The sequence below is a fragment of the Littorina saxatilis genome, linkage group LG4, assembly GCF_037325665.1.
Source record: "Littorina saxatilis isolate snail1 linkage group LG4, US_GU_Lsax_2.0, whole genome shotgun sequence".
NCBI lineage: Eukaryota > Metazoa > Mollusca > Gastropoda > Littorinimorpha > Littorinidae > Littorina > Littorina saxatilis.
Window position 1 is genome coordinate 67,345,444 of NC_090248.1, and position 61,839 is coordinate 67,407,282.

Consider the following 61,839-nt stretch of genomic DNA (forward strand, 5'->3'; position numbering starts at 1 on the left):
GTACTCACCAAAGCACCAACAGTAAAATGTACTCACCAAAGCACCAACAGTAAAATGTACTCACCAAAGCACCAACAGTAAAATGTACTCACCAAAGCACCAACAGTAAAATGTACTCACCAAAGCACCAACAGTAAAATGTACTCACCAAAGCACCAACAGTAAAATGTACTCACCAACACTAAAACGTACTCACCAAAGCACCAACAGTAAAACGTACTCACCAAAGCACCAACAGTAAAACGTACTCACCAAAGCACCAACAGTAAAACGTACTCACCAAAGCACCAACAGTAAAATGTACTCACCAAAGCACCAACAGTAAAATGTACTCGCCAAAGCACCAACAGTAAAACGTACTCACCAAAGCACCAACAGTAAAACGTACTCACCAAAGCACCAACAGTAAAATGTACTCGCCAAAGCACCAACAGGAAAATGTACTCACCAAAGCACCAACAGTAAAATGTACTCACCAAAGCACCAACAGTAAAATGTACTCGCCAAAGCACCAACAGTAAAACGTACTCACCAAAGCACCAACAGTAAAATGTACTCACCAACACTAAAACGTACTCACCAAAGCACCAACAGTAAAATGTACTCACCAAAGCACCAACAGTAAAATGTACTCACCAAAGCACCAACAGTAAAATGTACTCACCAACACTAAAACGTACTCACCAAAGCACCAACAGTAAAATGTACTCACCAAAGCACCAACAGTAAAATGTACTCACCAAAGCACCAACAGTAAAATGTACTCACCAAAGCACCAACAGTAAAATGTACTCACCAAAGCACCAACAGTAAAATGTACTCACCAACACTAAAACGTACTCACCAAAGCACCAACAGTAAAACGTACTCACCAAAGCACCAACAGTAAAACGTACTCACCAAAGCACCAACAGTAAAACGTACTCACCAAAGCACCAACAGTAAAATGTACTCACCAAAGCACCAACAGTAAAATGTACTCGCCAAAGCACCAACAGTAAAACGTACTCACCAAAGCACCAACAGTAAAACGTACTCACCAAAGCACCAACAGTAAAATGTACTCGCCAAAGCACCAACAGGAAAATGTACTCACCAAAGCACCAACAGTAAAATGTACTCACCAAAGCACCAACAGTAAAATGTACTCACCAAAGCACCAACAGTAAAATGTACTCACCAAAGCACCAACAGTAAAATGTACTCACCAACACTAAAACGTACTCACCAAAGCACCAACAGTAAAATGTACTCACCAAAGCACCAACAGTAAAATGTACTCACCAAAGCACCAACAGTAAAATGTACTCACCAAAGCACCAACAGTAAAATGTACTCACCAAAGCACCAACAGTAAAATGTACTCACCAAAGCACCAACAGTAAAATGTACTCACCAAAGCACCAACAGTAAAATGTACTCACCAACACTAAAACGTACTCACCAAAGCACCAACAGTAAAACGTACTCACCAAAGCACCAACAGTAAAACGTACTCACCAAAGCACCAACAGTAAAACGTACTCACCAAAGCACCAACAGTAAAATGTACTCACCAAAGCACCAACAGTAAAATGTACTCGCCAAAGCACCAACAGTAAAACGTACTCACCAAAGCACCAACAGTAAAACGTACTCACCAAAGCACCAACAGTAAAATGTACTCGCAAAAGCACCAACAGGAAAATGTACTCACCAAAGCACCAACAGTAAAATGTACTCACCAAAGCACCAACAGTAAAATGTACTCACCAAAGCACCAACAGTAAAATGTACTCACCAAAGCACCAACAGTAAAATGTACTCACCAACACTAAAACGTACTCACCAAAGCACCAACAGTAAAATGTACTCACCAAAGCACCAACAGTAAAATGTACTCACCAAAGCACCAACAGTAAAATGTACTCACCAAAGCACCAACAGTAAAATGTACTCACCAAAGCACCAACAGTAAAATGTACTCACCAACACTAAAACGTACTCACCAAAGCACCAACAGTAAAACGTACTCACCAAAGCACCAACAGTAAAACGTACTCACCAAAGCACCAACAGTAAAACGTACTGACCAAAGCACCAACAGTAAAATGTACTCACCAAAGCACCAACAGTAAAACGTACTCACCAAAGCACCAACAGTAAAATGTACTCACCAAAGCACCAACAGTAAAACGTACTCACCAAAGCACCAACAGTAAAACGTACTCACCAAAGCACCAACAGTAAAACGTACTCACCAAAGCACCAACAGTAAAACGTACTCACCAAAGCACCAACAGGAAAAACACGAATAGACCGTTTTCGACGTTTGTCTTCGTCAGCTACAAATACAATACTTTGAAAAGAAGGAGAGACGACAGAAAGAGAAAGAAGGAGAGACGACAGAAAGAAAAAGAAGGAGAGACGACAGAAAGAAAAAGGAGAGACGACAGAAAGAGAAAGAAGGAGAGACGACAGAAAGAAAAAGGAGAGACGACAGAAAGAGAAAGAAGGAGAGACGACAGAAAGAAAAAGGAGAGACGACAGAAAGAGAAAGAAGGAGAGACGACAGAAAGAGAAAGAAGGAGAGACGACAGAAAGAAAAAGAAGGAGAGACGACAGAAAGAAAAAGGAGAGACGACAGAAAGAGAAAGAAGGAGAGACGACAGAAAGAAAAAGGAGAGACGACAGAAAGAGAAAGAAGGAGAGACGACAGAAAGAAAAAGAAGGAGAGACGACAGAAAGAAAAAGGAGAGACGACAGAAAGAAAAAGAAGGAGAGACGACAGAAAGAAAAAGGAGAGACGACAGAAAGAAAAAGGAGAGACGACAGAAAGAAAAAGAAGGAGAGACGACAGAAAGAAAAAGGAGAGACGACAGAAAGAGAAAGAAGGAGAGACGACAGAAAGAGAAAGGAGAGACGACAGAAAGAGAAAGAAGGAGAGACGACAGAAAGAAAAAGAAGGAGAGACGACAGAAAGAGAAAGAAGGAGAGACGACAGAAAGAGAAAGAAGGAGAGAGACGACAGAAAGAGAAAGAAGGAGAGACGACAGAAAGAAAAAGAAGGAGAGACGACAGAAAGAAAAAGAAGGAATCAGTAAAGAAGAAGACTGACAGCAAATAACGTTATACTAATGTCGGAATCAAATTACGTCAACTTCAACAGTAATCAAGATTCTTACCTCTTTCAGATATTAGATGCATTATCTTTCCCTCAATACATGCAAAGAATAGTGAATTATGCTAGTCTTCCAACACAGAGGTTAGACTGAGCTTTCCCTCAATACATGCAAAGAATAGTGAATTATGCTAGTCTTCCAACACAGAGGTTAGACTGAGCTCACAAAGATACCCATGTCAAACACAAACACATGCACACACACAAAATGTGGACGGCAAACCTGCCAGACATCATCAGAGGCATTTGCTATGATACAACATATTTAAATGTATTGCGCCTTGAACATGATATTTGGATGACCTGGATGATTTTATGATGCCATGTTTGGATTGTCTTTTCACTGATGCTCCTTCATTTTATGTGTTTATTTGTTTGATTTTTTTGGTGTAATTGCTTACGTGAATTACATGGGTTAACTGCTGTTTCAGGGATGTGATGCAGAATCATCTGCTGCAGATCCTAACTCTGGTTGCCATGGAGAAACCTCCAACCACAGCATCTGAAGACATCCGCAATGAGAAGGTAGGCATCATAAGTACCTTCTATTGCGACCACCCCAAACGATCCCCGACCACCTTTCTTTTAAAACCACTTAATGGCCGTTCCCTTTGGTGACTGTTATAGACAGGTTCAACTGTATGTCATATTTGAGCAGTTCATACTCCCCTTGTCATGACATAATTCAAAGTTTGAAGAGTTTTCAGTATTCAGAATTTTTCAGTTACAGGTAAAGTTAGCTTTCATTTTTTGAAGTTTGGATATGGAAAATCTTCTTGTAACAGGTGACGTCCGCAATGAGAAGTATGCATCATAAGCCTGATCCACTTTTATCATTGTTTCTGTTATTTTTTTAACAGCTGTTCAACGGTTGTATATCATGTTTGAGCAGTTCATACTCAGCATTTCCATGACATAATTAAAAGTTTTGAGAGTTTTCAGTGTTAAAAATTGCACTGTTACGGACAAAGATGCTTCACAGTTTTGGAAGTTTGAAATCCCACTCGTGCAAAATCATGAGTGAACATGGGAGTTTCAGCCCAAGAAGAAGAAGAAGAAGTTTGAAAATGGAAAATGTTCTTGTGGCAGGTGACAGAATTATCCGTGTTCAAAAGACAGCTAAAGACACCTTTCAGTTTCAGCAGAAATTTGATAATGAAACCTTGTGTTGTGATAGGTGAAGGTTCTGAAGAGTATCCAGCCCCCTGAAACGGCCAACATAATGAAACATTGTGTTGTGATAGGTGAAGGTTCTGAAGAGTATCCAGCCCCCTGACACGGCCAACATAATGAAACATTGTGTTGTGATAGGTGAAGGTTCTGAAGAGTATCCAGCCCCCTGACACGGCCAACATAGTGCTGGGACAGTACGTGGGAAACCCGGAGGGACAGGGCGACGAGAAACAGGGCTACCTTGAGGACCCCACCGTGCCAAAAGGTGTTTGTGTGTATGTGTGAGTGTGTGTGTGTATGTGTGTGTGTGTGTGTGTGAGTGTGTGTGTGTGTGAGTGTGTGTGAGTGTGTGTGTGTGTGTGAGTGTGTGAGTATGTGTGTGTGTGTGCGTGTATGTGTGTGCGTGTGTGTGTGTGTTTGTTTGTGTGTGTCTGTGTGAGTGTGTGTGTGAGTGTGTGTGTGTCTGAGCATGCATGTGTTTGTGTGTGTGTGTCTGTGTGTGTGTGTTTGCAAATACACCCTTGTGAGAAAAAGGGAGTGAGCTGTTGAAACAGTTGAAATGTAGGAAATGAAATAAAGGAGAGAGATGAAGACATGGTATAGACAATCTTTCTCTCAGGTTGCAGTGCATATTCATGCAAGTATAAGTTTGTACAGCTATCTTCACACCCAGACAGCAAGCACGAAGTCCTTATGGTTGTTACAACCAGGAAGACGAATGTACTGTGAGTGAATGGAAGCTTGCTAGAGTACCACATGAATGTAAGTGGATAAGCACCATTGTGAACCACAGAAAAGAAAACCAAAAATACTGGGGTTCTTTATAGCTTTGCTCTTGCTTCTGAATAGAGGACAAGTTATACAAGCTGTTTGCATTCATGAAAGCTTCACAGAACAGGTTTAGGCCTGTAACCTAAGTCTTTGAAGTTAGACATACAATATCGATTAAAAATTTTAAAAAGACGTATCTTTTCAACACTCTCTTTCAAAGGGAAATCTGTGACATCAGTAACGGCGTCACATAAATCTGTGACATCAGTAACGGCGTCACATAAATCTGTGACATCAGTAACGGCGTCACATAAATCTGTCGCTTCTTCTGCATGTCTCCCAAGGAAATGACAAAGAATTTTAAGAACGAAGTTTGTCTCGGTGACTTTAACATGTCAGCAATAGAAAAATGAATTGTAAGGTCACTACCAGGCTGTGTACATGTATTGATATTGTATACCACATGGATAAGAAAAGTTGCACTATGTTTATACAGCTGTATCTGCGATTTGTGGACCCTCCTGTGAGAGGACACCTCCCTTAAAAGGACACCTTCTCTTGTCCCTTTTTATATTTTCTCTACCAAAGTATACCTGTCATGACAGGACACCTGCAATGTAGGGACACTGTTGGCTGGTCCCAAGGCTGTCCTTTCATCGCAGGTACCACTGTACTTGAAGTATGCATGACAAATATAAATGATAATAATAATATTGCATAATATTTACAAAGCTCGTGTATCCAGGGTGTAAACCCTGCTCAAAGCGCTGGACTGTCATTGGGGGGAAAAAATAAAATAACATTATTTACAGTGCAATCGCACACAAATCAATGAATAACATCTTTTCTGTGCTGTTTTCAGGGTCTGTTACGCCCACCTTTGCCACTGCTGTGCTGTTTGTTCAGAACGAGAGGTGGGATGGTGTGCCTTTCATTTTACGCTGCGGCAAAGGTGAACTTGCGTTTACATGTGCTAAAGTTGCGGCATATCTTTAGCATTTGCCTCCTTTATTCCATGAAAGACTTTGACTTGAATGTTCATTATTTTACTGATGTGTGTTCGGGATGTCTTTCCGTTACTGTCTTGTATATCTGCCTGTCACCCCCCGCTGGTTAGGGGGAAGAATTTACCCGATGCTCCCCAGCATGTCGTAAGAGGCGACTAACGGATTCTGTTTCTCCTTTTACCCTTGTTAAGTGTTTCTTGTATAGAATATACCGTACTTTCCGGGTTATAAGGTGCGACTTTTTTCCTCGAGTTCGACCCCTGCGTCTTGTATAACGAAGCGCCTAATCCGTGTATGAAATACGAAAAAATCAAAGAGACCGTTTGAGTACCAGTCAAACAACTTGTGATAATGCATGTTTCAGCTACTAGGTACTGCCCTGCCTTTGATCTGGCCGCACACACAGATTTCCACTCTGTTAAACTCGGTCACTGACCGGTCACTGACCCCGATGCAGGAAGTGTTTCCTCTCTCAGATATGACAGGGGAACCACCTCTCATGGCAAAAACTGGGTCATTGACCCCTGGGAAGAAGGTTGTGTCTTTTAACAAGGCCACCCAGCTATCACAATGCCTTTGATCTGGCCGCACACACAGAGCACACATATTTTCACTCAGTTGAAGTCGGTCACCGACGGTCACTGACCCCGATGCAGGAAGTGTTTCCTCTCTCAGATATGACAGGGGAACCACCTCTCATGGCAAAAACTGGGTCATTTTGGTGCGCCCTATCGGCCCCCTGCGTCCAATGGGTGACTGGATTACAATTTTTTTTAAAAAGAAGGGGGTGCGTCTTAGATAACGAAGCGCCTTGTCACCCGGAAAGTACGGTAGTCAATTTTTGTAAAGATTTTAGTCAAGCAGTATGTAAGAAATGTTAAGTCCTTTGTACTGGAAACTTGCATTCTCCCGGTAAGGTCATATATTGTACTACGTTGCAAGCCCCTGGAGTAAATTTTTGATTAGTGCAGGGTTCGTGCAGGTCATGGAAAACCTGGAAAGTCATGGAATTTGATTTTTAATTTTCCAGGCCTGGAAAGTCATGGAATTTCAATTCAAGTCATGGAAAGTCATGGAATTTAACAAAAATAAGAAAGAAAAAAAATTAACCTTTATCACGCCAGCGGCGATTTTTGTTGCCCAGCCATTCCCCGATTTGCGTTGCCAGCACAAGGCTTGTTCGTATGACCAACTTCTCGTTCGTATTTGCATACGAGAATAACGGTATTTTTAACGGCACTTGAGCCAAAGCGAGGCTCACTTCCTTCCGTTATCTCGTCGTGTCGTCTGCGCTGCATTTGAGTCGGTTTCGTCGAAGTTTTCTGCTTTTGTTTTTGCATCGATAAAGTACTTTAGCGCTTCGACAAGCAAGATGGAGGATGATGAGTTTGAAACTTTCTTTCGAGTTGTTTCTTGACAACAAAAAGTATGCGGAATTGGAACGAATTACCGAGGAAGATCTTCACAATGAACTGTGTATCGCGGTGAAAAAAATGACAGTTCGTCAAGTCACAGTGACGGTTACGAAACGGAATTTACGAAAGTGCAGATGGATACAAACAGTGGCTGGTCCAGTTAGTGAAATGACAGGACCAGCAAACATTACCGATAATCTGACTGCGTAGCAAATGCTTGACTTGCTTGTCGAAGAGACACTGCGTAGAAACTGACTCAAATTCAGTGCAAAGCAAGCCAGTGTCAAAACTGGCAGTGCCAAGACGTAAAAAGTGTGCGTGTTCGGAAATGGCGACCTGTGGATCTAGTCATGGAAAATGTTATTGAGGCTCATGGAAAGTCATGGAAAAGTCATGGAATTTTGTTTCTAAAAACCAGTGGGGACCCTGTTAGTGCTTTTGTGAACAAGAAACAATTGACTAGTGGCTCTATCCCATCTACCCCCTTCCCCCGTCGCGATATAACCTTCGTGGTTGAAAACGACGTTAAACACCTAATAAACAAATCTGCCTGTCTCTTTGTCCAAATCTCCTTTTCTCTCTGTCTGTTTATATTTGTTTGTCAGTCTGTATCTATATCTGTCTCTCTCTGTCTCTCTCTCCCTCTCTCTCTTCTCCTCCCTCCCTCCCCACCGCACACCGGTACGACCGAACTAAGGTAACGTTAAATTACTGTTGTGCAGCGGGTTGAAAGAATACCCTATACCTCGGAGATATACCTTCACTCGGTCTCAACGACGTCACGTGACATGTTATATGGTGGAAGAGAATGCTGTCGCTTATTTTCCTTTTGAGGATGAGGGTTTAACATGGATCGGGAACTTACAGGACAACCGCGGCTGTGCTTGCAAGTTTGGATAGTTCTTTCCGTGACTGAGCATAGTTTCAGTCTTACCGAACTCAGGGTGGAAAATAAGCAACAACATTCTCTTCCACCATATAACATGCAGTGATGTACATTTTTCTAGCAGCCTTTAGGACAATTGTCCTGAAGACTGAAAATCAATAGGACACAGTGTCCTGAGATTGCAATTTCAATAGGACAAAAACACGACTCGTAAAACCGCATTTAAAAAGATTTTTCAGTTTAAATTCTTCCACCTTCCGCGACTGTCACCATCACTCTCCACTTCGACGAGTTCGTTCTCGGTTGACGTTGTTGTTGGTTTAGCTGAAGCCACAGTGGCTGGCGAACGCAGCATGGACATCAATTATGTCTGCTGATTTTTATCTGCTTTGAGCTTTTTTTCGGACCCATGTCGTTTCTCTTTCGTTTAATTTTCGTTCGAACGCACAACGGTTTTTCCGGATATTATGACGAAAAGTAATGCCTTGCGCATGTGGGAACATGCACGGGTGGTTCCCATTGGTTTAAACGATTTATTGCTGAGCCAATGAATGCACTCGAGGCACCATATGGGTTCGGTTTTCTTTTTTTCTTCTTGATCCAACTTGAGGATAAATTAATTCAAAGAATCAGATCCCATATGGTGCCTCGTTCACTCAACAAACTGGTCACACGCAGTGCATACTTTCGCTTGGCAAAACCGAAACCAGCTTTCCTCACGCAGTGTTTACTTTCGCTTGGCAAAACCAAAACAAGCTTTCCTCTTGAAAATTGAACAGTCCGCATGTCCGCTTCATTGTCAAAAACGATCGGACCCTTGACCACTTCTTCTGTAGGTTAATCGGACCTGTGTCCTGCAGGGGTTAAAGCTATAGGTCCTGGGGAAATTGGATCGGTCAGAGACCGGAGACCGACTAAAATGTACATCACTGAACATGTCACGTGACGTCGTTGAGACCGAGTGAAGGTATATCTCCGAGGTATAGGGTATTCTTTCAACCCGCTGCACAACAGTAATTTATTGATACCTTAGTTCGGTCGTACCGGTGTGTAATACCTCCCCTCCCTCCCTCCCTCTCTCTCTCTCTCTCCCCCTCCCTCCCTCCCTCTTCCTCTCTCTCTCTCTCTCTCTCTCTCTATCTCTCTCTCTCTATCTCTCTCTCTCTATCTCTCTCTCTCTCTATCTACTGTCTGGTGCAATGCCAGTGATGTTCATATAAAGAAAATAAACACACTTCACAAGAGAGGTGTAAAGTTATTAAACCGAGATCCCAATATGACTACTCAAGAAAAATACACTCAACTGAACATTCTTCCGCTACATCAGCAGTTCTTTTTAAATGCTAGTGTTTTCATGTTCAAAATGTACAACCATGAAACACCTTCATACATCCAAGACCTGTTTGAGCGTCCTCCTGGTAGAGCGAGGCTTTTGAATTATACGCTACCGCTCCCACGCATTGATTTGTATAAATCTAGTTTATCCTACTGGGGATCGCTTGTGTGGAATATACTTCCAATGTACTGTAAAACATGTCAAACCCTTTCATCTTGTAAAAAAAATGTTCGAAAATATCTTTGTCAAAAATAATTCTCTCCCTACACTTTAAAATCATAACTGTTACTGCATAACATCTTAATCATCATTTTATTAATCAATGAACCACGTTATTATAACTAGTGTTTTGTTAGTTTTAACCTGATTACAAATTCTTAGTTAATTAGTTATTCGTTTGGCTGTTCAATACATGTTATATAAATATATAATTGTAATGTATAATGTCATGTATGTCTAAAAGGGACAGGTTGGAAGATTAGGCATTGCCTAAAACCTTTATCCCTTTGTATTAAAGTTTTGAATCTGAATCTGAATCTCTCTCTCTCTCTCTCTCTCTCTCTCTCTCTCTCTCTCTCTCTCTCTCTCTCTCTCTCTCTCTCTCTCTCTCTCTCTCTCTCTCTCTCTCTCTCTCTCTCTCTCTCTCTCTCTCTCTTTCTTTCTCTCTCTTTCTTTTGACTGTTTCCAAGAAAAACTGATGGATTATACATGTATTAAGTAATGTGTACATTGTGCTCGCCCTTGGAAAGGGCCCTTAGGCCAATTCCAATAAACTGTCCGTATTCTGTACTCTATCTCTCTCTCAAAAGATCCTTGGGAAAATAAGTCTCAGCTAGAAAAACGCACTGTCATTTTCCAGCTCTGAACGAACGCAAAGCCGAGGTGCGGTTGCAGTTCCGCGACGTGGCGGGCGACATTTTTCCCTTGGGTGAAGCGAAGCGGAACGAGCTGGTGATCAGAGTGCAGCCTGACGAGGCCGTTTACCTCAAGATGATGACCAAGACACCCGGCATGACCTTTGACACCCACGAGACGGAGCTGGACCTCAGCTACAACAGTCGATACAAGGTAAGATGAGTGAATAATGTAGACTGCCACCAGTCCAAGAATAATGTAGACTGCCACTGCACCAGGTGTAAAAAGAAACACACTGTGTCTGTGTTACCAATCCTTTTGTTATCACTGTTATTTCAACAAAGTAGAGTTGATTCATCACTTCAATTATTTTGTCAATAAAACATGACCTGTTGCAGCTGTGACTGTTAATGAATATAAGCTTTAATGGTGGCATGTATAGTTGTTTTATTGTGTAGCACAGTGGGACCGGTGACAAGAGGCAGTATACTATAGGCAGTATACTATAGGCAGTATACTATAGGCAGTATACTATAGGCAGTACACTATAGGCAGTACACTATAGGCAGTATACTATAGGCAGTATACTATAGGCAGTACACTATAGGCAGTACACTATAGGCAGTATACTATAGGCAGTATACTATAGGCAGTACACTATAGGCAGTACACTATAGGCAGTATACTATAGGCAGTATACTATAGGCAGTATACTATAGGCAGTATACTATAGGCAGTACACTATAGGCAGTACACTATAGGCAGTACACTATAGGCAGTACACTATAGGCAGTATACTATAGGCAGTACACTATAGGCAGTACACTATAGGCAGTACACTATAGGCAGTATACTATAGGCAGTATACTATAGGCAGTACACTATAGGCAGTACACTATAGGCAGTACACTATAGGCAGTATACTATAGGCAGTATACTATACTCAACTCAACTCAACTCAACTCAAATTTTATTGGCTTCAATTTTCAAAGAAGAATTTGTCTTGCGCTTGGGAGAAAGTAAGAGTATAACATATAAAAACAGCATTCATATCACATTTCATGTATCACACACAGTAATCACTAGTATAAGCCTACAATTATCACATTTGTACCTGTATCATACATGCAAATAAATAGTATCACATTTCCACGTATCACACACAATATATACATTACATAACATACAGCAAGCTTCCATCTCCCGCGCCCCCCCCCCCCCCCTCCCACACATAGGCAGTATACTATAGGCAGTACACTATAGGCAGTACACTATAGGCAGTACACTATAGGCAGTATACTATAGGCAGTATACTATGGGCAGTGTACTATAGGCAGTATACTATAGGCAGTATACTATAGGCAGTATACTATAGGCAGTATACTATAGGCAGTATACTATAGGCATTCTGTGATAGTAATATTTTGATGCACTTAATCCTTACAGCTCCAACGACATAGTTTAGCGACAGCCTATCTCAACTCTGCCGTCAGTTGGTTTACTGGTCAAATAAAAGAATTGCTTTTTAGTTTTCACAAAGAAAAACATAGAGAGAAAAATTCTAGTCAGGTGGTGAACTGTTGCAAAAGATCTGAGCAGTTGAAGGCAGCGAAACTAAGATTTTGTGGTGCTGGCAGTAGAATAAAAGTCGGCTGGAAATCTAGATGACTTGAAGTGATGGGGCTGCAGGGGTTAAGTAGACAAACAGGAAGTGTCCTTCATCGGAAGGTGTCTTCTTTTTACAACAACGACTGTAAATAAACTCTGCTTTTTACATTTAGTCAAGTTTTGACTAAATGTTTTAACATAGAGGGGGGAATCGAGACGAGGGTCGTGGTGTATGTGCGTGTGTGTGTCTGTGTGTGTGTGTGTGTTTTGAGCGATTCAGACTAAACTACTGGACCGATCTTTATGAAATTTGACATGAGAGTTCCTGGGTATGAAATCCCCGAACGTTTTTTTCATTTTTTATATTTAGTCAAGTTTTGACTAAATATTTTAACATCGAGGGGGAATCGAAACGAGGGTCGTGGTGTATGTGTGTGCGTGCGTGTAGAGCGATTCAGACCAAACTACTGGACCGATCTTTATGAAATTTGACATGAGAGTTCCTGGGTATGATATCCCCGAACGTTTTTTTCATTTTTTTGATTAATGTCTTTGATGACGTCATATCCGGCTTTTCGTGAAAGTTGAGGCGGCACTGTCACGCCCTCATTTTTCAACCAAATTGGTTGAAATTTTGGTCAAGTAATGTTCGACGAAGCCCGGACTTCGGTATTGCATTTCAGCTTGGTGGCTTAAAAATTAATTAATGACTTTGGTCATTAAAAATCTGAAAATTGTAAAAAAAAATAAAAATGTATAAAACGATCCAAATTTACGTTTATCTTATTCTCCATAATTTGCTGATTCCAAAACCATATAAATATGTTATATTCGGATTAAAAACAAGCTCTGAAAATTAAATATATAAAAATTATTATCAAAATTTTTTTTTCAAAATCAATTTAAAAACACTTTCATCTTATTCCTTGTCGGTTCCTGATTCCAAAAATATATAGATATGATATGTCTGGATTAAAAACACGCTCAGAAAGTTAAAACGAAGAGAGGTACAGAAAAGCGTGCTATCGTTCTCAGCGCAACGAATATCCCGCTCTTCTTGTCAATTCCACGGGCACTGCCTTTGCCACGGGCGGTGGAGTGACGATGCTACGAGTATACGGTCTTGCTGCGTTGCGTTGCGTTCAGTTTCATTCTGTGAGTTCGACAGCTACTTGACTAAATATTGTATTTTCGCCTTACGCGACTTGTTTGATAAATGTCTTTGATGACGTCATATCCGGCTTTTCGTGAAAGTTGAGGCGGCACTGTCACGCCCTCATTTTTCAACCAAATTGGTTGAAATTTTGGTCAAGTAATCTTCAACGAAGCCCGGACTTCGGTATTGCATTTCAACTTGGTGGCTTAAAAATTAATTAATGACTTTGGTCATTAAAAATCTGAAAATTGTAAAAAAAAATAAAAATTTATAAAACGATCCAAATGTACGTTCATCTTATTCTCCATCATTTTCTGATTCCAAAAACATATAAATATGTTATATTTAGATTATAAACAAGCTCTGAAAATTAAATATATAAAATTATTATCAAAATTAAATTGTCGAAATCAATTTAAAAACACTTTCATCTTATTCCTTGTCGGTTCCTGATTCCAAAAACATATAGATATGATATTTTTGGATTAAAAACACGCTCGGAAAGTTAACGCTCTTCTTGTCAATTTCACTGCCTTTTCCTATGAGCGGTGGACTGACGATGCTACGAGTATACGGTCTTGCTGAAAAATGGCATTGCGTTCAGTTTCATTCTGTGAGTTTGTCACGTTTCAGTATATCACTTAAGGTGATTATGAAACGGTTAGTTACTACTAACCAACTAACCACACCACGATCCAGTCTCGCAGTCATACAATTTAATAGAGACAACAAAAGTATAAGTTTCAGACGCCTGTTTATGTAAATACTCGCCACCTCCCTCGAGACTTCACTCAAAATATGTTCTTTTACGTTCACAAAACGTAAAAAACCAATGGTCACTGACAAAATGCCAGTTAGAATAGAAAATTATAGTAACACGCTGATCCCGTGTAAAGATAAGAAAATACGACTGTTCTGCTCAAAAGTGCTAATTAATGCAGGTGTCTCACACCCCACGTTGTCACTACTCGAAAATAATCACAGACAGCAAAAATAACAACGGTGGTCAACGGGGTGCAAAGACATGGTGCACTTAGCTTTCTTTGGCCACTGGGTGGACGGCCTGTAATTAGTCTTTTTAGCCTCCACAACTGCTCCGTCGAATGAAGTGCTGGTTAGCGTGGTGACGAAGCAGGGAACTGTGGAGGCATCAGGCGCCGCACCCAGTCGCTGGTTAGATGGTTAGCCGGTTCGCTGGTTAGCTGGTAAGCCGGTTCGCTGGTTAGCCGGTGTGCTGGTTAGCGTAGTCCCGCAGAAGGCAGCCGAACAGAAGTTAGGAAAACGAAGGCTGCAAACAGAAAGCATCGGTGCACTAAACATGTCAGCTACCCCTCACCCTCCACCTTTAAACATGTCATCTTTACATATCTCATCGAGCACGTGGGCCTGCACAAAATTAATGGACTTTTCACAACAACAAAACAGCCGTCTTTTCGTCTTTCTCTCCCTATCTGCAAAAACCATATACAGATTAGTATTTTAGCGTCACAGAGAGCAAATTATGCGCTAACCTGGAGAGAACAACAGAGAGTATTTCATTCCACAAACACAGACTCGTCAACAGCGTTAAATAATGATTTATTACCTCAAACAGCCTATGAATGTAGCACTCTCATGGAAGCAAAACCCGCTTCCTCCCTGGAATGGCCTCTGTTCGTCAACAGTGACAACAACATCCAGAAACCCCTTGTCGAATACTTATGCGAAAACCATCGCACGACGAAGGAAAGATTTGACGACTTGTCCTCAGCAAAACATGTGGCAGTGAGAAGGTGATAACTCGCTGAAGTTCCCCTAGAGTGCCAAATATTCTATTCGGTGAAATCCATCATACTCTAGAAACCGTCGTATTCGATCCTTCTTCTTCTGCTGCTGAGTGTCAAGTGCGCCGTCCTTGTGTCTCTCACAGACCACCTAGCCAATAACACGTGACTGACCTTGTCACATAACAAGTTCAGCTATCGACAATTCTGCCTCGCCAAGCAAAATTATCCCCGAAAAAACCGTGCGGCACAAACCATCCGTGGTCGCGCTGTCAGCAAAACTCTGCTGTATAGCCCCGACTCACGCACAGGCGCTTTCAGTCGCAATTGACCAAGAGAAGGCACCCTACTGAGTGACCCTTTCTTGGTCTATGTCACTAGATCGTGACAGAGTTCGACAGCTACTTGACTAAATGTTGTATTTTCGCCTTACGCGACTTGTTTACATTTTGTCAAGTTTTTACTAAATGTTTTAACGTAGAGGGGGGAATCGAGACGAGGGTCGTGGTGTCTGTGTGTGTGTCTGTGTGTGTGTGTGTCTGTGTAGAGCGATTCAGAAAAAACTACTGGACCGATCTTCATGAAACTTGACATGAGAGATCCTGAGTATGGTATCTCCAGAAGTTTTCTTGTCTTTGATGACGTCATATCCGGCTTTTCGTGAAAGTTGAGGCGGCACTCTCACGCTCTCATTTTTCAACCAAATTGATTGAAATTTTGGTCAAGTAATCTTCAACGAAGCCTGGACTTTGGTATTGCATTTCAGCTTGGAGGCTTAAAAATTAATTAATGAGTTTGCTCATTAAAAGTTGTCATTAAAATCGATTTTTCGCAAACATATTTAAAATTGATTGCATCGTATTCTTCATCACATTCTGAATCTAAAAATATATACATATGTCATGTTTACTCTTAAAATGTGATCACAATTAAAAAAAATAGATTAATTAGTCTTACGATTAAAATTTAAGAAATCGATCCAAAAATGATTTCATCTTATTCTTTATCATTTCCTGATTCCAAAAATATATAGATATGATAGGTTGTATTCAAAACAAGCTCAGAAAGTTAACAAGAATACAGAAAAGCGCGCTTTCCTGCTTAGCACAATACGCTACCGCACTATTCTGGCGTGTCAATTTCACTGCGTTTTGCACATGGGAGGTGAGCGATTTCCTTCACGCGGGGATTGACGAAGCTGTACTGTCTTGGTGAAAAAGTACAGTGCGTTCAGTTTCATTCCGTGAGTTCGACAGCTTGACTAAATGTAGTAATTTCGCCTTACGCGACTTGTTTTTTCTCTCCAGGGCTGCAAACTTCCTGACGCCTATGAACGGCTGATCCTGGACGTGTTCGTGGGATCCCAGATCCACTTTGTGAGATCCGATGAGCTGTACGAGGCATGGCGGATCTTCACTCCTCTCCTTCACCACATTGAGCAGAACAAACCCAAGCCCATCACGTACAAGTATGGAAGGTGAGTGAACATTATTCTGTCTTTGCATTCCTGTTAGAAGGTGGGTGAACATTATTCTGTCTTTGTGTTCTAGTAAGAAGGTGGGTGTGCATGTTTTTCTGAAGCCTCTAGTCTGCCTTGATTTTAGTTTGCGAAGATAGGGGAAATATGAGGTATATATGTGAGACGATGACTGTCTATTGCATTGTTGATGTTGCGCGCCTGTTGGGTTGTTTGGGGCTTTTGCACTAATAAGACGCGTGGCAATGTATGATCACGTGAGACCGCGAGACTCGAGAAAGAGCTCAGCAGTCGAGCGGAAACCTTTGTGAAGTAAACACCAAGAACTGACTTCGCTTGCTCGACTCCCTTTTATTGCGTGTGACCAGTTTGACTGAGAAGCATTCAACAACCACCCGAGCATAGAACGACAACACCACAAATGGCGTCGCCGACAGTAAGCCTGACTCGTCTGTAGTTATACACTGTACATCACGTGCCGTCCTTCTGTGCTTTCATCATAACATCCTGAAGAAGGCACTTTGTCCCTGCCCAAATATTGAAAAAGAATTTAGACCTAACCTGGTTACTGCCGTGTGCTCTTTGTGTTGAATCGTCTTGTAGTTGTTCTAACCCCTATGTCCATCATGTCTTTCCTGCCTTTTAATCTCGGACGCAGAACTTACTCTCCTTGTCATTCCTTACTTTCAATCCACCCCTCATTAATTAATCCACCCCTCAATCCACCCCTCAATCCACCCCTCAATCCACCCCTCAATCCACCCCTCAAAACCTGAAGAGTGTTAGCCTTACAGACAGTCATAACAACAGACACTTTGTGGTGGGAAGTATTGAAAGTTTCTTTTTGGCTAATATATTAGTAACACACTCACTTGTTATCAACGTACATTGTGCTGAAATGAAGCATTATTAAGGGGGAGGGGAGTTTGTGTAGGTCAGAGTTGAAACAAGAAAGTTCCATTCTCAAAAACACACAAGTTCTCACGCATACACACACGTGTGCATGGTAACGCAGTGTTTATTCCAAAGCAAAAATAGCGTCGTTTGCGCATTAGTTTTCTTGGGAGATTGTCTCAGGTTTTTGTTCTGCTCTGCTTGTCAATGTTCTGTTTGGTGTGTTATGCTGCTTTTTGAAGATTGATGTGTCAAAGTGTGCTCACGACTCAGAAATACATTGCACTATGATGTTGTGTACTGTAATATGTTTATCAGAGAAATGTTTTTTGGCGTGATATCTTTGTGTTTTGCACTGCACTGTGCTGAAAACTGTTGCTGTTTGTGTGTAACACTGTGCTCTGCTGTTTGCTGTTACGTGTAACAACGCTGAATATGATAATTGGGCTTTACATACTTTGTGACTGAGGTTTCAAGGTGATTTTTGAGTCTGTTTCAGGTCTTTAGGTAATTCAAACATTTTTGCATTTGAACAATGTTATAATTATTTTGTATGAGGTAGACTTTAAGCATAATCTTAAGATTAATTGTGTTCATTGATGCTTCTTTATTCAACTATAGAAGGTTATTAGAGCCAGGAGGAATTAATGTCAACAATGTGTATATTAACTAGAAGTAAGTGTTACTGAAGTCTTTGGTTCTGCTTTCACATTAATTTACCATTCATTTTATACAGAGTTTTACAGACTTGAAACAATCAAGGTTTAAAAACAAAAAGAAACCAGATTAATTTCAAATGATAGTTGTACACAGTCCAGAAAGGTAGAAGAAATAGTACAAGAGATTAATTGTTGGAGCGAATATTCTCTGTGCATAGCTCGAGATTTCTAAATCACATCGTCTTATTTTGATTGATGTTGTGTCATTTTACATTTAAGTAATGATTGTACTTGAGATTTGTGCATCTGTTGCATAGTGGAACTCAATTTGATCATGATAAAAAAAAATTAAAAAAGTAATGGCTTGCAAGGTGTGATGTGTGTGGGTCTGTCTCAGGGTCTGTCTGTTTTTTTTTGTCTGTCTGTCTGTCTGTGTGTGTGTATGCTTTGTTAATATGTGTGTGTGTGTGTGTGTGCTTTCACGCATGTTTTAATGAGTTTGCATGGAAGAAACTATGCCGTTTACACACAAAAAGTTTCAGAAAAATGTAACAAAGAAACAGAAAATTCATTTTCTACGGATCATTAAAATGACGATTGTGGAGTTCCACTGTGCTGATAAGCTGGCATAATTCTCATGATAACTGATGAATTGCCAAAACAATATAGTGAAGAACAGGTTGCTAGGATACGCTTCTAATGGACCAGCAGCATCAAGATGAGAACAAGGAATTGACAATACAGTACCTGTGCAGAGAAGACGTACACCATTGGGACCAGCCAAAAATGTCCCTATGTTACAGGCGTCCTTTCATGACAGGCGTATTTGTGAAATTAAGACAAGTGGACAACAGGTGTTTATTTGGAGGTGTCCTGTCATCAGAGGGGCTTGATATTAGCGGTACAATGGTCCTCTGAGGAGAGGTCACCTGCCAATAAAGGACATTTTATGTTGTTTGCTTGTCTATCAATTCCATCAAAGTGTCCCTCTCATGAAAGGCCACCTGGAGTGTAGGGCCACTTTCGGCTGGTTCTAAGGGTGTCCTTTCTGTACAGGTATGACAGGTATTACCCTAGTTTGTAAACTGAACTCTTCTTGATTTCAGCCGTGGCCCCATTGAGTCCGATGTACTGATGGAAAAGAACGACTTCTCCTATACTGGCACCTATAAGTGGAAGCCCCGCATTTAATGCGCATTTTGATTCCTGTGTTTAGGGCCACATACACTCCATGTGATCGATGTTTTTGTGATGAAATCCTCCGTTTTGGTGTGATTAGGGTTACGTTTTGCCTAGCGTTGTTTGAAACAACTGGGTTTTTTCTTTCAATCTCCCATTTTGGGTTATTTGCTTTTTTTGGTCTCACAGATGGGTGTTTTTAAGTAGTATTGAAGTTTGTTTCCAAATTTATCAATTCTTCCTTGTTATGTGGGTTGTTGCAGCATATTGACGGTGCTAATCACATCGCTGTGTTCCTACCCCTAGTTTTGAGAACCAATTTCATTAGTTTCTGTGATACATGTTTTGCCGTCACTTGATAAATGTTTTGCCTTCGTTGTCATAATCTTATATATGTAGCTTTTGTGATAGAGTTTTGCTTTCAGTTTTGGTTGTCAGGGTTTTTTCCTGGCAACTTCTTCTTCTTCTGCGTTTGTGGGCTGAAACTCCCACGTACACTCGTGTTTTTTGCACGAGTGGAATTTTACGTGTATGACCGTTTTTACCCCGCCATTAAGGCAGCCATACGCCGCTTTTGGAGGAAGCATGCTGGATATTTTCGTGTTTCTATAACTCACCGAACTCTGACATGGATTACAGGATCTTTTCCGTGCGCACTTGGTCTTGTGCTTGCGTGTACACACGAAGGGGGATAAGCCACTAGCAGGTCTGCACATAAGTTGACCTGGAAGATCGGAAAAATCTCCACACTTAACCCACCAGGCGGCCGCTGGCAACTGATTCTGTGGTTAAGGCTGTAGGATACTTCTGCGACTACGTTGGGGGTAGCCTCCCTTATCGGATATAGAACGCCTTGTGTGTCGTAACAGGTAACCCACGCATGAGCCATATCCATATGCAAAATAACGAAATAAACATTCGGAAACGCCAGAAGATGTAAAATATCGACATTTTTTATCAGTCCAATTTAAAACAATAGCTAGAACCTGCATTTACGAGATAGAGTATACTACAAAATATACTTTCCTATTTTTCACACAACAGTCAGCTTGTCTTCTTAGCTCAGTTGTTAGTGAAGTGCGCTAGAGACCATGAGATCGCCGGTTCGAACCTTGCCATGGTCGGTACATTTTTATTTTTTCTTCAAAAATGGGTTTATAGGTGTTAATTCTGAATTCACCAGGAAAATCACTATGTTTTATGTTCTATTTTGTTTCCTAATGCTCTTTTTCAGTTTCTAATCATCTCATTATCTTACTTTTCTCAGTGGAAGATAATATGCACTCTTTTCTGAAAAATGGGTAGGGGGTGGGGGTAGTAAAAGCATCACAGTTCAAGATTTTGCGCGACAAGAGGTGTGTTTCTTTTAACTGTGATGAAGAGGGATAACTCAACTTGGTATCTAACACTTTTTCTGAACACTGTAACCACTTTAACACTTTTAATTTATGTTTGACTGTGTTCCATGCTTCAAATTAGGCTTCAAAAATGGATACATAAGGTGTTTTTTTTCCAAATTCCCCAGTAAAATCACTATGTTTGATGTTCTATTTTGCTTCCCTATTTCTCTTCTTCAGTTTGTGATCATCCGATTGTTATTTTGTTTACATTAATAATTCACAATAAAATATCACAATTTCTTCAGTAGGGTTTGCGTGAAAAAATCTGATGCCTATGCTCAAAGTCAAACTTCAGTCATTATCTTAAAATTTTGTCCGACAAGCACTATTCATTTTGTTTTTTCCTGATAAATCAAACATTGAACTAACAGAAAAAGTAACTTTTAAAACTCCCGAACCACTTTTAAATTTGGCCTCAGGTGTATACTCCAACCTTAAGTCGAGTTTACATGTTGTCTGTCATTGTTACTGAGGAGCAACTTGCCAGATGTTTTCAGGAAATAAATCTTCTGCTTTTTTTTATTTTTTTTTAGCTGTAGAAGAGTTACATTCCTGGAAAGTGTGGCAAGCTTAGGTGAGAAATAAGAGTGGAGACAGTGAGACGCATCATTGGTGCCAGAGTGAATGATGACTTCCGATCTGCATGTTGTTGAAACAAAAAGGCGGAGTTTGCAATGTTCGCTTAATACACATCATGCCTTTTTGTTTCTAAAGCATTCAGATCGGACCTCATTATTCACTTGATGCCAATGAGGTGTTTGCACTCAATATTCCCACTGATCTATAAATAGCCAAGCGTGCCTCACTCCCAAGGAATACAACTCTTCCACAGCCTAGGAGTTATTTCCAAACATCATGTTTTTTGAGATTTGAAAAGGAAAGAGAAAAAGAGTACTGTGTTACCGCTTGGACAATATGTTTTGACATTTTTTATTGATGTCTGCATGATTGTGTCGACTGCATTCCTCTTTCACTGCTCACACAAGGATGTCATTTATTTGCTTGGTGTTTGCTTGCATGTTACCTGTTCACCCCACCTGTTTGAATGATGGTGCTTAATTGATACTTCTTGGGGTCTGAGCATGCCTGCAGCCAATTTTAGGGATGTTTGGTGTTGGACCTCTGAGGGTGCTTAAAGTTAAAAATTTTCACATTTTGGTGTTTAAAAGCACAGGTAATAAACCATATTGTTGCGGGGGCCCGGGTAGCTCAGGTGGTAGAGCACTGGACTTGTGATCGAAAGGTTGCTGGTTTGAATCCGGGCCGGAACGGACACGGGTCAACTTTATGTGCAGACCCAGAGACGGTATCGATCTCCCACCCCCGTGTCACCACAATGGCACGTTAAAGACCTCGGTCATTCTGCCATAAGTGCAGATGGCTGATACCACCTAAACACGCATACACTTGTGTATCTCATCTAAAGTCGGGTTAAAACCCGGGAAAGTGCCCTTAATGGCTTTGCTGTGAGGGCGTAAAACTTGAATTTCTCGCCCCCATATTGTTGCACTTTATAAATCATATAGCAGTGATTGTTATCAACTTTTTTTGTAATGGATAAAACAACTTAAGTGGCAGAAACATATCAAAATTTGTTGGGCATATTGAAATCCATGATTATTGTCTTGATGTAATGATCGAATATTTAGTGAAAGTTCAATGTGCCTGCTTGGTGTTTTTGGTTGTTGGTGGATTTTTGTTCTTTTTGTAGGATTTGTTGATGCATTTCTGTTCAGTATAGTTGTAGGTGTTAGTCAAATATTGCTGCAGTTATGCATCTAACTTTATGATAATTGTGTTTTGTTCTTGGTGTGTTTTTCTTGCAGCTGCATGAGTGTTGTTTATTTGTAATTGTTGTGTGATGGGGGGGGGGGGATAGAGAGAGAATGCATATTGTGTCATTAATGGCTGGCTGGTTAGTGCACTACCACAAATGCTTTCTTTTGCCATTTTGATTTGTTAAGAACATGTGCCATGTTGAATATTTATTCGACAGGTGCAGTGGCGTGGTGGTAAGTCATTGGCCTCCTAATCGGGATGTCGACGTGAGTTCGAATCCTGGTCGCTGCCACCTAGTGGAGATCTCCCAGGTCAACTTATGTGCAGACCTGCTAGTGACTTAACCCCCTTCGTGTGTACACGCAAGCACAAGACCACGTGCGCACAAAAAAGATCCTGTAATCCATGTCAGAGTTCGGTGGGTTATAGAAACACGAAAATACCCAGCATGCCTCCCCCGAAATCGGCATATGCTGCCTGAATGGGGGGGTAAAAACGGTCATACACGTAAAAATCCACCCTTGCTAAAAACGAAGAAGAAGAATAAGAATATTTATTCACAGTTTTTCAGGGTCAGAGCTAATTTCTCTGTCATAACTGGGTTTGTTTATTCATGTGTATGAGGGAAGATATTGGTGTTTTGGGTTTCTGTTGATAACTGAATGCTTACACAGGACTAAGGCATAAACTAAGGGCAGCCTTTGCACTTTGTTACATTTGGTTTAGGCATAATCTTATTCAAATAAACATTGACAAATTTATTTTCATATATTTTTGGTATGGCAAAATCTACGTAAAGATATACCTCTTTAAAACTTTGGCATTTATTTTGACACATTAAAATTCATTACTTGTTTAATCAACCTATTGGTAGGTGGTTGTATTGTTATTTCAACTTACTTGTGTACACGTATCAAGTTTATAACTGTTAATTTTCTATATTATTTTTGTATATCAATATGTTCCAATCCTTGCAAAAATAAGACACCCGTTTTACACCATCAATCAAAATCCGTGGTACATATCTTACATATGTATTTTACATCAGCTGTGTTCACAGAAAATCTATGTTTACATGTATGCATACTTTTCATCTTTCCAACAAAAGATATTGCTAATTCCTTAGCTGTTTCTTGTATTTTGCTGCTAATAGTATACTGTACCTTTATTGTTGAAAATGTCATTTATTTCTTTTCTTTTTTTGTTGCTTTTTTTCTTGGCTATTAAAAAATGAATCGGAGAAAAACCTGGATGCTCAAAAGGAGAAATAAACAGGCATATGAGATGATATATGTTTGTGTTTTTTCTGTATTACATGGATTGTCTTTTATCCTTGTTACTCTGTGTTTTATTTTATCATTCATCTTCCTCCAGCAGATTGTATGCTCAGGTTATGAGTTCAAGAATCATGGTGGTTTGTTAAATTAATTTGTGTTTTGACCTTGACTAGTTTGGATTGCTAAAATCTTTTTGCATGAGAGATGATTTGTTTGGAAAGCAATTGAGGAAACTATTGTGGAGACGAAAGTAAGATGTTGTTGTTCATGAAAGAAACAAATGTGCGCACATGCATGTATACACCCACACACACACACACAAACACACAAACACACAGACACACACAGACACACACATGCATGCACACACAGACACACACACACACATGCATACACACACAGACACACACACATATGCATGCACACACAGACACACATGCATACACACACACACTCACACACAGACACACACACAGACACACACACACATACACACATTCCCTCTCTCACCTAATCACCCCTCTTACACACACAGTGTCATACACAGACACAGACACACACACACACATTCCCTCTCTCACCTAATCACCCCTCTTCTTACACACACAGTGTCATACATGCACACGGATAAACAGACATACACGTTCATGCGCATGCATACACACACAGTGTTTGAAGTAAAATAAGAACACAATGGGAAATAAATTGTATGAAAAGAAATGGTTATCTGACAGCATTGTCACCTGTACACATCAGAAACGGTTTTCATAGAGATGTTGAGGATCTTTCAGATATACTTGTAGCGCACCAACAACTCAATGTTTCACAAGAACAATGTCATAAAGCTGGTCATTGAAAAATATAGACACATGCAATCACAAATTAGATTTGCTAACATTTGACGACCACATTTGACATAATTTTTTCTGTTGCTATTTGTTTATGGCTTTATTGTTCTAGTTTGATCTTGAAGAAGGATGTGTTCTAGTTATGTTGGAATTCTATAAGAAACAATTCTAAAGGGTTATTGACTCAGAGGCACAGTGTCATCATGATTTTAGGAAAAAGTTAATTTCGGAGAACACACTAATGTTGAAAATGAGTATGAAGATTCATTCATCTCTTTCTTTCTTATTTGGATATTGTACATTCATTTGAATCGTTTAATACTGCACACTTTCAAAGCACTGTAAGTTTGTGATTCTCCCTCACTTATTATGAACAGAGCCTCGGCTCAGTTTTTTTGTTTATTTAATCTGTCACATTTGCGTCACAAGACTTCAGGTAAAATAAAAGAATTGTCAGGTGTATCTGTCAAATTTTGTGTCAGACGACCTCGGCAAAACAAAAAACAAAGAAAAGGAATGTCAGATGTAAGACGCACACATATACATACACAAAAATCTATTGTATTTTTTTTCCTTTTCGCTTTGTTCCAGTCGGGGTCCCAAGGAAAATGATGTCTTGTGCGACAAGTTCAACTTCCGTTACACAGGGACGTACCAGTGGAAAAAGCCTGACGCAAATATGTGAAGGACACGATGACCTCCACTACGCACACGTTGATCACTCGCTTGTACTGCCGCCGATGGAGTTGAATTTGACCACTACCACACATAATTGACCATCCCACATAGACCTGCAACCCCCGTTGGTGATACTTACATAATCGACAGTGCTTCCCTTAGGTATAACTAGTTTGAACACTCGCTTGTACTGCCGCTGATGGAGTTGAATTTGACCACTATACCGCCCATAATTGGCCACGGTCTGCATTTGCCATCCCCGTAGGTGATACTTGCATTAATGACTATAGTGCTTCCCTTAGGTATAACTAGTTTAAATTGGCAGTTTTCTGGCGCACATCAGTCTGAACATCAGTTTTGTACCAATTTGTATCATACGAAACTTTCTTCCCCTCGTTTGTTTGATTCAACCTTTTTTGTTGTCGGTGAAGCCATACAAGAATAAAATAAAAACAAGAAAGGTAGATTATTGGAACGTGTAATTGTACTGTAAATGTAACATTTTGCTTTGTCAATATAATTAAACGTTTCAATAACCTACCTGTCTTGTGTTTTGATTCTGAATTATGGAACGTTAGCAGTCTATATGTTTTTGGATTTAAAGATGCAAGTTTAAGCGTTCACCAGAACTAATATCACCTGGTATGTATTAGATTCCCTTTTTGTCGACTGTTACAGAAACATTTCTGTATTTTCCACATTCAGACAACAAAAATTGTATTGATCGAATTGCACTGAATTGAATTGAATTGAATTATGGTGACGCCAATTGCGGGTTCCCTCGAATTGGACCCCATCAAGCCCCACTGCCTTACAGGAGCTGCAGCATCAATCTCGTCCCCTGGGTATAATGTTCTGCACAATGTTACTGCTTGTACAGTGGAACCCCCCTTTTAAGACCGCCAAAAATCTGATAAAATCAGGTCTTAAAAAGGAGGGAGTCTTGAAATGGGGGTAAATTTACACAGGTTATGAACAGACAGTCTAGGAAACAGTCTTAAAAGGGAGGGGGTCTTAAAAGGGGGGGGAGGTCTTAAAAGGGGGGTTCCACTGTACAGTTCTTCACAATGTTACTGTGTGTATTACAAACTGGCCTTATGATTTGCGTGTCAACATTGAAACAAAGCTGGCATGGTCGTGTTTGAGTGGAAACTGTTATATGCCGTTGATCTTTTGTGCACTTATTTACATGAATTATTTGTACACATGTTTTATAGGTTCCTTCCTTGTTGTCTGTTTATTCCATAAATTCCACAGACTTTTTTTGTGTAATTTGTTGTCTTTTGGATGTTTTCTTTACTCTCAAAAAAACAGATAAAAAAACACACAATAATCTTAGTCCCGGATATAAACTGGTATAAACAATAGATTGGTGACTGTTTACGAAATGTATCCAGCACAACCCAAGGTTGAACACTTAACAGCGCATAGTCTTCTCTGTCGAATTTTACTTGTGCGTCGATCAGTTTGACTGTCTTGCTTCAACAATGTACTTGTTTTATTGTCTACCGGTGGGTAAGAACTTATTTCTGATACTGAGGTTTCTTTTGTGGTGAAGTAACTTACAAACTGTGCGACAGTATAAAAATTAGATTGTGCTAGCAGAAAACAACTTATTGACCATGAAATGTATGTAAAACAATTTGTGACAAAGTGATGCATGTTTTTAGGATATTACTGGGAAGCACATTTAGCAGTGGGTGTGAGCAAGATGTTGGCTAAACCGGTGATGCCGACAAGTACAAGCCAGGGAGAAGATATTCAGCAACACAGTGGTTGTCTTATCAACCAGTCAATTTGTAGCAACAGCAAAACAGTGGTTGTCTTATCAACCAGTCAATTTGTAGCAACAGCAAAACAGTGGTTGTCTTATCAACCAGTCAATTTGTAGCAACAGCAAAACAGTCGTTGTCTTATCAACCAGTCAATTTGTAGCAACAGCAAAACAGTCGTTGTCTTATCAACCAGTCAATTTGTAGCAACAGCAAAACAGTGGTTGTCTTATCAACCAGTCAATTTGTAGCAACAGCAAAACAGTGGTTGTCTTATCAACCAGTCAATTTGTAGCAACAGCAAAACAGTGGTTGTCTTATCAACCAGTCAATTTGTAGCAACAAATTTATTTTGATATGAAAGCCTGTCCGTTGCAATCAAACCCAGTAGGAACCAGTTTACGATTACTTTTCCAGTATTTTTGAGTCACTTGAGAAAAAGTGACTCTATGTAATCGGTCAGTGTTAGTCTGTCCGGCCGGCCGTCCGTAGACACCACCTTAACGTTGGACTTTTCTCGGAAACTATCAAAGCGATCGGGCTCATATTTTGTTTAGTCGTGACCTCCAATGACCTCTACACTTTAACGATGGTTTCGTTGACCTTTGACCTTTTTCAAGGTCACAGGTCAGCGTCAAAGGAAAAATTAGACATTTTATATCTTTGACAAAGTTCATCGGATGTGATTGAAACTTTGTAGGATTATTCTTTACATCAAAGTATTTACATCTGTAGCCTTTTACGAACGTTATCAGAAAAACAAGGGAGATAACTAGCCTTTTCTGTTCGGCAACACACAATTTAACGTTGGGCTTTTCTCGGAAACTATAAAAGTGACCGGGCTCAAATTTTATGTGAACGTGACTCATTGTGTTGTGAATAGCAATTTTTTCCTGTCCATCTGATGCCTCATATAATATTCAGAACTGCGAAAGTGACTCGATCGAGCGTTTGCTCTTCTTGTTACATAGAAACCTTAAAATAGAAATGTCCATGTTTCGCGAGCACTGTAGTCTTATCAAGTTAACATGCATTCAATTAATTCCTAATTCATACAAAAGTGTACCCTATGTATCTAACTGATTGCACAAGTGCTTTTCTGTGATTCAAGCAAGTGGTTTTTGTTCTGGAATTTGTTTTCACTGTTTAATGCACAGGAGTTTTGAATAAGCTTGCTCTGTGTTATTTTTTATTCCGGATTTCCAGAGAGAAAAAACACTCCACAATTTAAGTCATTAAATGTATGATGTACATTTTGCACATACCCACAGATTCTGGACTAGCCGCTTACATATATGCTGCTGTATGATTGCTTATTCTGAGATCAAAAGTAACATATTTGTTACCAAGCTTGGTCAGTATTGCAATTTTTTTTTAAGTTGAAATATTTTCGAGTTTTTGTGAAATTGTGGGGTATATTTATTCTGTCTATATTTGAGTGGTGTATTAATTCTTCCAGCCAAACATGTTTTCAAGACTACCCAGCCAAAGCGTAACTTAATTGCTGAACTGGGTTTTTTAAAAAGGGCTAAGAACAAAACGTTCTGCTTTCCTACAAATTTGAATTTGAGTGAATGATTAAAACAGTTTGTACAGGTTTAACTTGAGTCTGTTTGCTAGTCTTTAGTTCTACATGCATAATTACAGATTTTGTGATTATGTGAGCACAGAACTTTGTGTGGAGCCAGTAGACAATAAGTTTCCATTCTTGATGTACAAAATGGATAGGTACGTTTACAATGTTGATGTAGATGTTATACCAGTGAAGAGATATTTGCTTTAATTTGAAAGTATTATTCCCAGTACCACATGAATACTTCAAGTCCGTTTATAGTTGTTGATGCCACACTGTTGTTGTTGTTGTTGTCGTTGTCATTGTTGTTGTTGTTGAATATACTAATGCTTTAAAGTAGGGGCGGGGTGCAGGGTAAGGCTAGAGGATAGAATTTTTCGATACATGTACATACTATGAACATAAATCCCTGTAATTTATACTTTTAAGCTATGCATAGACAAGAAAAGTGAAAATGCCATTTGATCTTTATGGGAAACTGGTATCAATTCAGTTGATTGTTGATCCAGTGTTAAGTTTCTTTCTGTCACTTTTTCTCCCAGAGTACCCACGTTTGCACCATTATTTTGAAGTTGATATGTCTGTTCCATTAGTTCCATTATAGTGAGTTAGTAGTTTTATGTCCACGGCAAGTTGAAAACCTGCTAAACTTACACTGTTTACATGCATGTACAATTGTATATTAGAACCACGGACCATTTTACATTTTGCCTTTTTGTGATCTGCGGTGAGAGTGTATTTTTCCGATGTTTTGTATGGGCCTGAATCTGCATATATTTTTGATCAAATTATTTATTGTTTCCACTGGCGTCCGTTCCCAGTTTCTGTGAGCAAAATTTGTTAACAGGTGACATCGACAGTATTGTTCGTTGTTTGGTAAACTTGTAGTTCTTTGCTTAATGTATGTGATTTATTTCCCGCAGTGGGGCACTGCAGTTATGAAATTAAAGGCCCCTCCTGTTTTTGGAACCGCAGGAGCTTTCTAGTTTGCTGTTAGGTAGATTTTTGGTTCCTCTTTCCTGTCATGCTCTCTTTTTCTTCATGAATTCTTTTCTTTTTTTCTGCCTTCTTGCTCATTCACCTGTATTTTTTCCAAAAATCTCTTCTCTTGCCGCTTGTCTCGCGATTCATGTATAGTTTAATCTGTTAGTGTTCTGATGTAAGTCCAGCAGTAGATAGGTTAAGCCTATTTTAACATACTGGAAACTGGTAATCTTCCAGTAGGTATTAATTTAGTTTTACTAAAGCCTGCTGGGACACAAGTAATGGGTTGGTGCATTTGTAAACAGGAATCGCTTGACAAGTGGCCCCCTTCATCCCCCCCTTCCTCGTCCTGATATGGCTCTGCGTAGTCGGCTGGACGTTAAGCAACAAATAAACAAACAAACAAATGTGATTTATTTCAACAACTTGATTTGTTCTTAATGTTAATTTTGATGAAATTTTGTGGTGTTTGATGTTTTTAATGAGGCTAAATCAGATGTGTCCGTTTCTCTCTTTCCGTAGTTTCTTCTTCTATCTAGTCTGTGCTTAAATCTCTTTTTAAAGAAGAATTTAATCTTGCGGTTGGACGAGAAGGCTCTTTTTTCTGCTTGTAGTTGAAAGTTGTGGCTCCTTAACCTACACTAGATATCATGTGTTAATTCTTGTCTTTTGTGTCCATTGTTTCCTGACAACATTTCTTTTTGTTATAAATGTGCATACATCTTTACAGTTAACAGGTTGTAGAAAAGTTTTATTCAGTTGCTTTTCTGTACCATATGAACAACTATGGTTTGCACTTCATAGAAGTTTTCAATTGTAAATTTCCGTGGGCTAAAATTGTATTCATCCTACCTGTTTTGTTTAGACAACTTTGAAGTACAGCACCAAAGAAGAGAATTGTAAAAAGTCTTCCTGCACTTATGGTTAAACTTCTGAAATTTGTTCTCACATTTAAACATTTTTTTTTTTTGTTACTGCTTCCGCCACACATTTGTTGGTATTTGATCTCATTTACATTTTTGGGAGCACAGAATGGGTAGCCCACCCTCACACAAACATATACATAACATGAACAGTTGTTTTTGATGACATTTATGATCATGAAATAATCAGAGATTTGGTGAGGGGTATATGTCTGTTACGATGTTTACATGAATGGAGTCATTTGTTTCGATTACTTACATACTCTGATAAGTATTCAAGTAACTTTTCCTCTATTTGAAACTTAAAAAAAGAGAAAAAAGAAATGCTCATTTTGTACCTTTTCTATAACAATGGACATAATAAAATGAATTATTTTTTGGACATTCGAATACTCTGTGTGTGTGTGTGTGTGTGTGTGTGTGTGTGTGTGTGTGTGTGTGTGTGTGTGTGTGTGTGCTGTCAATGCCTCGTGCACAGGCCCCTTTGTGCTCATGCATATTCCAATATACTGCATTTTCACATTTGAATTTATCGGTTTCTTTGAAGTATTTGGACAGTTCTGCCCATTATTTCACAAGTTAGTTGCATGCTTCATATAATGAGAATGATTAACCGATAAGTCTATAATTGTGTCGGTATCAAAAGTTTGCATCAACAGAATCAAGGCCAAGCAATCGATTACAACACAGACCTGGGAACCCCTGTTTTGCACTTAGAATATTCTCAAACAAACTTGGTGTATTTTCAGGAAAATGAGCGTACTCCACACAGCATTTGAACATCCATGATTCAAACATGCTTCACACGCGTCCGCCACATCGTTAATTAAGTTTACCTATACATGTACATTTAAAACAAATCCTTTTTTCAATTTTTACTGACAAAAACTGTAATCATGTGTCAAAATACTGGATCATCTTCAAGATGGGCTTGTGAATAAAAGTAGTCTAGGAATTTTTCTCGTCATATTTTTTTCCCACTGACTGCACTGATCGTATTCACGACAATCATGCGTACAGAATACGGCGAAATCATATGGGTTCCCAGGTCTGACAACACCACAGATCTTAGGCTTTTATGCGACAAGACAATCCTTCCACATACCCCCCGTGGGTGAGGGGGAAGAATTTACCCGATGCTCCCCAGCATGTCGTAAGAGGCGACTAACGGATTCTGTTTCTCTTTTTACCCTTGTTAAGTGTTTCTTGTATAGAATATAGTCAATGTTTGTAAAGATTTTAGTCAAGCAGTATTTAAGAAATGTTAAGTCCTTTGTACTGGAAACTTGCATTCTCCCAGTAAGGTAATACATTGTACTACGTTGCAAGCCCGTGGAGCAAATTTTTGATTAGTGCTTTTGTGAACAAGAAACAATTGACAAGTGGCTCTATCCCATCTCCCCCTTTCCCCGTCGCGATATAACCTTCGTGGTTGAAAACGACGTTAAACACCAAATAAAGAAAAAAAGAAAGATCCTTCCACATGGATCCATACCAAACATCTGCAGCCTAGCTGCCTTCTGTGTAGAATGGGAATACATCCGTGTCCTTCAGCAACATTACTCAAATTGAGCAGTAACTTTCTTCTCTTCACAAGAAGCAGCCCGTCTGTTGATGTTTGGTATTTGGAAGGATACTCATTCCATGCAAAAGCCTGAACAGATATCAATTTACATTTCATTTTCATTACATGTACTCTCATTCTACTGCTGGGTAATATGAGTCGCTCACTCCCAGTAAAAAGCTAGCAGCAGCAAGAGTGGCACTACACATGTGTGCGTGTTTAAGGGGTAATCAGTGGCACTACACATGTGTGCGTGTTTAAGGGGTAATCAGTGGCACTACACATGTGTGCGTGTTTAAGGGGTAATCAGTGGCACTACACATGTGTGCGTGTTTAAGGGGTAATCAGTGGCACTACATGTGTGCGTGTTTAAGGGGTAATCAGTGGCACTACACATGTGTGCGTGTTTAAGGGGTAATCAGTGGCACTACACATGTGTGCGTGTTTTAGGTAATCAGTGGCACTACATGTGTGCGTGTTTAAGAGGTAATCAGTGGCACTACACATGTGTGCGTGTTCAAGGGGTAATCAGTGGCACTACACATGTGTGCGTGTATAAGGGGTAATCAGTGGCACTACACATGTGTGCGTGTTTTAGGTAATCAGTGGCACTACACATGTGTGCGTGTTTAAGGGGTAATTAGTGGCACTACACATGTGTGCGTGTTTTAGGTAATCAGTGGCACTACATGTGTGCGTGTTTGAGAGGTAATCAGTGGCACTACACATGTGTGCGTGTTTAAGGGGTAATCAGTCACCTGCACTTCTGGCACAATGACCCAGGTTACTACGTGCCACAGCGGCGACACAAGTGTGGGACATGGATACTGAAGCACAGAAAGCTGACACGTGTCCATCCCAGCCTGGATTTGAACCTGCAACATGAGGACCGCTAGTCTAGTTCCCTACCAACTGAGCTACCAGGCGGTGGTGGTGTAAGTGATTGTTTCACCAGAAAGAATGTACCTGAAAGAAAACTCCCATAAATGGAAAGGCTTGACTCGGGGTCTAAACAAACGCGCATTTCACAACAATCAAAACAAGAGACACCACTGATAATACAGTTGAATTTGATTCATTTATTTTGTGTACACATGCACATTTCTATGGGGCATATGGTCATAAATATTCATGAATTATTATTCAACAGCACATGCAAGAACTTCAGTTCGCAGAACAGTACATGTATCGATAAACACACATCCACCAAATTAAACAATCCTCTTTATGGTACATGTAATATCTGCTAGTAGCACAGTTACTTCCGAATATTACATTACATACATGTACACAAAGTTACACATGGTCAGTCAGCTGGTTTATACATCAGACTTCATACATGCACCAAATGTACATCTGCAATATATATATCACCCTAAAACATCATTCATAGAGTCACTTCATGCATTCACCAAATGTACAACTGCAATATATATCACCCTAAAACATTCATCCAGTCACTTCATCCATTCACCAAATGTTGAACTGCAATATATATCACCCAAAAGCATGCATATCATCATTCATACAGTCACTTCATGCATTCACCAAATGTACAACTGCAATATATACATCACCCTAAAACATGCATATATCATCATTCATACAGTCACTTCATCCATTCACCAAATGTACAACTGCAATATACATGTATATATATCACCATAAAACATGCAAATCATCGTTCATACAGTCACTTCATCCATTCACCAAATGTTGAACTGCAATATATATCACCCTAAAACATTCATACAGTCACTTCATCCATTCACCAAATGTTGAACTGCAATATATATCACCCTAAAACATTCATACAGTCACTTCATCCATTCACCAAATGTTGAACTGCAATATATATCACCCTAAAACATGCATATCATCATTCATACAGGCACTTCATCCATTCACCAAATATATAACCGCAATTCAGCTAAAAACATGCAAGTATCATGTAACTTCATGCATTCATCAATTGTACAACTGTAATAGATGATTTTTGGAAATAACTCTGTCGGGGTTGTATAGGTAGTGGGAGAGTGACCTTTTCTTGCAAAACCTCGTACAAATATTGGAGAGGCCGATCATTAGCGAGGGGTGTGAAGGAAACACGTGCGTGTCTCCGAGTGTTTCCGACCGACCCTTGCAAGTGATTGGCCCCTCTTATATTTGTGCCAGGTTTTGCAAGAAAAGGTCACTCTCCCACAACCTATACAAACCCGACAGAGTTATTTTCGGAATTCGTCTATTACAGTAAACACATGCATCATTCTGCCACACACTCATGCTGTCAACATTAATTATCTTCTTCTCTCAGACCTTCATAAATTATCTTTATTTATTTTATCTATATCTATATACGGCTTGTGTCTGTCTGTCTGTCTGTCTGTCTGTGTCACTTTGCGATGCACGGCCAAAGTTCTCGATGGATCTGCTTCAAATTTGGTGGGCATATTCAGGTAGACCCCGGACACAATCTGGTCGATGAAAATTTTCAACACGTGCTCTCAGCGCACGGCGCTGAACCGATTTTGGTTTTTCTGTACATCCATTCCCAGTAACTCTTCCTTATCTTCTCCAGTGTTTTGCGCGTTTATCTCCTTTCCTTCATGTGGCGTCAACCGCGTACAATGCGCCGGCAAAGCCGGCGTACACCCTGCTTTACCTGGCAAAGCCGGGTATTTGGCTCTACTTCTTCCCGGCGAAGCGGGTATTCATCTAGTCTTATATCTATATACGGCTTGTGTGTGTCTGTCTGTCTGTCTTTCTGTCACTTCGCGATGCACGGCCAAAGCTCTCGATGGATCTGCTTCAAATTTGGTGGGCATATTCAGGTAGACCCCGGACACAATCTGCTCGATGAAAATTTTCAACATGTGCTCTCAGCGCGCAGCGCTGAACCGATTTTGGTTTTTCTGTACATCCATTCCCAGTAACTCTTCCTTATCTTCTCCAGTGTTTTGCGCGTTTATCTCCCTTCCTTCATGTGGCGTCAATCGCGTACGGTGCAAAGCCGGGTATTGGTGCGCCACTCACCCGGCGAAGCCGGGTACCCGGCAGAGCGGGTATTCATCTAGTTACATTATATATTAGATTGTTTGTTTGTTTATTTGTTGCTTAACGTCCAGCCGACTACGCAGAGCCATATCAGGACGAGGAAGAGGGGGATGAAGGGGGCCACTTGTCAAGCGATTCCTGTTTACAAATGCACTAACCCATTACTTGTGTCCCAGCAGGCTTTAGTAAAACTAAATTAATACCTACTGGAAGATTACCAGTTTCCAGTGTGTTAAAATAGGCTTAACCTATCTACTGCTGGACTTACATCAGAACACTAACAGATTAAACTATACATGAATCGCGAGACAAGCGGCAAGAGAAGAGATTTTTGGAAAAAATACAGGTGAATGAGCAAGAAGGCAGAAAAAAGAAAAGAATTCATGAAGAAAAAGAGAGCATGACAGGAAAGAGGAACCAAAAATCTACCTAACAGCAAACTAGAAAGCTCCTGCGGTTCCAAAAACAGGAGGGGCCTTTAATTTCATAACCGCAGTGCCCCACTGCGGGATATATATTAGATATTACACTTTATAAATAATCAATTATCTTTATTTCCCCCTGCATAAAATTTGTAAAATTAAAAATTCATGCACTACTCCTCTCTTCTTCTACACTGTGACATAAGCCATATCACAGTTGAAAATAAATTTAGCATTAATAACCAATATTTTACCAGACAACAGACTCCAACCATGTCGACAAACAAGACAAACTTCAACACGCAGGTTGAGAACTGACCTAAAATTGTCATTTTATACAATAACATTTGTCAATTTTTAGAACAAAGAAATGAGATACGAGACAGTATTTTAATATGAATGGGTATAATCTATATTAGACGGGTATAGGCAAAAATCCAATTTGTTCACTCAATGTCCAAGCTTTAGTACACAATAATCACACACACGCATGCACACATACACACACACAACTCAAAAACATGTTTTTTTACCAGTGCAACTTTTCCTCCAACAAATATTTGCCATTTGTCTTTATCTGCACAAAATTATATTCAATGCTTTTTGTTTTTAGTCCATCTGTACAGGAATAAATATGAATATAAAATGCGTATCACATGCCTATTTTTCTCATATGTGCAAATACATTTACCAAGTGATTTGAACAAAATGTCTTGGACTTTGATTTCAAGCATTCTACATATATGTTTTATTACCCCCACACATAATTACATCAACCGTAACCACATCATCACACTCTCAATTTCACTGTCAATTAAAAATAAAAACAAGCAAATGATGTGTGTATTTGAGTAACAAAAGTCATGGCACTATAACCAATGAAATGACACCCAGATCTGTTCAGTCTTATTCCTGTGTTTCAAAAGAATTTAAAAAATAAATTAATTAAAATGCTGGACAACCGTAGGTCTCTCTTTTCAGTGATCTTCACGACAAAACTGCAAAATTCCATTTTGAGTCATGACTTTAGTCTTCTTCTTCTTCTTCTGCGTTCGTGGGCTGAAACTCCCACGTACACTTGTGTTTTTTGCACGAGTGGAATTTTACGTGTATGACCGTTTTTTACCCATGACTTTAGTCAAACTGTGGACGCATGTCTTCCATTCTTACTTCACACACACAACAAAGTATTAAAACTCTTTCCTGGCAATTCACCACCATTTTAGAAAGTCAGTCTCAATGCTTTTTCCAACACCGAAATGAACATATATATTTGATCAAGTCAAACTGACCACCTGAACGAAGAACAATACAGCGTTATGCTGCACAGATGAGAAATACCTGATATGAGTTGAGGTGTCTGCTTTCGTTGGTGAACCAGTCAGTTACTGACAAGTCTCTCTTTCACTTATGTATGTCGCTGCCGAACACAGCCATAAAATACTGATACCTTTCCACAGTAGCACTCTCCCTTTGAAACACAGCAGCAGTAAAAACATTCTCACACATTTCAATTCCTCGACCGTCACAGCTGCAAATAACCATTAAGCCAAGAAACCGACATTTTGTTGGATTTTTTACACTTTGTCTTCCCTCATTCATCCGGCGACTTCATAAAATTTCTCAAATAAAATGGCACGCTGTTCTCCCCTGATTCACATATTAAAATGCACACATGAGGTAAAATAATGTAGCTCAGGAAATCAGTAAGACCACAAACGATCCAACTCCTTTGAAAACAATCTCCCTCTCTCTCTCTCTCTCTTGTTTTCGTTTTTGAGCTACCTGTTCTAAAATCGATCATTTTGTCAGCTGCACTACAGTTGAGAACACAAATTAAATTTTGATAAAACATGTAGAACTAAGACTGCTTCAAAAATCACATTTTTCCTTTCCCAATGAAATACAGTTTCTCAAACACACATACACACACACACACCCACGAATGCAGCAAGGCCTCAGAGATCTCATCAGTCATGACTTGAGCTGCTCACACACACTTCACAAAGCCACGCAGTAATTCAAAATACACACACAAAAATATTGCTTACGCTCACTGTCTTCTGTGGTTATATTTCTCAGTTTGAGCAGCATGGAATCAAATTCACACATGCTCTGATGCATGCACACACACACACACACACTAACACACACATATCACACACACACACAACCGAACACACACCCGCCTGCACACACACACACACACACACACACACACACTAACACACACTAACACACACATACACACACACACACACACACACACACACACACACACACACACACACACACGTATTGGCAACAGGGTCACACACTCCAATCCTGTCCTATGTTTCCATTTCTTGAATATGTACACCATTCTTAGTTCCCAGCTTTTGCGTTCCAACTTGTGCACACATTCAACCCAAACCTTCCCTCGTGACTCTGGCTCAACATAAGCAGTAGCTTTGTCATTCGCCTATGGAGCCGTTACAACAACCACACAAAAACCATCCAAAGTCAGCTCCTCACGCACACTCCATGACAAATTCACGTCCAACTCAGCCAGACGCAAACCCATCTCCAGAATGAACATAGCAGTCGTTTTTTTGTCAATTGCTCGACCATGAGAGCAATTATGCCTATAGCGATTGAAACCCATCCAAAGTCAGGTGACAACAAATCTACTCCAACTCCGCTTAACTCTCCAGAATAAATGTAGCAGTCACTTCTTGGTCAATCATTCAAACAGAAGAGCAAGTACCATAACCGCGCCCAACCCCAGCCCGAGTGAGTCTCTCAGGTACTGTGTCTCCCTTTCAACGTGACCAGACTCTAACAGACAGAAGAGCAAGTACCATACCCGCGCCCAACCCCAGCCTGAGTCAGTCTCTCAGGTACTGTGTCTGACAAATTCACTTTCAACGTGACCAGACTCTAACAGATGCACGCAGATTTTTAAAACGAACGTAGCGGTCATTTCCAGTCATAGCAACTCCTCACATATTCTCCGTGACAAATTCCCTTCCAACTCAGCCAGACACTAACGGACACACACAGACGTCTCCAGAATGAAGGCAGCAGTCACTAACGGACACACACAGACGTCTCCAGAATGAAGGCAGCAGTCACTAACGGACACACACAGACGTCTCCAGAATGAAGGCAGCAGTCACTAACGGACACACACAGACGTCTCCAGAATGAAGGCAGCAGTCACTAATGGACACACACAGACGTCTCCAGAATGAAGGCAGCAGTCACTCGCGCTGTTAGCAGACGTGTCATGACTTGAGCTGGAGGTGTTTGGGAGCGTCAGCAAACATGTACTTGAGTTTGAAGGCCTCGGCCAGCAGCTCCCCGATCTGCTTGTCGCCCCAGGTGTGGGTGGGAAGGTTCTGGAGCAGCATCAGGATGCCCTGAAGATAGACAAAAACGTGATGATGTTCTGCTGACTTTTAAAAGAACTAAATGAACTAAATCCTGTTACTGAAGACGGGGAAAGAACTTGTTACTGAAGATCTACAAGAAATCTGGTTAGTGTTGACAGACAAAAACTTGTCACTGAAGATGGACAAAATTGCAATTTGGAAGACAATTCGCATCTTTGATCAACTGAAGTTTTTTTTATACCAGATCTTGTTGTGACCAAAACACACACACACACACACACGCACATACGCACACACGCAAAATATGGTACTGAACTTTGACCCAATGGTTTCTAAAGGCACCACCCTTTTTGTGTACGAAATCATTTGCATTACCACAGATCTGTCCACTTATGTGATAACAACATCATTACAACTTGACAGTCGGATTCTTTCGATGAATCAATTATTTTATGACACTTTCCTCAACCCTTAAAAAAAAAATTGGCAAAAAATGATCACTAAATGTTTTAACATAGAGAGGGGAATCGAGACGAGGGTGTGGTGTATGTGTGTGTGTGTGTCCGTCTGTCTGTGTGTGTAGAGCGATTCAGACTAAACTACTGGACCGATCTTTATGAAATTTGACATGAGAGTTCCTGGGAATGATATCCCCAGACGTTTTTTTTTATTTTTTCGATAAATGTCTTTGATGACGTCATATCCAGCATTTTGTAAAAGTTGAGGCGGCACTGTCACACCCTCATTTTTCAATAAAATTGATTGAAATTTTGGCAAAGCAATCTTCGACGAAGGCCGGACTTTGGTATTGCAAGAAAAATCTAACTCACTCTAAAACCCTTGCCAGAAACTGGCCCGCTGCCAACAAGTCAGGAAGGGACCCGAGAACCCTCCTAATTGACAGCTGCGATGTCATTCAGGCAAAACTTGCTAAAGACAACTTCAGAGAGCCAGTAAGCTGTGCCCAGCACTTCGTCCAATCTCCCGGACCGTAAAACGGCCCAGGAAGAGATCTGACCCAAGCCCTGGATTTAATGAACCCGAGCCGAGTCGAGGGGAAAGACAAGCTGCCCCCCCTTTCTGTTGAGGCGGTAGTGACGTAGTACACACACAAATGGGAGGTAACTCCCCGGGTCTGTGGTCATTACCAAGGCTCCATTTACACTTTTGTGGTGGGGTTGCTTCCCTTTAAAATTGTTTAAGACGGGTAGCCTTTTCAGACCTTAGCATCTCTGACTGCGTCAATGCTTTATGTGATTCGGAGTAAGAATATGTAATTTAATTAAAAATATAAAAATTATGATTAAAATTAAATTTCCGAAATCGATTTTAAAACAATTTCATCTTATTCCTTGTCCGTTCCTGATTCCAAAAACATATAGATATGATATGTTTGGATTAAAAACACGTTCAGAGAGTTAAAAAGAATAGAGATATAGAAAAGCGGGCTATCCTCCTCAGCGCAACCGCTACCGCGCTTTTCTGTATTGTTAATTTCACTGCCTTTGCCACGAGCGGTGGACAGACGATGCTACGAGTGTACGGTCTTGCGGAAAAAATGCAATGCGTTCAGTTTCATTCTGTGATGTTGTATTTTCCCCTTACGCGACTTGTTGGTATGTGTCCAAGTCATAAGATCAACCACGTTCACCCCATATAAACACTTGCACAGATCTGTGCAGTGTGGTGTTTTACATGCTTACAATGAGAGAAAAATAACTTTAAAGTGACCAAACACGATACACAGCAGCCAACATGGATTCCCCAATCTCACCTGAAAGTCCTCTTCCTTCAGAACATCTACAGAGAACCTTTTGAGGAATGCCGCACACAAGTACAGGTGGAAGTCTGCAAAGCCGTTCACTTCAGACTGAAATTCAAAGGTAAATTTTGTCAAAAATCGCCCAAGACTTAAAGAGACAAAAATGCCAGAACGTGGTACAGTATGTAGATAATGGAACCTGTTAAGGACAAAGATAAGTGATCTTGCATGTTCAGAACCCCTACGATCCAGTTTTTCTTGCAATTTCTGTGAAAGCTACTGAGGCATAGAAATAGATCCAAAGCTCTGAGTGTTTTCAGTATAACATTACATGTCAACAAAAATACAAACACCAACAGACTGCCAACATTCACAATACAAAACAAGAAAGGTAAGTTATAGGAACATGTTCTCATTTGTACAGCTAGAGGTAGAGCTAGAGGTAGAGCTAGAGCTAGAGGTAGAGCTAGAGGTAGAGCTAGAGGTAGAGCTAGAGGTAGAGCTAGAGCTAGAGGTACAGCTAGAGGTACAGCTAGAGCTAGAGCGAGAGCTAGAGGTCCCCCAAGGGAGGTGTTACCGGACAACACATGTACTGCACCCTTCCTACACACATGTATTCCAACACACACTTGTTACCGTACAACACATGAACTGCACCCTTCCTACACACATGTATTCCAACACACACTTGTTACCGTACAACACATGAACTGCACCCTTCCTACACACATGTATTCCAACACACACTTGTTACCGTACAACACATGTACTGCACCCTTCCTACACACATGTATTCCAACACACACTTGTTACCGTACAACACATGAACTGCACCCTTCCTACACACATGTATTCCAACACACACTTGTTACCGTACAACACATGAACTGCACCCTTCCTACACACATGTATTCCAACACACACTTGTTACCGTACAACACATGTACTGCACCCTTCCTACACACATGTATTCCAACACACACTTGTTACCGTACAACACATGAACTGCACCCTTCCTACACACATGTATTCCAACACACACTTGAACCATCTCTCACCTGATATGTGTCCCATAACCTGATTGTGCAGTGGAGAGGTATTTCACGCATCAGCAAGTTGTTCATCCAGCGGAAAGAAAACTGCAGGTACTCCACGTGGTGTCTCTCCATATGGTGGTGCAAAGGAGCTGGGTAAAAATAGGGGGGAATGTTAAAATGTTGACAGAACAGACTTTATCAGGCACCAGCTACTCCTCTCACAGCTCCCCTCCCACCTTCCTTCATCTTGGGGTTTTGCTTTGAAGTGTGAAATTGAAAACTAATTTGAATAATTGGAAAGACGTAAAACGGCTAATACTTGTGCCAAAACAAGAAAATTAAAATGTCCAAGTGCATATACCAATCATTCAAATTGAATAAACTTAAAATCAATGGGTTCTGTAACAGCGTTGTTCTTCATCTCCACACACACACACGCACACACACACACACACACACACACACACACACACACACACACACACACACACACACACACACACACACATACACTTTACATAAACTGACCATCAATGCGTTTGATGAGTTCCCTGAGAGCATTGACCTTCATCTGAATACCAGGCTGAGCGAAGGTGTAGTTGTCCTGGATTCCGTCTAGCAATCGCGACGTGCACCAGAAGCTGTCGGCCTCGATGATGGCCCGCGTCTCTGCGTTCAGCTCCAGGAGATCACAGTTCTCTACCTCTATGTCTGACAACGCACCACAAATTGTATTCCCATTAGTTCTGGTTTGCTATGTGCATGTGGAAGGGTGCTCTTATATCATGTCAGAGTGGAAGGGTGTTCTCATATCATGTCAGAGTGGAAGGGTGCTCTCATGTCATGTCAGAGTGGAAGGGTGCTCTCATGTCATGTCAGAGTGGAAGGGTGCTCTCATATCATGTCAGAGTGGAAGGGTGCTCTCATATCATGTCAGAGTGGAAGGGTGCTCTTATATCATGTCAGAGTGGAAGGGTGCTCTCATATCATGTCAGAGTGGAAGGGTGCTCTCATATCAGGTCAGAGTGCTCTCATATCATGTCAGAGTGGAAGGGTGCTCATAATTATATCATGTCAGAATGGAAGGGTGCTCTTATATCATGTCAGAGTGGAAGGGTGCTCTCATATCATGTCAAAGCTTTGGCAGATATGTGTTGGTGTACATGATCTTATACAGTGGAACCCCCCTTTTAAGACCCCCCAAATTAAGACTCCCTCCTTTTCAAGACCTTGTTTTTTCACACTTTCTGTTCATAACCTTTGTAAAATGACCCCCATTTTAAGACTCCCTCCTTTTAACCTTTTTAAGACCCGATTTTCTCGATTTTTGGAGGTCTTAAAAGGGGGGTACCACTGTATGCACAAAGGGGGATCTTTCCTGTCCATGGATGAAAAGAGATGGCTCACCATTTTCAATGTACTCGGAGAGAAAGACGACGAAGAAAGGAGTGACCAAGTCGTTGATTCCCTGAACGTAGCCACTGGCGGGATGTCTGATCGCCCAAATGTACAAGATGCGCTCAAAAATCTACAAAGAGAGGAAACAAAGAAAACATGAGTCTGGAAAAAATAACCGTTATGTCCCTGAAATCAATTTTCACAAAATGGTCACGCAAAAAACTGTCAGGACTTTATCCATTATCGTTTAATGTGTGCGACAGCTGTTGTGATATTATAACCTATCAGCTGTTGTAATATTATAACCTATCAGCTGTTGTGATATTATAACGTATCTCGGATCAAACTAAACTGGATTCTGATTGCCTCCATAAAATGTACGCAAGCCTTCCACAGCAGAACCTTTTTGCAAAACTTGTGCTGAAAATAGCTCTCCCATAAAGATTATTAGACAGTTCATTCTTCCCACACCCAACCCTTCATGTGTTCATAGTATAATTCTTTTCAGAGAGCATATGTGAAACGCATTAAACAATACATTTTGCTGTATATGTACTCCCAATATCTACCCCAACAACTGCTTACAAATGTGTAACAAACTATTTGCAAAAGTGTCAGTTAGAATGACACAATGAAATGTTATAACATTTGCACCAGGATCATCTTTTTCTGTTCTGGTTTTTTTTTTTTTGGTATAATTATATGAATCCACAAAAGGGCAGCAACACATAAATGATCATGCAGCCTGATACAAAAACTTCTTTTAAAGCCTTCATCATGCAAATTGTGCATTTTTCACTACAGTTTATACATGTACTTTATATCAAAGTTACTGTAAGTAAATAAAAAACGCTCGCGCTGGACCCGAGTACTCTTCAGACTGGCTCGCTCCCCCAGTATGAAAGTTTTTGTCTTGTGCACGTTTAAGACCAAGTGATTGATCTGTGTGAATTACAGGCATTCCCTTTGCTATATAAATACATTGCATGCGAGCCGAGGATGTGCGTGGTGACTGGCCTTTCTCTTTTATTTGATCACAGTGAAAATGCACACACACATTCACACACACACACACACACACTCTCTCTCCCTCACTCCCTCTCTCTCTCCCTCTCTCTCTCTCTCTCTTACACACACACACACACACACACACACACACACACACACGAGTACAGACTCATGCACACACACACACACACACATACACACACACACACACAAACACAAAAACACACACACACACACAAACACACACACACACACACACACACACACACACACAAACAGTAACACTAACACATGTGCACAAAATAAACACACACACACACACACACACCGCGCGAGAGAAAAAGACGTCAAAGACTTTTGACCGTGACGTAATCTTTTTATGACGCTATATTCCTCGTCAATGTGTGACGAGTTCGGCTGTTCTATCAGACTGCCTGGCTGGCTGTGGCTCCGTGAATTCCTCCCACCGCCAAGTCGTTTTTTTGTGGTTTATTTCACATTTAGGTTCCAGGTAACATTATGAAGTTTTAATACGATCAATCGGACCTATTATCAAGTTAGTGTTTCAACTTTTGAACGAACTGCGCCCAGTAGTTTCCCAGCAATAAGCTGTTAAGTCGAGACACACACACAGACAGACAATTAAAGTCTGCTGGACCCTTGTACTAGCGTACTCGGGGATAAAGAAAATAAGTAAGTGCATCCTTACCAGTTGCAAACAATATTCTTTCAAGCATTAAACTACCAGAAGCAATGATGTTTAAGATTTATTGCATTAAAATATTTTAAATTTGAAAAGTTTGTACTTTATACATGTTGTTTAATAAGAACATGACATCACTACACTAAAGCATGTCGGTCAAGCTTTTTTCCATCAGTATTTTTTTCCCTGTCCTGTACTTTGATGTATAAAGTTTTCTCACTTACTGTGTGAATAAGCAATAACTTTGAACAAAACAAACAAGAAGGGCAAAGCCCATACGACTCACATGCTTGACCTTTACATGACCTTGACCTTCAGAGTCAAGGTCAAATAACTAAACCTAGCAATAACATCATACACTAAGAACTGCTTTACACATTTTTCCTACCAAAATACATGTGACCTTGACCCAAGGTCAAGGTCATCCAAGGTCATGCACCACAAAGCTGTTCATTCAAGACATAGGAAGTACAATGGTGCTTATTGGCTCTTTCTACCATGAGATATGGTCACTTTTAGTGGTTCACTACCTTATTTTGGTCACATTTCATAAGGGTCAAAGTGACCTTGACCTTGATCATATGTGACCAAATGTGTCTCATGATGAAAGCATAACATGTGCCCCACATAATTTTTAAGTTTGAAACAGTTATCTTCCATAGTTCAGGGTCAAGGTCACTTCAAAATATGTATACAATCCAACTTTGAAGAGCTCCTGTGACCTTGACCTTGAAGCAAGGTAAACCAAACTGGTATCAAAAGATGGGGCTTACTTTGCCCTATATATCATATATAGGTGAGGTATTCAATCTCAAAAACTTCAGAGAAAATGGGAAAAATGGGAAAAATAGCTGTTTTTAGACAACATTTATGGCCCCTGCGACCTTGACCTTGAAGCAAAGTCAAGATGTTATGTATGTTTTTTGGGGCCTTGTCATCATACACCATCTTGCCAAATTTGGTACTGATAGACTGAATAGTGTCCAAGAAATATCCAACGTTAAAGTTTTCCGGCCGGCCGGACAGACGGACGGACGGACGGACGGACGACTCGGGTGAGTACATAGACTCACTTTTGCTTCGCATGTGAGTCAAAAATTAATATTGAAAAGGAAAGTAAAAAAAGAAATAAAGGAGAGAAGAAAGAGAGTCGGAGAAAGAGAAGGGAAAGAAAGAGAGAAAAAAACAGACAGAAAGATTGGGAAAAACAGACTAATTGACAGACGGATCTGTCACAGTCTAATTTCTAAACCATACCATCATGTATTTTAAAATGTAATCCTCTGAATACATGCAAACTAAACATTTTTATCTACACCTGACATAAAAATCAGATTTTCTGCTGTACAATTAGCATGTTTCTCCATATTTCCCAAGACATAAATACAGAAACACTCACCTGTCTTAATAAATTACATGTGTAAACAATTTACTGCTACTTTTATGACAAGTCTTCTATATCAAGTTAGAGTTGTTAGCAAATTAATTTCATACAGTACAATAATATGTAATAATTATGTTACTTGGAGTTAAAATTCATGGAAACACACACATGTTAACAGAAACTTGTCAGCACATTGTACAGCTCAGTCATGACATGGGGGAAAATGTCAACTAGCTTTGTCATTCTTGAAAGTAAGACAAAACTACATATTCATAACTCAAAATAAAACCAAATTAACGGGACAATAACCAAGCCCTGTCATGCAACAACAAGAGGGAAGTTAGCAGCCTGCCCCGACCAAGAGGTTAGCAGCCTGCCCCGACCAAGAGGTTATCACTCACACTTTTTGCAGAGATACACTAAAAGAGAGATCGCTCACTCAAGACTAAAAGGAAAGCTGCCTCAAACACCTAATAATCCATGAATTTTGACAAATGTCAACAGCCTTCTTCCTCACGTAATGCAGGCACAAACACTTGGACATGCTGGAGGATTGTGAAAAAAAAACTAAGCTGGTAGAGACCGCATGTAAACATGTCACATTTGGATGAGTTTGACATCCTTTGGGTTAGCCGAAACTACCATTTCTGGCTTGAAATTCCACAGTTAGACTGAAGAGAGAGCATGTGATCTGTCTTCTACAGTATCTAGAGAGTGAGCGATCTCTCTTTTACAGTATCTAGAGAGTGAGCGATCTCTCTTTTACAGTATCTCTGTTTTCTCATCAACCAGAAAGAGATTGTAGATCTCTTCCGACCAGCATGCGAGAATAATACTCACTTCCTGGACTGGCTTTTGTTGAAACAAGTGAGCTAGAGATGTCATGCGAGGAATATCTTTAAGGATCTGAAAAGATAACACATTGCCAACCAACAGTCCCTACACAAAAACCAACAGTGATACACAAGGATATGCGTTAAAAAATACCTTGGGAAGAGAGGGAAAGATTAAGGGAAGAGAAGAATAAAATGAAAAGTTTTGGTCCTTCTGCAAAACTCGGCTCCACGGTGACCGCTGAAATACCTGTGCTTATAAAGGGGGAGTGTGTTGAAGTTTTAACTCTCTTTTTTTTTCTCCATCACCTGTGATAGCTTTTCTCTTGCCTATCATGATAACCTGACCTTATTTCAGGTGTGCATTAACTCTGTCAAACTGTCTTCAAGAAAAGCTGTTCCAGTCTGAGCGCAAGTGCAATCCCCCAAAAGTGTAGAAAAAAGAAAAGCATTCTGAGAGTTACTACATCTACTGCACTACTACTACCTATGTCTGCAAGACCTCCATGCTTCCAACCAAAAGCAGCTGGACCTTTTCCTCAGTATGTACACTGTGTGTGTGTGTGTGTGTGCATAAATATGTGTGTGAATCTGTGTCACCTTATGCATGTGTGTGTGTGTGTGTGTGTGTGTGTGTGTGTGTGTGTGTGTGTGTGTGTGTGTGTGTGTGTGTGTGCTTATGTTTGTGAATCTGTGTCCCATTATGTGTGTGTGTGTGTGTGTGTGTGTGTGTGTGTGTGTGTGTGTGTGTGTGTGTGTGCTTATGTTTGTGAATCTGTGTCCCATTATATATGTGTGTGTGTGTGTGTGTGTGTGTGTGTGTGTGTGTGTGTGTGTGTGTGTGTGTGTGTGTGTGTGTGTGTGTGTGTGTGTTGCACATCCATGTCTGTGCATGTATCACCCTATGCACATGTGTGTCTATGTTCATATGCGCATATGCTAGCATATGTGTTTATGTGCGTGTGTGTGTGGGGGGGAGGGGGGGGTGGGCAGAGTAGAGGGCAAAAGGGAGAAATGTCAATCTGTGTACTTAAAGAGATATGTATCCGACTCTTGTGAATGAGAACTTCATTTCCAAGTTGCTTCATAGTTTGGAACTGTAAGTGTTACTCAATGCTTTCTTTTCAAAACAAGAGATTCAAGAAATTTCACACCAGGTGGTATTGGTCGACTAATTGTGAAGCGTATACCCTGTGGATGGTATTCAAGCCAAAAGACCCACTACAATCAGAAATCACTATTCCGTCCGAGTGAAAAGCAGTGTGTAGCTTCTATCCACAGCAACAATAATATGTCCACTGCCATCTGCTTCAAATCTTTCTTTCTACTCCGTTGCACATGTAGCGCTCTTCGCTTCCACATAGAGGGGTTGAAGCATGGGGTTAACAAAATCCTGACAACAAACACAGGCGACCAGATGAAAATGTGAGGAGAAAGATGCAAGGCTCTATTATCAGAAGATTTGCATGCGCTTGTGGAATCGTCCAGCGCTCATTGAGAGAAAAAGATTACTAAATACAAAGTCTGCCTCAACTTTGTCTGAGTTTACAGATCATCATCTAATCCAATTTTTCATCACATGAGAATATGGTTACAATTTTACCTAACTTCTTTCTTCAATACGTGTACTATACTGCATGCCCCATAGGCAACATATTATTCTGATTCAGATGATTTTGGATTCACAGACAGCCAAATACACATTTTTTCTGACGCTTTTGTGTCTGTTGCCCCCAAAAAAAAGTACAAAGGGCGAGGGCTAACTGAAAAACAGAACACCAAAACACGATGACAAAACAACGACGACAACAGCACACAACAAGAAGGCATGCAAAAGAAGCTGCGTTCACAGTGGCGCCCTTCAGTACTCACTTCTTGAACTACTTTTTGTTGAAATATAGGTATTAAGGGGTTCATTCGTGGGATGTCTATATGAATCTGAAAAGACGCAATCATGGCCAGAGACCCCATCCTTTAAAGACTCTGACTTGACCAATGACTCAGACATCGGAACAAGGATACACGACAAAGTCTGAAAGTGACCTATGGTTCCAAAATAGAACATGAATCAAGAGAATATATCACACAAAATGCCCTGAAACAGTGTCTTACAACTCAAAAGTCTCTGATAGTCCAACTTTAGCACAAAATCTGAAGTTTTACCCGAGTGATATTTAAAGTGCGTTTTCTCTAATAAGTTCAAACAGCATGAGAAAAAGATCACCGACTGGTGTTTTATCAGACTGACTGCCATCAGGAAAAGTCTTATTTGAATTTCTATACTTTTAGATCTGGATTTCTGACAAGAATCTCTTTGCATGGACAACGTTGGCATTCTTTTGATATATGTCAGTCCAACAAAGTAACAAAGAATCTCATCTTTCCTCTGATAAAAGGAATAAGAACACTCTCTCTTTCCCCTGATAAAAGAGACAAGAAAAGTTTGCAAGAACTTTCAGTACTGGGGCATTGTTTTCCTCTTTGCGGAAGACCCTATTTCAAACATGCTCATTCAAATCTTAACTTCAACATGGCAGCACAGTTTACCCGATAGAACATTTCAGAAGAAAATGAAACACAAAAACAAGACAAACATTTACACATACAAGATTCAGTATGATGATAGGAGGCAAGCTCCAAAAATCTGTTCTGCAAATCATGTGAAAAAATTTACTACTGAACCAAATTGCTGATTAACAGAAATCAATTTTTTTCAATCTCAGACATTATTTTCTTCACTTAATGAAAAAACATTCTTATTTTTTCTTTTTCTGTATAGTCAAGCATAAACAAACAGAACATTTTTCTTGTTCCTTTTCTGTTTGGCGAGCATGAACAATTCAGATTTCAAAATAAATCGTTTTCCCCCAAGCGTACCTGTCTGAAAGTTTCTTCGTGCATCTCTTGATGCCGTGTGTCGTAATACTGATCGATGAAGCTAAAATATTCTTTGCGTTTGCGTTCCAGCGTAGCTTGTCGTCTGTCAGCTGCAGGTGGGAGATAACCCTGCACACAGAACAAAACAAGAATCCGTTAAAATAAACACCAAAAGTACAGAAGAACCCCCCCATTTTAAGACTCCCTCCTTTTTAAGACCTTGTTTTCTCAGACTTTCTGTTCATAACCTGTGTAAAACTACCCCCATTTTAAGACTCCCTCCTTTTTAAGACCTTGTTTTCTCAGACTTTCTGTTCATAACCTGTGTAAAACTACCCCCATTTTAAGACTCCCTCCTTTTTAAGACCTTGTTTTCTCAGACTTTCTGTTCATAACCTGTGTAAAACTACCCCCATTTTAAGACTCCCTCCTTTTTAAGACCTTGTTTTCTCAGACTTTCTGTTCATAACCTGTGTAAAACTACCCCCATTTTAAGACTCCCTCCTTTTTAAGACCTTGTTTTCTCAGACTTTCTGTTCATAACCTGTGTAAAACTACCCCCATTTTAAGACTCCCTCCTTTTAAGACCAATGTTCTCAGATTTGTGGAGGTCTCAAAAGGGGGGGTCCGCCGTACAGTTGGAATACATGCTCTTTTGCAATCTGTCCAAATGACCGTCAAAGTGTTGGCATTTGTTAGGATGTTAAAGGCAGTCCTTGGCATCATGTACCTATCCATGATGACAAAAGTGTGGCAGCTCTGTCAAACTGATCATTCATGGCACACTTTAAAGCCATTTGTGATAAGTTTAGCTAACAGCTGATGCTAAACCTAAAACGACATCCATGCATGTAAAATACACAAATAAACAAAGACATCCTAGATTCCATCCAAACCATACACTAAATACCAGTGGATATCACAGATCACTGCTATGGTGAGCTACAGCCCCCCCACCATCACAACAAACCACTCGCAACCAATCTAACCATGAACACCAAAGAGTTCAAGCTGTTACATAGAAAAAGTTAAAAAAATAAAAGATAGAGAGAAAGAGAGAGACTTCAAAAAAAGAACAGCAACAGAAAAGGAGGAAGAGCAAATTGTGGTCTCTTCAGTATGAGAGCAAGGACTTACTGAGAGTATTTTCCATGTCGTCGGTCGCACTGACTTTGGAATACCTGACCAGCTGAGTTTCCTCAATTCATCTGAAAACACAGGAAGTAAACACCATTTCATTCTTTGCTATCTAATTTCGCTCGGCAAATAGTCTTCATAAATCACATGCAAGTCCCTAAACTATTTACAGATGATAACTGATATTCTACAAAAAGAACAACTAGCGTGTAGACAAAAGGTACAATGTTAGCTATAACACCTATCATAAACTTGCAATAAGGTCAACAACTAGCCTGTAGACAAAAGGTACAATGTTAGCTATAACACCTATCATAAACTTGCAATAAGGTTAACAACTAGCCTGTAGACAAAAGGTACAATGTTAGCTATAACACCTATCATAAACTTGCAATAAGGTCAACAACTAGCCTGTAGACAAAAGGTACAATGTTAGCTATAACACCTATCATAAACTTGCAATAAGGTCAACAACTAGCGTGTAGACAAAAGGTACAATGTTAGCTATAACACCTATCATAAACTTGCAATAAGGTTAACAACTAGCCTGTAGACAAAAGGTACAATGTTAGCTATAACACCTATCATAAACTTGCAATAAGGTCAACAACTAGCCTGTAGACAAAAGGTACAATGTTAGCTATAACACCTATCATAAACTTGCAAATAAGGTCAACAACTTGACGTGAAGATCTATGAACGTGAATGTGTTTGTTGCTATTTTCTGTCATGTAAGCCCAGTGTTCTTCTTTTTTTGTGTGTCAAAGTTATTTGTATGCTTTCTATGCTCATTACATTTTGGCTTGTTTGTTTTGGAATGAAATTATGAAGCACCTGGACCCAATTGATGAGACTTGCGCTATAGAAAGGTTATTTATTATTATAACACTAAACAACAATTTGCACATACCCATGTTGAGGTTGGGCTCAGCAAGAAGGGTTTTGAACTTTTCCAGTTTGGCCGCCTCCCGGTCAGTGGAGACGGGCGGGCCGTAGCGGATGGGGGTCATCTTGGGCGGCTGCCAACCGCTGTTCATCCGTACCCCCAACCCTGGGCCCCCCGGGTGATGGAAGTGCTGAGTGTGGGGCACCAGTCCTGTAAACGAACAAAACACAATCATGTGATGATCAAACAATTGGTATGTTTACAATGTTATTACAGTCTTCTTCAGCGTTTGATGATGGTTGTGTTTATAATCCGTTGCGGCGTGAGATACACAAAGTGGGCTGTCAGTTCCACGTCCTTCCCCACAGCTTGGTGTCCAAGGACAGTGGAACCCCCTATTAGTACTCCCCTATTAGTACTCCCCAATTTAAAGACTCCCTCATTTTCAAGACCTTGTTTTCTGACTTTCTGTTCTTAACCTGTGTAAAATTACTCCCATTGTAAGACTCCCTCCTTTTTCAGACCCTTTCTTTCTTTATTTGGTGTTTAACGTCGTTTTCAACCACGCAGGTTATATCGCGACGGGGAAAAGGGGGAGATAGGATACAGCCACTTGTCAATTGTTTCTTGTTCACAAAAGCACTAATCAAAAATTTGCTCCAGGGGCTTGCAACGTAGTACAATGTATTACCTTACTGGGAGAATGCAAGTTTCCAGTACAAAGGACTTAACATTTCTTACATACTGCTTGACTAAAATCTTTACAAAAATTGACTATATTCTATACAAGAAACACTTAACAAGGGTAAAAGGAGAAACAGAATCCGTTAGTCGCCTCTTACGACATGCTGGGGAGCATCGGGTAAATTCTTCCCCCTAACCCGCTTTTTTTTTTTCAGACCTGATTTTCTCAGATTTGTGGAGGTCTTAAAAGGGGGGTTCCACTGTAGCAGTGGCTGAGGGTGGGCCCCATAGCTGCCAACCTTCTCTCCACTGTAGCAGTGGCTGAGGGTGGGCCCCATAGCTGCCAACCTTCTCTCCACTGTAGCAGTGGCTGAGGGTGGGCCCCATAGCTGCCAACCTTCTCAAGTCAAAATCCAGGAGCCAGGGGGTCCAGGGGGACCGTTTAGTCTTGAATATGAGCAGGGAGAAGTTGTACAATTCAGGAGATTCCCGGAAAATCCGGGAGGGTTGGCAGCTATGGGACCCCTTTGAGGCTGGGGCCCCGGCACCGTCTCTGCCTGGCTTCCCACAGAGACGACACCGAAGACGGAAGACACTGACCTTCAGGGTGAGGTGAGAACCGAGTGTCTACGCATCACCGATAAAAATGGTTTTATTACAGTGAAACTCCACTTTTAAGATCTTCAGGCATCTGAGAAAGAGCAGGACTTTTAAAGGGAGGTACATTTTCAGATATATATACTTGGAAGAGAATATCTGGAAAACTAGGCTCTTGTGGCCACCGGCCTCAATCAATGTGACGGAGTATGTGTTGTTCGGTTTGTTACAGGAAGTGCCACTCTGGTTCGCCAACGCTGATAAGTGGAGGTTAGAAAACAGGAAGTCTTACAAGGCCAACGAGCTGTATAATTAATTGTAGTTTAGGCACTCATTGTTCATTTCACCATCTGCGTTTTGTTAATTGGTTTGTGAGGACTAAAGTGCTGCAACACAAAGCAAAAGGGGCCATGACTCACTCATTCATGTTTACTCTTCACTATTACTGTATTAGTATTACACCTGCCATATCTTTTATTTTTTCTACATGTGCAGATGAAATACTGTAGAGTATTTCACACATGGCCCACCACCAAAAAACTATCATCTCGTTAAACAAAGAAAAGTCTAGCTGCCATAACCACCCACCTTCATCGATGTCACGGAAGGAATGTGTGTTGTTTTGTTTGTTAGAAGAGGAGCTGCTCTTGCTGGCAAACTGCCGACTGTGGTTTTCCAGGACAGCGCGTGCCGATGAGTGAACGTCTCGCAGGGACATCTGCACCGTTGCCATGGAGATGAGGTCGTCATCGCCGTCATCCCAGGCATCTGACGTTTTGTTTTCAAAATCTTTGAAGGGATCGCGCTTGCTGCTTTTGGATTTGTCTTCTTTTCGTGGTGAGCTGCACAAAGTAAGCTTGGTCAACAGACTTATCAACACTGCACAAAGTAAGCTTGGTCAACAGACTTATCAACACTGCACATTGCTCATTATTTATCATATTTTTTTTAAATACAGTGGAACCCCCCTTTAAAGATCCCCCGATTTAAGACTTCCTCCCTTTCAAGACCTTGTTTTTTCAGATTTTGTGTTGATAACCTCTGGCTCTGCAAATTGCCCCTAGTTTTTAGACCCCTCCTATTTAAGACCTGATTTTCTCAGAATGTTGGAGGTCTTAATAGCAGGTTCCACTGTATCAACATAGTATCTACTATATAATACTGGTAGGTTTTTCGGTGGTTTTTCGATTCCTGTCACCAAACCGCGCGGATTTGTGCCTTCTCCTTCGGTTGCTATGCCAACGTGACCCAGGAAATCGATTCCGCTAGGTCCCGACTTCCAATTTTGTCCACGAACAAAGTTTGAAGAGGTTTGTCTCGCAAATTTGAGCAGGCAACAGTGAACTTTGACCTGAACTTTGACATCGCGGCGAAAGAGATCTGTGATTGGTTCTTCTTCAACTTTCGGTTCGACTAAACACGCGACCGCACCTCAGACGAACCTAGCTGTGTGTTTTATTTCTCTACCCCAGACGAACCTAAAATAATAAGAAGATAGATAGATCTGTTTATCTGTTAATGGAACTCCAAAATATTCCATAGATTTGTTTACTAAATAGTTCGAAACATTATCACCTGATAAGTCGCCGTATAACCTTATAGGTTCCAGCGACTAAATATTTTCCCCCGGTTCAACCATAGACATGTACGTCATCATGATCTCCCCTTAATTTGACCGTTATTTTGGCTGTCTTAGTGAAATGGTAAGATATATCTCTATGTTTTTTACATGTAAGTGTTCGGAAAAAATACAGTTATAGCAGCTATGTACAAAAATAAGCAGCATATGCTCTTTTCGCCAAAGTAAAGTCCTTTTTTCTTCTGGTTTCTTATATGTGTCACAGCACACCGCAAGCTTTTAGGCGAATAGCAAGTGAGTGGTATATATATATCATCAATTTTATAGTAGATAACGGTGTAAAATACTTACCATGTTCATGTCCGTTATACGTTTTCAATATTCCATATGTGTCATTTAATTGTGTGTTACTTGATGCCATGTATGTATGTGTGTGTGTGTGTGTACATGACTTTAAATAAGCATGGATGGATGTGTGCACTCGATTGTGTGTGTGAACCATGTATATATTTTCTGTTGTCAATGTTGTCAATTAGATATGTTATACTATGCGTTTGAATCATTAAGTATTTTAGACGTCATACTTTTTTTCGTATCTTCACGATGGCTTTTTACCCGTTTAAATTTTAATGCTTCCAACTTTCAAAGCGCTGCACGGCTGGGAAGAGATGCGCACTTTTATCACTGTTGTTCATGTAGACGTAATCATGGATTCATGCAAACGTCATACCTGCTGTATTTTATTTTGTTTGTTTGTATAGTCGCGTGCGGTCGCGCAGTCTTTTTGGTCAGTTCCGATTACCTCCCATTGATGCGAAAACCTATATGACTGTTTTTTGTTATTTTTCTCTCTGTTAATTCACCAGTGGCTATGTAACATGTGTTATACCTTATAGGTTCCAGCGACTAAATATTTTTCCCCGGTGCAACCATAGACATGTACGTCATCATGATCTCCCCTTAATTTGACCGTTATTTTGGCTGTCTTAGTGAAATGGTAAGATATATCTCTATGTTTTTTACATGTAAGTGTTCGGAAAAAATACAGTTATAGCAGTTATGTACAAAAATAAGCAGCATATGCTCTTTTCGCCAAAGTAAAGTCCTTTTTTCTTCTGGTTTCTTATATGTGTCACAGCACACCGCAAGCTTTTAGGCGAATAGCAAGTGAGTGGTATATATATATATCATCAATTTTATAGTAGGTAACGGTGTAAATTACTTGCCATGTTCATGTCCATTATACGTTTTCCATATTCCATATGTGTCATTTAATTGTGTGTTGCTTGATGCCATGTATGTATGTATGTGTGTGTGTGTGTGTACATGACTTTAAATAAGCATGGATGGATGTGTGCACTCGATTGTGTGTGTGAACCATGTATATATTTTCTGTTGTCAATGTTGTCAATTACATATGTTATACTATGCGTTTGAATCATTAAGTATTTTAGACGTCATACTTTTTTTCGTATCTTCACGATGGCTTTTTACCCGTTTAAATTTTAATGCTTCCAACTTTCAAAGCGCTGCACGGCTGGGAAGAGATGCGCACTTTTATCACTGTTGTTCATGTAGACGTAATCATGGATTCATGCAAACGTCATACCTGCTGTATTTTATTTTGTTTGTTTGTATAGTCGCGTGCGGTCGCGCAGTCTTTTTGGTCAGTTCCGATTACCTCCCATTGATGCGAAAACCTATATGACTGTTTTTTGTTATTTTTCTCTCTGTTAATTCACCAGTGGCTATGTAACATGTGTTATACCTTATAGGTTCCAGCGACTAAATATTTTCCCCCGGTGCAACCATAGACATGTACGTCATCATGATCTCCCCTTAATTTGACCGTTATTTTGGCTGTCTTAGTGAAATGGTAAGATATATCTCTATGTTTTTTACATGTAAGTGTTCGGAAAAAATACAGTTATAGCAGTTATGTACAAAAATAAGCAGCATATGCTCTTTTCGCCAAAGTAAAGTCCTTTTTTCTTCTGGTTTCTTATATGTGTCACAGCACACCGCAAGCTTTTAGGCGAATAGCAAGTGAGTGGTATATATATATCATCAATTTTATAGTAGGTAACGGTGTAAATTACTTGCCATGGTCATGTCCATTATACGTTTTCCATATTCCATATGTGTCATTTAATTGTGTGTTGCTTGATGCCATGTATGTATGTATGTGTGTGTGTGTGTGTACATGACTTTAAATAAGCATGGATGGATGTGTGCACTCGATTGTGTGTGTGAACCATGTATATATTTTCTGTTGTCAATGTTGTCAATTACATATGTTATACTATGCGTTTGAATCATTAAGTATTTTAGACGTCATACTTTTTTTCGTATCTTCACGATGGCTTTTTACCCGTTTAAATTTTAATGCTTCCAACTTTCAAAGCGCTGCACGGCTGGGAAGAGATGCGCACTTTTATCACTGTTGTTCATGTAGACGTAATCATGGATTCATGCAAACGTCATACCTGCTGTATTTTATTTTGTTTGTTTGTATAGTCGCGTGCGGTCGCGCAGTCTTTTTGGTCAGTTCCGATTACCTCCCATTGATGCGAAAACCTATATGACTGTTTTTTGTTATTTTTCTCTCTGTTAATTCACCAGTGGCTATGTAACATGTGTTACAGAATTGCACCGGTGTAAGGGTTAACATTTTATTTTTCACCAAGAGAATATAATTCATTATATGCGGGATAATGTGCGGGGGGGGGGGGGGGGGGGGGGGAGGGGTGCAAACAACATTTTCACAAGCACATAACCAACAAAATGACATCGCATGCGCAGCACACAAAGTGCGTAGCACGGGTACCACTAGTTTGGTTTATAGCTTTTGTACATTTGCCTCCATTTTAAGACTCTCCTAGTTTAAGACTGGACTTTATCAGATCTTGTTGAAGTCTTAAAAGGGGGTTTACATCCACTACAACATCAAATGAACATTCTGCAAGTGTCTCCATGCAGTATATATATTGGAATTACAAAAAGCGAGATGGCCAGACTTTCAAGTCTTTTTGTCTGCATAAAGGCAGTGGTGACTGGAAATATTGTTACACTACAGTTGAACTTGTCTAAAGTTGTTCAAATTTGATATCACTACATGTACCTCTCCACAACAACCACCTGTCTATACCACCCTGACTGACCCACCTGTCTATACCACCCTGACTGACCCACCTGTCTATACCACCCTGACTGACTGACCCACCTGTCTATACCACCCTGACTGACCCACCTGTCTATACCACCCTGACTGACCCACCTGTCTATACCACCCTGACTGACTGACCCACCTGTCTATACCACCCTGACTGACCCACCTGTCTATACCACCCTGACTGACCCACCTGTCTATACCACCCTGACTGACCCACCTGTCTATACCACCCTGACTGACCCACCTGTCTATACCACCCTGACTGACTGACCCACCTGTCTATACCACCCTGACTGACCTACCTGTCTATACCACCCTGACTGACCCACCTGTCTATACCACCCTGACTGACCCACAGTGCTTGGTATATAGACAGGTGGTTGTTAATGTTATGAAGAGGTACATGTAGTGATATCAAATTTTAAAAACTCATCAGAATCCTTTGGGGTGGTCATAATAAGCATGTGGTCACAATCAAGAGGTTGTTGTCAGAGCAGGTCTGGTGATGACAATTGACATGGCTTGTTTCACATATTATTTAGACCACTAAGGCAGTGTCAGTTTCAAAACCGGAAGACATAATGCTTAAATACTTAACATCTTAAAGAACAGGACTCTCTGACAGAAGATTCAGTTTGCTGACAATTGCCACACTTGTGATGAAAAAGGTATAAGTTTTAACAATCAAATACACACAGTCAAACTGAACGTTTTTTGAAACAGTATTATTAATCACCTAATGTGCTCAGCAGGTTTTGCAGTTGTTTTGGTGAAAGGAAATGCTTGAATAGGTAAATAATATCTTTTTGATAATGTGCAGTAGTTTCTAAATGTAATGTTTTAATCCTTGTATGCATCGTTTCTATGACCCTATAATAGCTCTACCAATTGATAAACTTATAAAATGTGTACACATCTGGTCACAAACAAATTCTTTTATGAGTAGTTTTATGGTCACGCTACGTCTCTTCTTTCTCAATTTCTCTCTTACCCAGGCATTTTGTGCTGTATTGGTGGGTGTTGTGCTCCATACACAGGTTTAATGCTGCAACAAATAAAATGTTATCAGTTTCATCATACAAATACAGACACTTGTTACGATGAAGGACACATACATGCATTAAAATTAACACTGCACTAAATTTTATCACGAACAAGAAAATATCTGGATCTGGATGCCCACTAGTTGTTTTTTGTCGTGAGTTATAGTTATACATCACGGGAGCCGATTTTGGCTATACTGTATATTATTAACAGCCAATGTGTTTTCAGCGTAGCAATAGGGCCCGATATTTAGACGAGACAAGTATAATGCCGACGAGTCGAAGACGGGTCGCATTATACTTGTTCGAGTCTAAATATCAGACCCTATTGCTACAATGAAAACACAATAGCGTTTATATAGCTTTCGTAGCATTATGCTTTGATGATCGGAAAAGGGACATGTGTGAGACCATCCAATCACAGCCCCCGAATTCCCCCACGTGTGGTTGTATGCGCATTGCCATTTTAAAAGACCTCTTCATATGATACATGGTCCTATTTTTTCAGTCCCATAAAATGTACTATGTACAAGTCTACAACTACAACCTGATGTTAAAAGATTACAACTGGAGTTGCGTAACTAAGATCTTGGTTTGAACCCACTGTATGCCTTCCGATTTCTATTATAAGTAAATATATATATATTTAAGATTATAACTTATAAGCAGCAAAAGTATACCTAACCTAGAAACTGTGATACAGCAACAGATAATTTTCACAGTACACATAACTCAGCTATAAACACTTCCTTGATGATGATGCAAATGTTCTTTCAACATGTTACCATGTACTCATTTTAATGTTTTAATTTAAATCACTGGTGTACATAATTAGCAAGCAGAATAAATAAACACACACACACACACACACTTGTCTGTCCCTTTGCTGTTTTAAAAAAATTTAACAATGTTCTGTGCATGAATTTCAATAATGAATATTCATTGTGGGTGCATAGTGGATGAAAAAAATAATAGGGCTATTGTGTAATAATATATAATATAATGCAAACAGCATTAGGTATAATAATAATATGATTGTCAGTGACAAATGAAAACTATATTTGTTATTACTACAAAAATGGACACTGGCAACATGCCCAAAGGAACTAGTTGTGTTCGCACACTATGTTATATTACCAAAAACCAAATGTTCACTGCCTATGATGAATGTTGCGAGAAAACAGGAAGCGACTATATGAGTCTTGTTCTGGCAAGCATCAATATCACTGGCTTTGCACTGACAGTGACAGCAACACCTTATCCTCATACAGTAAATAAATCCAGTGCAGACGTAACACAAGCTCAAAATGGTACTTCTGCTTGTTAAATCAAGGCCAAACTGAAGTGATCGTCACAATTCTGACTGACAAATCATCCAGGAAAAGCATTTTTCGCACACACATTGTGTAAAAATTTCTTAGACGTGTCAAAATGAACACACCTCCCAGGAACACTTGAGTTTTTCTTCCAGAATCCAGTCTTGTTGTCTCTTGATGCGGAACCAGAACTCATAGACGTCATGTCTGGATTATAGATTGTTGGAAAACATTGATCACTCAATCCCGTTCTCTGCAATTACAATCGAGGAAGAAAGAGAAACTTCAGACTGGGACAACTGTGTTGTCGACATGGCCGGCCTTAGGTCAACGCATGCGCCATGACCTTCACCGAGTGTAACATTTTGTATCCGGTTTGTTGGGTTTCCCGATGGCTCACCTCACCACAACACGTTTTGTGTGGCCGTGAAACAAAAAAAGTGCACGGTCCCGGCCGGAGTGTGTGTGTGTGTGTGTGTGTGTGTGTGTGTGTGTGTGTGTGTGTGTGTGTGTGTGTGAAAATCGAAAATTTTATAAGTAAATTTTCATTTGATTAATATACTTACCCGAATCACATATAAGCATTGACGCAGTCAGATGCTGAGGTTTGAAAATCGCTACCCGTCTAACAGTCAAAGGGAAGCAACCCCCATGTTTATAAAGACACGGGAAGGTATACAACTCTTTTTGAGTTCATCTACTTCAAAATATTGTTATGCAGAATTCATGACCGTCAGGAAAACGGTCTGTATACATTTTTAAGTATGAGTGACAGTTCAAGTGTCAGCCGTGACAAGTACAAACAAGTCACGTAAGGCGAAAATACAACATTTAGTCAAGCTCAGTCGAACTCCGACACAGAATGAAACTGAACGCAAAACATTTTTCCCGCAAGACCGTACACTATAGCATCGTCTGTCCACCGCTCGTGGCAAAGGCAGTGAAATTAACAATACAGAAAAGCACGGTAGCGGTTGCGCTGAGGAGGATAGCCCGCTTTTCTATATTTCTATTCTTTTTAACTCTCTGAACGTGTTTTTAATCCAAACATATCATATCTATATGTTTTTGGAATCACTGAGGAACGGACAAGGAATAAGATGAAATTGTTTTTAAATCGATTTCGGAAATTTAATTTTAATCATAATTTTTATATTTTTAATTTTCAGAGCTTGTTTATAATCCGAATATAACATAATTATATGTTTTTGGAATCAGAAAATGATGAATAATACGATAAACGTAATTTTGGATCGTTTTATGAAAAAATAATTTTAATTACAATTTTCAGATTTTTAAAGACCAAAGTCATCAATTAAATTTTAAGCCTCCAAGCTGAAATGCAATACCAAAGTCCGGCCTTCGTCGAAGATTGCTTTGCCAAAGTTTACTCTGAATCGCTCTACACACACACACACACACACACACACGCACAC

At 40.1% G+C, this 61,839-nt stretch overlaps 2 protein-coding genes across 3 annotated transcripts in view; one reads left to right on the forward strand and one right to left on the reverse strand.

The window, feature by feature from the left end:
- The window catches only part of LOC138965449 (glucose-6-phosphate 1-dehydrogenase-like), a 57,141-nt gene extending 26,186 nt beyond the window's left edge, over positions 1–30,955 (forward strand). Inside the window, exons 7-12 of one of the 2 annotated variants that reach the window (XM_070337606.1) lie at positions 3,592–3,685; positions 4,472–4,598; positions 5,967–6,056; positions 10,608–10,816; positions 16,438–16,607; positions 25,235–30,955. In XM_070337606.1, the coding sequence (XP_070193707.1) occupies positions 3,592–3,685; positions 4,472–4,598; positions 5,967–6,056; positions 10,608–10,816; positions 16,438–16,607; positions 25,235–25,328 (784 nt within the window). In that variant the 3' untranslated portion in view covers positions 25,329–30,955. Of the gene's footprint in view, positions 1–3,591; positions 3,686–4,471; positions 4,599–5,966; positions 6,057–10,607; positions 10,817–16,437; positions 16,608–19,266; positions 23,807–25,234 lie in introns of those variants that run through there. The other variant, XM_070337607.1, reaches the window with a different exon arrangement.
- Positions 30,956–33,196: 2,241 nt separating this feature from the next.
- Positions 33,197–60,736, reverse strand: LOC138965450 (TBC1 domain family member 22B-like). Its single transcript, XM_070337608.1, has 12 exons — positions 60,529–60,736; positions 59,036–59,089; positions 53,882–54,135; positions 52,037–52,222; positions 51,127–51,197; positions 49,990–50,118; positions 47,120–47,185; positions 43,194–43,314; positions 42,315–42,497; positions 41,808–41,935; positions 40,762–40,857; positions 33,197–39,014 (listed from the first exon to the last, which is right to left on the reverse strand). Exons 1-12 carry the CDS (start codon positions 60,606–60,608, stop codon positions 38,880–38,882), a joined length of 1,503 nt encoding a protein of 500 aa, XP_070193709.1. The 5' UTR covers positions 60,609–60,736; the 3' UTR covers positions 33,197–38,879.
- Between the last annotated feature and the right edge of the window lie 1,103 nt (positions 60,737–61,839).

Bases quoted from the DNA above. Each gene is read 5' to 3' on its own strand.
- LOC138965450 (XM_070337608.1), bottom strand. From the start codon at position 60,608: ATGACGTCTATGAGTTCTGGTTCCGCATCAAGAGACAACAAGACTGGA. The intron at 51,198-52,036 runs GTATGTGCAAAT...CTGTGTTTTCAG, and splicing joins TGAGCCCAACCTCAACATGG to ATGAATTGAGGAAACTCAGC. The intron at 41,936-42,314 runs GTCAGTTTATGT...ATTTTTACCCAG, and splicing joins ACTCATCAAACGCATTGATG to CTCCTTTGCACCACCATATG.